The 71,776-nt window shown below is 40.8% G+C and overlaps 3 protein-coding genes across 5 annotated transcripts in view; 1 reads left to right on the top strand and 2 right to left on the bottom strand.

Moving 5' to 3' along the window:
- Positions 1-34,601: 34,601 nt before the first annotated feature.
- ATPSCKMT (ATP synthase c subunit lysine N-methyltransferase) lies at positions 34,602-45,187 on the bottom strand. 3 transcript variants are annotated; one of them, XM_069004044.1, is made up of 5 exons: positions 44,962-45,187; positions 44,243-44,514; positions 42,280-42,417; positions 41,490-41,540; positions 34,602-36,723 (listed from the first exon to the last, which is right to left on the bottom strand). In XM_069004044.1, the coding sequence occupies exons 2-5, from the start codon at positions 44,507-44,509 to the stop codon at positions 36,526-36,528; spliced, it is 654 nt and encodes a 217-aa protein (XP_068860145.1). In that variant the 5' UTR covers positions 44,510-44,514; positions 44,962-45,187; the 3' UTR covers positions 34,602-36,525. The 3 variants fall into 3 exon arrangements, with proteins under 3 accessions (XP_068860145.1, XP_068860147.1, XP_068860148.1); XM_069004046.1 differs by lacking the exon at positions 44,962-45,187 and adding an exon at positions 44,649-44,938; XM_069004047.1 differs by lacking the exon at positions 34,602-36,723 and adding an exon at positions 40,488-40,695.
- A 131-nt stretch (positions 45,188-45,318) lies between these two features.
- On the top strand, positions 45,319-53,372 carry CCT5 (chaperonin containing TCP1 subunit 5). The gene is made up of 11 exons (XM_069004043.1): positions 45,319-45,495; positions 46,375-46,435; positions 46,529-46,693; positions 47,194-47,392; positions 48,152-48,344; positions 49,228-49,377; positions 49,705-49,824; positions 50,228-50,413; positions 51,448-51,585; positions 51,961-52,141; positions 53,088-53,372. Exons 1-11 carry the CDS (start codon positions 45,391-45,393, stop codon positions 53,213-53,215), a joined length of 1,626 nt encoding a protein of 541 aa, XP_068860144.1. The 5' UTR covers positions 45,319-45,390; the 3' UTR covers positions 53,216-53,372.
- Positions 53,373-69,126: 15,754 nt separating this feature from the next.
- Positions 69,127-71,776, bottom strand: part of LOC138105816 (serine/threonine-protein kinase SBK2-like) — a 3,580-nt gene continuing 930 nt past the window's right edge. Inside the window, exons 2-3 of the mRNA XM_069005902.1 lie at positions 71,543-71,745; positions 69,127-71,296 (exon numbers count right to left, since the gene is read on the bottom strand). Coding sequence (XP_068862003.1) covers positions 70,727-71,296; positions 71,543-71,745 — 773 coding nt within the window. The 3' untranslated portion in view covers positions 69,127-70,726. The remainder of the gene's footprint in view (positions 71,297-71,542; positions 71,746-71,776) is intronic.

The raw sequence follows: 71,776 nt of genomic DNA, 5'->3' as shown, positions 1-71,776 counted from the left end.
GGAGCCAATGCTTTACATTAAATCTTAAAACAGACTTTGTGAATGTAAGGAAACTACTGTCACAAAACATGTTTCATCATCAACTAAATGGCCAGGACAAAGTTCATATATCAGTGTTCCTGCTGGGTACCCATAGTCTGGATGCTATCTAGAGGAAAGGGCAATAGACTTACTAAAGTCACCATGTCAACCAAATATTTCCTATTGCACAAAGAAATGCTTACACCAAGTTTAAGACTTGTTTTGACTAGGCTTAGTGCACAGCCAAAGATCAAACTAAGGAGCATTAATAGGACAGAAAGGAGCTTGGCAGCACTTCTGAGAGAATCCTCAGCATCTTCCAAGATAACCTCTAAGTCTGCAGGTTTTCTAGGCAGTAATATCCATGTTGTCTTGCACAAAGGAATGCTTTCCCTTGCTTAATCTGGCTCTGTCCTACTGTCATTCTATTCTGTAGATCTCCATAAACCCCAGTTACTCCAGCTGCATCATAGATGGGAAGCTGCTATTAAGAAAAATTATAAACACCTTCTAAAAAGGCCCCTTTCTCTCTGCTAAATCACTTTTGATAGCACCTTGACGTATAACTTTATTGACAATAAATTCTTGTTCCACTGCATAACTTTAAGAATTGTTTTATCAATAATAGAAAGAAAGAAGTTAATACGTAACCATGTTCATTACCAGGTGCAGCAGAATCCTGCAAACAGTAACAAGGGTACAAAGACTGATGAGAGGGTCACTGTGGCTGGATGATACCACTGGAAATCCTCAGATATAGTCTCATCAGAGCCCTGCACAGGAAACCTGTTTCTCAACAAAGCACTGCCAAAATCCCACTCAAATTGTACCTTGTACTTTAACTGCCCCAAATCAGCACAAGACAACAGAAACCTCTAACAATAAAACTTAAATTTTAGCAAATAATTTTGTCAGCCTTAGACGATCAAACTATTTTTCATTTCACCTCATTAGTTCTAGTTTTTCTTTACCACACCTTTCATAAAACCCCCAACCAATCCATTCATAAAATAATAATTACACTGTCCCATGACAAAAACCTTGGATTTACCTGGTAAAAAGAACTACTATACAGGAAATGTATGGTTTGATAGTATTTTCATTTAGTTTAGCATATCACTCTTTTAGTTTCATCCCTGATTGGGATGAAAGAAATCCTATTCAGACCAACACGACCAACAGCAGAAGCAGACTTCTTTCTCCTCAGAAACAGACTTGGAATCAGTTAAGCCATGCCTAAGCTTTTGATATTCTTCTCAAATAAGAGACTGATTTAAGAATTCCCAGCACAGAAAACCACAAGAAGAATAGTCTTTACTACTGAGGAGAGTAAGATTTCTTCTTAAATGAAATATGAAGAAAATGCAATTTAAGAGAATCCTAACTGTATAAAAAAAGCAACATGTTATGAAAAAAGCACAGGAATTATATTTAGTGAAATGCACTTTTAATAGCTGCAATTAAATTATTATGAAGTATATTAAGGTGAGACTTGAATATAAATGGAAAGAAACAAGATTAAAATCTAAATCATAAAAATTACTATATTTTATGGTGTTTCACCAGAATTACATCTAGGAAAACAGTGAATTACACAATATGATAAGCATAATTCACATGAAGATTTTCTCTACCAATTTAACCACAAAAGAACCTTATGGTAGATACTAAATAATAGTCTCTATTTTAAATTCAAATTTATCTGTAGAACCCAAATGATTAAAATTAATATGATTCAGAATTGTTAAAGGACGACATTTATGCAGGATTAATACAAGACACACATTTCAGAAGTCAAAATCCATCATCACTTAGTCAGGTCAATGCTGTGCTTCAGAGTAGCATGCACATAAAAAATATTCCCTATGAACATAAATGTTATTACATGGTTATCGCTGTTAGGGGGAAAATACTGGGTTTTCTGCAAATGTGTCTCCCCTTTGCCCCAACAAATGAGTAAAGACACAAAGAAAAACATGTTTGCAAAAAAAAAAAAGAAAAGCCCCAGATGCATATAAAAAAAAATATGATATGAATCTTCTCTCATGTAAAGGCCCAAAGGATTTCTTAGCTCTGATGAAGCTCAGAAAAAATCCTTCAGTCTATTAACCTCTTGCAGAGTAAAGAACACTAAATGCCTGAGAAGCAATCAACATAATTTATTTGGGCAGCACTTCCTGCAGTCTTAAAGAACATTTCTACTCAAGACATAGAAGTATCTGTTAAATAATGGAATCTCCAAATCTTGTTATTCCTCCTTTTATTTATTTCTTTTTAAAATCTCTTCATCTCTCCTAGGAGTTTTCCCCACACTACCTGATATAGAGGGCATTTGTATGCTTCATGGGCATTGTAAACTATGGACAACAGCAGGGAGGCAGGCCAGACCCAGGGTCTTCAGGCTGCATGGATGTATCAGTGTGACATCCCAGTCCATGTGGAAAAGTCACAAAACACGGCGGAGAGGCATAAGCAGCACACTGGAGACCACACGAGGTTTGGCTGCTGAGCACTGGTAGGAACAAGAGGGCCAGAGGATGAACCTTTCACTACCTGCTGCTCCAGCAGGCTCTGGAAGTGCAGGAGCAGCTGCCTGTGGAGATGCATGGGCACTGCCAAGGCCAGGAGGTGCTTTAGCCTGTCCTGGGTGAGTGTGGTTGCCATGGGTGAAGATGCCTGCCTGTTCCCTGCCGGTGCACCATCGGTGCTTTGGGAGGGCTGCCTTTCACTCATCTTTGTATCCTGCCCCAAGGCAGCTGGGGGTCTGCACTGGAGGCCAACTCTTCTCTTGCACGTCTCCAGCAGGTGGGGATGCTGTGTGAATCCACACGGACAGGTAACCACGCTGACCACCAAACCATGGCCAAGATGCAAAGAGTAGATTTATCTCATTACCTCGCTAACAATGCCAGGTGACAGAGACACACGGGGCCAGAGACTCCATTTGGCTTAGTTCATCCCTGCAAACAGACACAGGGACACAGGCTCCATTTGGCCTAGTTCATCCCAACCAAGGGCATGGAGGGCCCACTGCTGGCCCCAATATATCAAAAAGCTTTGCACACACACAACTTGTCACAAGGCTGCCTGACACAACTTCAGTACTGCCAATAATGTCAAAATATTATCAGGCCTCTGCTAATCAGTTTTCTTTACTGCCCAACCTCCAAATCCGGCCTTCTTTTTTCCATATATAAGCAATATAAATGGTTTGTGATATAACTATGAGGTAAGTCCTTTCTAAACTTCAATTTGCACACCTGCCTGGTTGCTATCCCAAACTTTCCTGAGGGTTTTGAGCCCTGACTCCATTCCATCAGTTCTGACTAAACCTCAACCTCAATTCTTCTCCAAGGACTCTTCACTGTGTTCTCCCAGGTCACGGCAGGCCTTAGCAGAACCTCCAATTCCCTGCCTTCGCTAAACATTGAAGGAGAGAAATTGTCTTTGTTACTTGCCAACTATATGGGCTCCCCAGACCGCTCAGCTATTTCTGCTCTTTTTGCTTGTGCTCCAGATAAGAGCACAGGACAGGGAAGGAAGGAAGACAGATGAGTTCAGCATGCCTCTGTTGCAGACTTCACTTGATGCTTCTGCCTCTGGAAGTTAGCAAGCAAGGCAGCAGAAGGCACTTTAATTAAAAAAAAAATTAAACTAGATTGGCTTCAAAAACTGAGAGACAAACTGAAGGTCCTTGTTCTGATTAACATCCCATAGACTTAAAAAAAATTCAAAACACTGACAAGCTACCCACCTCAACCAGATATTCAGGAAGCAAGTGTCAAATTTAGGTCTTCTCAGGAGGAGCAAGCAGGCTCATGGTGGGACACAGAAACATAGCCAGAAGCAACACTTCATGAAGCACTTTCCACACAGATCTGCTTTCATCCACAGAGCAGTGCTGTTCAGTGGCCTCCCTGCCTCTGGCAGAAAAGAGTGATAAAAGAAATAGCACAACATTCGAGAAAAGGGGGAAAAAAACCCCAAACCACTTAACAGGACAAAACTAAGATATCTGGTGATAAATGTTACAGAAGCAGTGCCCTGAAAATTGGTTAAGACAATTTCTTCCACTGTGTGCTGAAGGGCAGCTGTCTGTCATCTTCAACAAGGTGCATATAATGGCTGCTGCAGATAACATTTTTTAACAGTAAGGTATGGCTAGGCCAGGTGTGGCATTAAAAACAAAAAAGGGTAAGAGGGAAGGGGGATGGAGTTCAATCATATCACATATTTCTGTCTCATTCAGTTTGTGAAGACAATATGTGCATTAAATTTCAATACGGCACCTAAAAGGGGAAAGAATAACTGAGGAAAGAGAAATTTTTAAAGGACAAAGAACAAAGAGTTAAATTTTTGTACAAAAATTGAGCTTGCTAATGCCTGTGTAGAAAAAAAAAAGTCTTTTGTTAATGATAGCAACAATGCAGTTCAATAAATCAATGAAAAGGGCAACTGGTAGAGAGTTTACAGAATTTAAAATAAAAAGAAAACCCACGCAGGGAATTACTCAACTTTCCCTGCAAACTGTTCACCATTTAATACTGTGTTATGTACAAAATATGCCATTAAAACTTTTCTAAGCTATCTTTGATTCAATATCTGTATCATGTAGCTTTGCATTTGTGGATATCTTTAAAAACTTTATTTTGGAATTTCTAAAATACTAGTTTCTAGTGTTTTAATTAAACTTCAGTCAAGTAACAGAACTAATATCACTTTTCTAGAACACAATGCATATCAATATGCTGTATACATCATTCCTTTCAGTTAGTCAATCAGAAAATTGGGCATCTGAAATGTGAAGTAAACATACATTTGAGATAAAACTAGAATTGGTAGATTTATATTTTAGTCCCAATGCTGCACTTCTGTACTGTGATCTTTTGCTAAAATACACTAGTATTCTGCCTGTTTTCAACAGTATGTACTTCATTTCACTTTTAAATTTACTGATGTTTACTCTAGTAATTCAGAAATAAAGAATATAGAATTGTACAGGAGCACTCTGAATAAATTCAAGATCATTTCTTGGTGGAAACATGGAGAGAAATACAATTGTTGGCTTCTAAGAATGATAAGCACCTCCCTTTTTTTGGTGGGTTGACCCTGACTGGATGATGGTTACTCACCAAAACTGCTCTGTCACTCCTCTCTTCAGCTGGGCAGGGGAAAGAAAATATAACAAAAGGCTCGTGGGTCGAGATAAAGGCCGGGAGAGATCATGCACCAGATACCACCACAGGCAAAACAGATTCAGCCTGGGAAAATTGATTTAATTTATCACCAATAAAATCAGAGTAGGATAATAAGAATAAACCCCAAATCTTAAAAACACATTTCTCCTGCCCACTCCTTCCTTCTTCAAAGGCTCTACATCACTCTCAAATTCTCTATGTCCTCTCACCCACTGGTGCAGGAGGAGAGGGAATGGGAGCTGTAGTCACTTCATCACATGTTGTCTCTGCCACTCCTTCCTCCTCAGCAGAAGGACTCTTCACACTCTTCCCCTGTTCCAGTGTGGAGTCACTCCCATGGGAGACAGTTCCCCACAAACTTTCCCAGTGTGGGGCCTTCCCACAGGCTGCAGTTCTGCAGCAACTGCTCTGGCATGGGTCTCTTTCCATGGAGTGCAGTCCTCCAGGAACAGGCTGCTCTACTGCAGCCTGCAGGGTCACAAGTCCTGCCAGCAAATCTGCTCCAGCAGGGGCTCCTCTCTCCATCGGCCCACAGGTTCTGCCAGGAGCCTGCTCCAGCGTGGGCTTCCCACAGGGTCACAGCTGCCATTGAACATCCACCTGCTCTGCTGTGGAGTCCTCCATGGGCTTCAGGTGGATCTCAGCTCCCCTGTGAAACTCCACAGTCTGCAGGGGGACAGCTGCCTCACCATGGTCTGAGCCAGGGTCTGCAGGAGAATCTCTGCTCAGGTGCCTGGAGCACCTCCTCTCCCTGACTCAACCTGGCTGAGGTCTAACTCATGGGCAGCAGCACACTAAGAACTGAGATCTGAGTTCTGATTGCAGTGTGTTAATCTAGGATGGAATTCTTATTCTTTTATTCTTAATAAAAATCAGTTCTCAACAACATTCTGAGTTAAGTATGATATCTGTTTCCCCCCCCCAAACCAAAATTGCTTTGATGCTTAAGTGATTATGGTGTTCAATGTGCTCTGCCGTTGCTCTCCTTTAGACCTAATCACTGTATGCACATACACAAATTGTTCTGAGACTAAAAGCCCTGCAACTAAATGCTGAACCATTCCAATGCTCCTTGATAAATAAAAGACAGACACACTACAACAGATGTATTACATTTGGGTGGCTAGAAAGATTAATTCCTTTGCTGAAACCACAATCAGAAAGATCACATTTTCTAACAGAATTGCCCTGTGCCATTATACAAGTAGTATAAGGACTTCTGGAAAATAAGAGTTTGTTCAGGAAGGAATTAAACCACAATATATTAATGAGAAGAATGAAAATAGCAAAAGGACTTCACATTATGCTATGAATTGTAACATTTTAATCTGTTCTGCTAACAGACCAGCGTGCAAATGGGGGACAGAGGGATGAGTGTTTAGCTTTGATTAAAAGACCCCTCAGAACAAACTGAACTTTGCAAATGTATGTGAAACAGCATGAATTTTAAAAATATACATTATTTAAGACACAAAATTCAATTTATCATGCTGCCTGAAGAATCAACAAAGTAGGAGAGTTTCAGACTAGTTATTTTAAAAAGCTGTAAATTAAAATGGCAAGAAATAACCTCTGCTACAAATACAGAAGACTTGCAAGGAGCTATTTCAAGTAGGACAAAAAAAATTTACATTTTGTTAAAAGGAAAGAGATCTCATATAACAGCTAATGAAAATGAAAACTGTGACCAAGGATGTTTAATTTGTCTCTTTATTAAAATATACAAAATGGATTGATAACTATTCTATTTAGGTTTTAGAAACTGCAATTTTAATACTGCTGTGATCTCTTTCAAAACCTTAAAGGAATGCAAGCTTAATAGTGCTCCTCTGATCAAGTTATGTTCAATTACACATGCATGATAAATCCATTCATAGTTAACATGGAGGAATGGACTAAATTCTGCCTAAATTACAAATTTCAAGCTACTACTTCTGCATGTTAGAGATTTTCATTTAAAAATACCCCTCCTTGATACTAAAAGTGAGAAGAGTAGCCAGCTAAACAAGAGCAGATAAACGAAATTCAAGAAGGAAATAAAGAAGGCGGGGGAAAGGTAGAAGGAAGCAATCTATTAAAATGCTACACTAAAACACTATGCAAGTAATTTTCCCGGTGAGAAGATCCAAGAGAGAACATCTGGGACTGGAATTAAAAGTAACCATGTCCTGCTCTGTGATAAATTTTCTATTAGCTTTGAAGGCTTTAGAGCAATATTAAGGGCTCCAGAATAGTGGGAAGATAAGAATCCTCTTGTCCAAAGCCAAAACCAGAAGATCTTGCAGATGAAAGTGCTGGTGAAAATATAATTGCAAAAGGTGGCAGATTTCTACACTTTCAGTAACACTCTTTTTGCTGAAATAAGTTCTTGTCACACATTTGGATCTTTCACAGGAATGGAGAAATTCTCACGGTGGCACCATGAAAAGTCCTGGTGTTTCCAGCCAGAGAGCTCAAAAAATTTATGGAATTCCTGCATATTAGGAAGACCTAGACATATAGAGAAAATTGACACTTATAGAGAAAATATTTCTGTTGCTTTGAATTATTTATCAATGAACAGAAAAATAATAATAAAAAACCCCAAACCATTTATAACTATCAGTTTTATGTGGGTAAACACTTGCTTACCTCTTGCGTAAGAATCTCCTTGTATGAAAAAACAAACAAACAGAGCCTTGAAATGGATGAAAGATGAAGCCTTTGCACACCTCATGAGAGAGCAGCCCTCAGGAGCAGGACAGGTGGCAGCTCAGCAGAAGCAGCAGGTCCAGGATGGGTAGGCAAACCAGGTTGCCATCCAGCAGAGGACACATCAGAGCAGACCTGGGGCAGACTTCTCCACAGCCACCACACTCATTTACTAGCCAGGTGCTGCTTCCCTCAGACATCCAGAGCAGGAATCTGGTCTCATTGGCCTCTTTTCTCAAAGAGATCTGGGATGAAGTCTCCAAGCAGCACTACTAATGTGCTATTTGAGGCTATTCCCTGAGAATAAGGTCTAGCAAGAAGGCTTCTGGCAATACCTCCACTGCACACCCTGTAGAAGGGCATATTAGACATTGTAATCCCTTGGTTCAACCATGATGCCTTGGCAGCTGCAAAATTCTTGGCTGCATCAGTATTGACAGCAGTTAAGTCCCATGAATCTGGTGTAAAAGGCATAAAACAAAATACTGCAAGCAGCCATGTTCTTTCATTTTTCCTCGTAGGATAGCTGAATCTCAGCTGGCTGGAACTGGCCACAGAGCATCCCAGATGAGCCAATTTCAACAGATGAGCTGTTCTGGTTACTGTTATTTCACTTGGATAACAAAGGTCCCAGGGAGGTCAGGATTATGCTCTCAATGACTTTGTAAAGGAGAGTTCAGGCATTATTTTAAAGGCTGCTTGTATAGGTGCTACATGTGGAATTGAGTACTTGGAAAATGCAGAATGAAGGAGAGTTGTTTTTTTCTAGACAGATATATTGCAAACTCAAAGCATACCATGGCACTCAGATAGAGTTGGCTGACAGGATATTTTCCCTAATGTGCACTTCAATAAATTCATGTACACATCAGAAGAGACTGACAAGTGTGTTCTTTAGATGAATACTTTAGTAAACTGCACTTAAATAAAAACACAATACACCAGTTACTGAGGAAATTCTTGCCGAAACGTTTTAGCATTCATTTTGAAGAGCCTGGCCATAAGAAGAAACAACGAACTCATACCAATTTATAACATTTGAATTACACTGCAGAATTTCTTGGGTATCAGAGCATTGCTGTATAACTGCATAAAGTCAGACACCACAACTACAGCAACTACAATGCACTGTTCTCTTTGCATCATCTCATTTATTGCATTTCAGTGCTGAAAGTCAAACAAATGGGAGCACTAATCGATGAAGTGACAATGGTAATCTATCTCTTCATGTGAATTTTGAACAGAATACCTCTTTAATGATTAAAGGCTCTCAGCTTCACTGTTACTCAAAAAGCATGTATGAGACAGTACATTAATTGTGATCTGGAACTGTCCCTGTACACCAAATAAGTGTCTGTTTTATAATTCGCTCTGAACTAGCTAACAGAGAAAGTAAAGTGTATTATGCAGCAAAATCTCTAATTTTTTTAGACGTTTACACTCATTTACTAGCATTATGTCAAATTGATAATTAAGCCTGGAATAACAGCACAGCATAACTGGGCTGCCAGCCCAAATACTGTTTAGTAGATAGGCAACTAATCTGTATGTGGCTCCCAACTGTGCTCCATCAGACAGAACTCTGGTCTAAAACTCAGGACACCTGGGTTCACCTCCTGACCTTTGGCGGTGCACTTCACATTAATGTAGAACAAAACTAAAAATTTTCCACTTTTGAGAGATAAGATTAGAAGAAGACAGGCTAAACAGCAAGTAGGCTGCTATACTTTGTTAGCTGAAACACCCTTTTTCACTTCAATATAAAATATCACCCAACTTTGGACTATTTCTGCACTGCAGCTCTTCAATTCCATGCTTCAATCTCTTACAGCTTCTGCTCTTCCCACTCTTGCATTCAACTCTAACGAGGTATCATTCCGTTTTTCTGTACCTCTCCCTCATTCCAGAGGAAGCCTGACTTCTTCCATGCACAAGATGGAAAGATTTGTCTCCTGCAAGTCACCCACGGCAGTAGTCTTCTGTCTGTAGGATAACTACATCCTTGGTTACAGGACTTGGGAATGCTTGCACCAAATGAGTCCCCTGACTGGAGGAGACAGAAGGATGGTTGTGTGGCTAAGGCAGTTCAATGCCTTCCTCAAAGACCTGACTGATTTGGTCTTTACCTCCTCAGTCCTGGAGCTCTCAGGCTTCAGCAAACTAAACTTCTCACAGCTGATGACTGAACATTCTGTGCATCCATTTGCTGAGACACAGATTTACAGAAATGCTGATCGTGCAAAAAGGTACATCCAAAATCACTAGGAAGTGCATTTGCATAACAAAAAAATTTAAATAATTCAAAGTACTGTGGACATTTAAAAGAACATACAGAATTAGAGAATGTGACAATTTTAGGTTTAAATCTCTTTGTACCTTGCTTCATGCTCTGCAAAATGAAGACAGATTATTTCCTCTCTTAGCATATTCTTTTCACTGCATCTCTGTGATACCTGTGAAACCCATTCTACAGTAGGAAACTTAGTTTTAGAAATTGTCTCTTCAGGAGAACAGTTAAATTATTCATTATATAAGGAACCAGATGAGGTATGGAGGGTCTGCTATTTTTTTTTTTTAATTCTGGCCACTCAAATATAACTATCAGTGCAGAAAATACACTTCTGTTCGCTGAATATTTTAAGGTTTGTACTTCAACATTATCCTAATGCTGAACTAATTTTCACTTCTCTATTTCCTAGTTTTTTACTACTTACACTGCCCCTTTGCTGTCCTAGAGCTCAGCAAGCTTTATATCACAGGAAAAGAAGATATAAAAGGGCATAGAAATGAGAAATATTTTTGGAATATTAGAAACTATTGAGTTCAGTTGCAAGTTCAGATTGAGCTTTCACAGTAACTCACATTTTATGTGCTCCTACTCATCCCATCTCAATTAAAACTTGTAGACTTGCCAATAAAGATTTTGAGATCAACAGTTCATTTATCACATTTGCTTGAGTTACTCACTTTTAAATCATATGCCCATTCTGGATACTTACCACACAGCAATGTTGGAAGGACTGATTCAAGACCATGGTTTCTGTTGCCAGTGACAACTATGATAAAAGTGCTTAAAAGTAGGAAGAATTGGATCTAGTGCCACGAAAATAATGTGCTGAAATATAGCAAAGTGTTTAAATCTCAAGATGAAAGTATTTTCCAACATGACAGATGCACTTGCTCTGATAAAAATGAAATTATAAAAGTGTAAGCCTAGCTTGCTAAACACAAATCCCGTGAGTTAAGGAAAGACAAATAGCAATGTACCTGTTTAAAATGAAAAATGTTAAATATTCCAGCAGCCAAGAACCAAAAAGAATATTAGGTTTGCTTATAGTTTTCTAAAGAAATGTTGCCTTCATTTTCAGAATTGGCATGAAAAGTAATTATAGGAACACATGGCAGGGAGCAAGGAATGAATATGCAAAAAAAACAACAAAAAAAAAAGTGTCCTGCAGGGGTAAGCATTCCTGTGATCATACTGACAGAGTAGTCCAAACCTGCTTGCTCACTTGCTTCAGAAAACTCAGTGCTCAACTGTGAACTACTCTTCCTTCTTGCTTGAAAGACTGAAATGTTTGAAATCTAGCTCTTACTTTTTTTGGTTAAGTCGGTCATGCCTTAAGCAGCTGCACATCTTAAAGAATATAAACCTTTCATCCACTTTGGCAAAAGCTCAAATTGCAATGACTGAACACTTAAGCAAAGAGAAGAAATCAAAGAATTACATCTGACTCTCCAGGATAGTTTCCAGGATAAAATGAAGTCCTACAAGATTAGGAGAATTCACACCACCTGTTCAGGGAAAACTCTCAAGGTATTTTTAAATGAACGTCCTGAACGAACAATGCTTTATTTTATTTTTCTTTCTTTCACTGTAGAGTTATCAGGAGAGAATAAAATACCCTCACCCAAGAAAGTGCACATCTCAGGCATATTTTTATTATTCAAATAGACATTTTCTGACCTACACCCTCAGTTTCCTATACTTAGCAAAGTTGCTCATGGCTTCACTGAAGTTTCTGCCTGCATAAGCATGTGGAAACAGCACACTAGGAAATTTATGTGGCAATAATAGCTATGGAAGATAGCTGAAAACCATCCAGTTACAAATTCCTGATTTTAAATGAAGCGCATGGCATCTTGGTAATCAGGTCACAATCACAGGCCGTTTAAAAAAAGGTGTGCCTATATGCAAGTTTTTCTGTGTGGTTGGTTGGTTGGTTCACCTTTTCCCACAACAACAAAAAACCCCTACCTCAGATCCCACAACCGGTTAAGAAAATGCCTATTTTAATAGTTACTCTTTGTTACTGTCTCTATTATGGACAGAAGTATGGTTTGGACTGAGTAACAAACTCAGAAGAGCAAGTGCTCATTTATCAAGTTTTTGGGACTTATTTCTGGTGAGAGGATTTATTGTTTGTCAAATAACATATGGCAGTGTTAGATTATTTATTCATAGGTCCAAATATACTTTTCTAATGCTGCTCTTTTTTCATCTGCCAATATAGCATTAGTTATCCACCTCCATACTCAGGACTTAAAACTATGTTTACTGTACTGGTGAAAGTTTTTGGCATAACATCAGTGTGAAAGTACTCAAATATTTATACGCCAAAGACCTGAAGGCAAATACAGACTATGACTTATACTGTGGATGCAATCAACATGTCCTTAATTCCATGTCAAGCTATGACCCAAGTACCCTTCTGGCCCTTCTCTCCTCACCCCTCCAAGCTATAAATGAAGAAAACCAAGCACATGGACCCAAAGAAGTTGGAAAGGAAGAGCAGCACCCGAAAGTCCCCCTGCTTTTAGTCCAGACAGACAATGTTTAAGAGTGTATTTAGACAAGTAACTGAGCTATTTGAGCAATGTGGGAAAAGAATCTCTTGGCAAGGATGAACTGCATCTACAGCCAGTAGACTTCGCTAGTAAAGTCAGTATAGATTAGATCTACATATCTCTTTCTTTACCAGTCCGCTCAACTTTATTCTGCAGTCTCCAGCAGAGTCTTATTCTTTATTCAGATGTGAAATCATCTCTTAAAAGTTGGACTGAGCAGCCTGATAGAAAAGATGTATGCTTGGCTTGGATCTCCTTTTTGCAAAGGAAGTGTCTGGGACTACCTGCAGCCTCTGAGGAATTTGGTCAGCTTTTAAAAACTTAATGCAAAACCAGAAGAGAGGAAGGAGGAGGGAAAATGCTTTTTTTCCCATGTGGTTTGACTAATACATCTCAACCCAAACTTCCATCTCAGCAACAATTCCTGAATTAACCAAACTGTAGCATTTTTGAGCAAAGCAGAAATTGGGAATCATAGGAAAAGTAAAACTGCACTCAGAAATTGTAACTGGAACTCAAACCCCAAGAGAAGCTGAGATGTCCAGAGAAAATTCCTACAGAGTGAATTGTTCCTTCCCTAAGTACCCAATTCAGCAAGCAAATAAAAATGCAATATAACACTCTAAATCTTTTCCCTGCTAGATGTTTCTTCAAGATTTTGATGTTGGCTTTGGAGAGAAAGAGGTTTCTCCTATCTCATTTTCCTTCTTCAGATTATATGAGATTTGTCTGTTTCCCAGTCAACAAAAGGGTCTTTCTGGTAACATGAAATCCACTGGTAGCATGCAACAAGCAAATGAATCACATTTATATGAGTGTGGTTTGATTCAGGCTTTTGAACTCAGATAATAAGGAGACCTTAATCCTAAAGTAACAAAACCCCAAGGATTTTACTATTTGGGGAGTGGAAATTTCAGCCAAGGATCAATGAATCAATGCCATTCCCAGGTGCTCTCTATAAAAAGGAATCATCAGTTCTTTAAGCCAGTCAGGCCTTTAAAAGACCATATGGGATCTAAAAAAAAAAACCAAAAAAACCCAACCAACCAACCAAAAAACAAAACCCTCTTCAAAATCCACCTCTTATTAATTCTAGAAGTTCTAGAACCACAGATAGATGAACAAATCCCTTGTAACTTATTCACTGTTAACACTGTGTCTCTGGATATTTAAAAACATGTCCACGCAGGTAAATATACACATGCAAAAGGTGTATAAATAATATAATTATTTATATTATTATATAAATAATACTCTAAGTTATCTTTATTATTATGTCCTACATATTTTGAAGACATTCCCTTCATCAAAGTAAATCTGATGTCTTGTCCTGGAGAATTAATGCTCCAGGAAAAGTCAAAATGCACTCTCATCTTGAGCATCAAGTTTAAATATATTTTTCCAGGTCTTCATGGAAAAAAAATACATATCATAAAAATATATTTATTGTTCTGTTTAAAAAATAAATAAATCTCAAATTTATTTGATGTGTTATCCAAATAAATGATTAGACTTTTGTAAAAAGGCAAAAAATGAGATTTCCCAGAATATGAGTGTGTAATATCTCAAAATAGCTTTCTTGATTACTATAATTTGCATTTTCCAAATATCTTTTCTTATATCTCTATGCTTTTACTGACAAATCAGGATAAGGAAATGCACAGTTAAGGACATAATCAACAAGAGGAGCATCAGTAGAAGTCAGACACTTAACAGGACTTGGATCTCATTGCCTTAGATGTCTAGCTCCTGCTGAAAACAATGTCAGGCATGGAATTTTGTTCAAGAACATGTGGCAGATTTCTTAATATAGACCTAGACCAATATAAGCCATATACAATATGACAGCATTTAAAAATACCTGATTAAATGAACATTCTTAGCCATCTTCAGCTCAGAAAGGTAAAGAATTAAAGTTTACCTTATATCTATTTCCTACTCATACCTCAAGAGAAAGAATTAACTATGCAGTTGAAAAAATACTTTGATATAGAACTATTGCCTTTCACTCACATGAAAGGAGAAGGGGAGATTTTGAAAGAAAAAGGAATGAAGGAAAATTTTAGTGCATTTCCCATTATACAAGAAATCAATGTTCAAACACAAAGAAACTGCTTGGCTCCAGCATGTCCAACCCTACCATTACAGTGAAGTGGAGAACTGGGGAAATCATTCCTATTCCCTGCCCACAAACCATGTGCTAAGTCCTCTTTAGCTTTCTCAGGGACCCACACACTTTGTTTTACAGTGTACAGACTCAGGAAAATTGGTCATATCTGCCTTAATGCATGGGTTAGTATTCCACCTTCAGCATGGAATTGTATTTATCTCCCCAAAGCTGGAAAATAAAGCTAATGCTGCAATAAAACATATCCAGATACAAGCTGTTGTTTGTCTCTACTAGAAAAAAAATTGAAGCAGCTCATAAAGTAAGACTTGGGGGGGGTTACATAGACCTTGATCTTCCCTTTCCACCATATTCTCCCCTTTTCATACCAACATGTTAATAAGTGCCCTGGATTGCTCATCAGAGTAATGGTCTCTGCAGATAGCTCAGAAGTAGTTTGAGATAACTCAAAAGCAAAGGAAGCATTTTACTGAATAAACTAACAATGTCCAAGATCTTTCATTTTGGGAAACATTGGGCCATGTAAAGGTTCACATCTAACAACATCAGGCATTCTGCTCCCTTCATGTATAAAGTATTATAGCTTCCTAATATTTGTATTCAAGACAAATAATATTGTGGAATAGTATTTCAGCTGTGGGGCTATTTACCTGTGCATCAGATTTTTAAGTTCAACACAATTGAGTAGTGGTCAACAACAATCATATATATTGGTAACTATGCAGTTATGCAACAGCTTTCTAAAAGTAAATCAGCAGACATGCAGAATCACCATCGATGCCAATCAGTAGCAGCCTGGTCATGTGTTTGTCCCATTTTAAGTGGCACTCTAAAGGATGCTGAGCTTAATGGCTGCACCCCGAACCTTGCAAATGTAGCACAGAACATTTAAAACAGAATTGTGACTTCAGCTTGAAAAGATGTTGGAGAGTGAGGGCAGTGCAAGGTTTACTTAGCCATGGTCTGCTCAGCACAGACTTTAATGTTAACTTGGTATTCCACTGCTAATTTTACAGCACCAGCAGTGCTATTCAGTGCTGTTAAATTTATGGCTGATAATTCAGCACAAACAACTAACACATCCATTTGTTATGTTAGCCAATAGAAGAACAGGCAAGTGGGTGCACTTAAAACTTTACAGAACAGAGCACCCTGATGTCATAAAACACCTTTATGTTCTTTTCCAAGAGAAAAGGAAAAGTAAGTCAAAAGCCTTAACTGACCTTGTGAATGCAAGATTCCATACCAGGAATTACAGAAGCCTACATTTTTTTCCCCCACACTTACTAAAATGTAATTATGGGCTGTAAACACAAATATCCATGACAAGTTGAAAGCTGAACTTTTTAGACAAATAAGCAAAAAGCCCATAATAAAAAGCTATATAAATGCCACTAATACTGGTACTAGTTGCATTGCTTATGTTTAATAATTAACTAAAGGTTTGAATTGTAATTTAGCTTTAATCAACACAAGCTTTAGGTTGGAAAAATACTACTGAAATTAAGAGGGTTGGGTTTGTTTTTGGCAGGTTTTTTTTGTTGTTTTTTTTTTAAAGCTTTGCTTATGTTGTCATATTTATTACAGAAAGCACTTTACCCGTTTCAGGGTTGTTGGTGAATTTCAATCGCTGGGACAACAGAGGTTTCTAAGGAATTTAAGGTAAAATAGTGCAAGTTATGATCCCATGCATCACACTTTCCCCACAGGGACAATATCAAAAGTTCAGTATCTGCCCGTGGGGTTTAACTGTGATTTGGAAAATGTTCATGGGATTTTTTAGAAATTACATTTTCTTCAGTCTTCACCACTTTCAGACTCTCTTATACCACAACTTTATTTTTATGAAGTTAACTACAGTTGTGAACTACAAGCCAATGAAATCTACTACTACTATTACAAGCTAAATTGATCAGCAAAGGCCAGAAAGCACATTCATCACAGAGCTACTGGTTTGCATTCCGACACCTGCATGATGGTTTGATATTTATTCTTCTGGTCCATCAGCTGGCACAACACTCTGCACAACACAAAGACTACGTTCTGCATCTAGACTGTTGTGGCAAACATAATTAAGTATAAGCCTTGTTTGGCTTGACCCTCAACACACTAAATTCAATACAATATAGAGACATACAACAGAAAGATGGCTCAAAGAAGCATCTTATTGAAATAGGCAGAGCAATTATTCAGCACACAATCAGCTTGATAAATTTATATGACCTATCAGAGCTGTCTCTTTAGAAATTGAAGAATTATGGGAAATCTGGAAGGTAGTGTAATGTTGAAATAATATTAATTTTTTAATGCAAAAATATGCTGGGTTTCTATGCATTAATCTAACTGGAAAGCTATGCATGTTTCCTTCGTTTTATGCCAAAAATATATTATTGCATAAGAGCTATTAGCCATTACCAGAAGACATTGTTTTCACAGAATACAGTGTGATGATACAATGTGATGATACAATGACCCCATCTTCCCCTGGTCAAATCATCAACCTTTTAATCTTTCCAAATAATTCAGTTTTTTAACTCCCTAAGCACAAAAAATTGAGGTAGGTCTTCTCGGCCTCTTCCCATATTCATGCAACTATTTAGAGAAAAGAAAGATGAACCAATTTTGGGAAAATTTCAAAAGAAACATGACACCAGTCTGAAACTACTTGTAATGAATCTCAGACCAGACATAGCCTTTTGTGGAATTTAGACATTTCTGAGTTATAAAATATATTCTCCTAACCTAATGCTATTGTTTATACAAGCAATGCTAATGTGTTATGCTCCTCAGAAATTAGTTAGTCACGCCAGACAATGGCAACTCCTGATTTGGCTTGCAAGTGTGGGTGTCACAGACATGATTTTTGAAATGTAGAGGAACTTAGGAGCCAAGTTTCTACTGGTGTCATAGTCTTCCTTGAAGCAAACAAAGAAGATGAAGAAATGAGATCTACAAACACCTGAGGGAAGCGTTTAATGGTCTCCACAAACTCATAGTATGGGTAAGAGAAAGCAGAAGATTGGAAAGTATTCAAGAGAGATTTTTAGATGAAAATGTAAATGTTTCGGAGAAACCAAGGTATTTTGGAAGACCGCGATTCAGAATCTAAGCAAAGAACACAGGAACAAGTAGGACTAGAAATTACAGGAACACAGAAATATACATAAAAACCCAGGAGTAAAAGGGTTGTAGGAAAGGCAAAATACAAATAAAGAGACAAGTCTCTCTGCTTCCCAACTGCAACTTCCCAACTGGAATGCTGGCTGCAAGCAAAATAAGAATAGGGGAAATAAGGAAGCTAAATCAGGAAAATGAGTTTGCTTTCCAAGTATAAATTTACCCTTTCTCACCAGCTCAGGAAAACTGAGGTTTCTGCAATCCCATTCCTGTCCCACAAAACAGTGATCAGAAAAATCCAGCAAGAAAGCTGTGGGCTGGGCTGAAGCTGCTCTCAACATTTGCAGCAAGGCAAATGAAGCCTCAGGCAATAGCACTGCACTGACAGAAAACTAAATGGAAAGTGCTGTATTAATTACCATGAAATAGATATGCTGTGGGAGTCAATGCCAGCAAGATCCTGTCATTCTCCAGTCCTAGGCAGTTAACTGTGGTTCAAAGAGCTGAGTGCATCTGGTCTGTCTCATGCTAACCACCACTAGTAAATCTTTCTGCACACCTTTAAAAAGAAAACTCAGTTAGAACATTCTAGGTTTTTGAAGAAAATCTCACTTAACATTTCAACAGGGCAACTTTCAGCTGCAAAGAATTTCAAGGACCTTTCCTCTCTCCATGACAATCTTCAGAAGAAAAAACAATAGCTGAGTTGGGCCAAAGCTCCTGCTAAAATCGGAACCATTTCTCTTAACAGAAGACTACATACAACAGACAAATGTAACTACAAAACAACAACAACCAAACAAACCCTACCAATAAACACCAAAAAAAAACCCACCAAACCAACAAAAGAATATAAATTTGGCAATCTTTTCTGTTGGCTCACTCAAATTCCTTGCTGGACATAGCACACAGTCTTACCAGTGACTTCAACACCTGGCAAATGGCCACTGCCCTCGAACTCGGCCTGGCCTGGTTGTAGCTGTCCCATTGTGTCAAGATGCACAGCAATGCCACAAGACACTTGGTTACTCACTGGACAACCTGGAGGCTCCTTAATAAAAGGCAAACTCAGTAAAGGAGGAAAACAGTAAAGAAATGTAGGAAGAGAAGGGCAGAAACTTTGTAGTTAAATTCCTATTACCTAGAATTTAATAAAACATCAGTGAAGTGGTGTTAGAAAATCCATCTTAAGAAAAAAATCAAAGTAATTAAACAAAAACTGTACATGCATGAATTATGTAAAGATGTCTATCATTAGATTTTGCTGGTAACAGATCCGAATTTATCTTCTGTACATTTAAGGAAATAATCATATATTGAGGCAATGGGTTTTGCTTTCCCAAATGATTTTTTTCCAGATACTAATGCTTTAATTGAAGGTTTGGTAAGGCAGTGCTTTTCCTTGACTACTCAAATTAATCCTGAACCAGTTCCATTGGGCATGTAAAATTTGCAAAATATGTCACATTTAAGACTGAGTATTGGTTTTCACCATTTCTGTTCATGTCAGTGGGAGCTGGGGGGCTCTCACCCCTTCAAAGCAGTTCAGACACAGCTCTCAATAGAAGGTGAGGATTACTTCCAGCCTCTCAAGTACTTGACAAAACATAAAGCTCATGGTGGTATGTGAGACTAAGCAAAGTACAACATTCAGCATACATCATAGTCAACACGGGAAGATGCTTGTCTAAATATAATCGCCAGACCATTTAGTGCGATGCCGAAGCCCAGTGTCCCAAAGCTCCCCTGCTTTCAAATCTGCATGGCCATGTGCTCCCCACATATCCCATGGTAACACAACAGCATTAAAGAGTGGGCAGCAGAAACTTCAGAGCAGATTTTTAGATGACTAAAGCAAGAGGCTTCCACAAAGGAGACTGACAGAACCCGCACCACAAGCAATGGTTGCCAAAGAAATACCTGTAACTCACGTCGGACATGCGCTATCCCGATTTTTACAGCAGTCAGAAGGTACCGTGGAGGGTTTACAGCTACTGTAGAATCTCCTTTAATGCTTATGGCTCCTGAAGAGGATGCTTAACCTTCAATACCCTTTGTGTTCTCCCCTCCTTTCTGCAAGTACCACCAGAGCTTACAATGTCCAAAGAACTGCCAACTGAGGCCTGAGGACCTGAGAGAGGTCCAAGAAAAAAAATTCATGAGTGCATAAGAAAAACACTGGACTTCTATAGAACTATTTCAAAGACGAGTTTTTACAAAATAAAAGACAAAAACATATGCAAGTAGTTAAGTATTTGCCGTTCTGCTTTTCTGCAGTTATTTGCCCACAGCTGAAATTTTGGCCTTTAAAAAGTAATCAGCTTAAGAACTTCAGTATAATTTTATCCATACTTACATAATTAAATTCAAGACACATGAATAGTAATTATATTTTTTTAAATTAATAACTAATTACTCTCCTCTCAGACTGCAAATCAACAGGCATAGCACTATCTCAGTAATCATCTGAATACTTTAATGGTTTATTTGAAATGCATTCACCTGCCTGCAGTTACATAAAGTAATCTTCTATCTTCAACTTTAAAAATACACTAAACTAATAAAATAAAATAAACAAACTCAATATTCATACACATTATTGGCAGTTTGCCGAGTTCAGATGATCCCTATTCACTTTTCCAATAACCTCAGACTTCTCTCTTTATTTACTTATATGCATTTTTCCACTCAAAGACTAAACATGCTTCAAATGTTCTGATGATTGCAAGAAAGTATAGAACATTAACATAGATATAACTGTCTTGTGACATCCATTTTGCTAAAAACAGATGACAACTCTCTCTCTGTCTAAGCTCACATCTCCAAAATACTACTAAAAACTTTAATTTCTGGTTATATCAAAGACTATCCTCAAGCATACTAAGAAAACAACAGCTGCTGTTATAAAATTTGCATTATTTAGAAGATATTGTGATAAGCTTCCATCATTCCAGGGAAAAAGCTTTAAAGTTCTTATTTTTCTCCTCATTATAATGTCATCCTTTTTTTTTTTTTTTTTTTTTTTTTTTTATGGTTATTGTCCATTCACTTTTCTAGAACTGAACATACTTTTTGAAAAAGTACAAAAAGTAACTTGACAAAAATTTAAAGGAATCTCATGTGGAAGCTGATACTTAAACTTCACCTTTTTTTAAGTTGCATCCATTGATTTTTCTGCAGAAAGAAAATCAACAATTCTCTCCAATTGTTGTGCTTACAGGACAGCTTCACATTAGACAGCAAAATCACCCTGCTGAAATTGCTCTTCAGAAATAACAACCCTTTGTTTCCCTGTACCAACATCAAAACAGAGACCTTTTCTTATGTATCAGATTTGAATGCAGTAAATTATTTGACGTCCATGTGGTTTTACAATTTCATGGAAAATAAACTACAAAAAATACAACTGAACAGGCAATGGTTGAAATCAACTTTTTGCCAGGATATATATATACATAACCTCACATCATTGCTGAGGCAAATGGTTTCCTCAACATTTCATTTTGGAAAAAGCTATTTATCAGAAGACTAAAACATGAGGTGATAGACTGCATGAATACTTCTATTTTAGAAATACCTTTACACTTACTGCTTTCCATTGAAAGAAAAACAATCCAAAAAGTGTAACTGCTTGAAAACCTTGCAACTACAGGCTTTTATCAATAATTACAGCAAAAATATGACTCTGTAAACAAATCCTCATTGCTTTTTCATGATGTGCAAATGCTCAATGAGAAAGTCTTTGTCAGGATGAGCAAATTAAGTGAAAATAGTTACGCTACAAATGGATTCACGTAGGAACACTTCATAAGAAAAAGCAAGCACTTCAGCACACAGGAACTGAGCTGCAAGATTTATTTTCAAATTATAACCTTCTTGGTATTATTCTGGTTTTGTTTTCTTATCATTTAGATTGATGTGACTAGCACACTTACTGCACTCTGAAATTCTGTTTGTTTCACACAGTCACGTAATTGCCACAATAACTGCGATTTGAAATGTTAACATACTTTTCATTCTTTCAATTTTTACCTCAAACTCTCTTCCCTTTAGCATCAGGGTTTATTAATTTTCAAATAACATCCATCTTCACAAAGCAACATCATGGTTTTGAGGGTCTTTCAATCACAAATTTTTAATTCAATATGTGGAAAGGAATTGATGACTAACTGTTGAAAGTTTTCAAGTAAATTACATGAAATATGAAATACCTTGTTCACCTTCTTGGTATGAATGCAAGATGCAAACTTGTGTAAATAACAAACAGGCACCCTAGTTCCATCTATCGATCAAGCATACTCAAATAAAATTTAGCACTCTCTTGCCTTAAAAAAGACTAGTGAGATATTTGATATTATTGCAAATAATTTTGAAGATGAACTAACAAACTTTTCAATTAATTACCACAAATTACAATGTTTCCAGCATAGTCCTACCATAACACTGTAGTAGTTAAAGTTTTGTCAGGTTTTAGTCCCTGTCATCCCAAAGCACATTAAAAAAATAATATATTTCAAAAGGGAAAGAAAAAATTTCACGTATTTAAAATATAGTGGACTACAATAAGTATATGAACATGGGATTGCAAGTTTCTACTCTGCTACAATAGAATGCATTACTGAGTTATGCATTGCAAGAGAATGTAAAATAAAACCCATCATAAAGGACTGCATTTTAAGAAGCTTTAAATAATGCTCCATATTTAAGTTTTTATATTGACTATTTTATGCATACCATAAGATCAGGAGATTGAGATAACTTTTCCAGTTCAAACATACCGCATATATTGGTAGTCAGAGCTATATGGATTTAGGGCATGATCCAAAGTGACACTTTCCTGGACAGCAACACATTTGTCTGTCTCATTTGTCACTTAAATCCAAAAAACCGAAAAGATTTACTATGGCAGAAACAAAGCCTTAGTGTTGCCTAAAGTGTTTATAGGCAGAAAATGAACAGGCTTGGTTAGAGCATGGTACTAATAATGCCACGGTTGTGGGTTTGATCCTTTTATGGACCATTCATTTGGGAGCTGGACTTGATGATCCTTGTAGGTCCCTTCCAGCTCAGGATGTTCTGTGATTCTGTGAGTCTTCTCACACAGCCTGAACAAGCAGCTGGTGCAGCTCTGTAAATAGCCTCAGGAAGAGATTTGTCCTCATCACTAGCAGCATCATTAAAACGTGAGACCTGGACACAGCAAGGAGAACTATGCCCAGTGTTGGCATTGACCTTTTCCTGCACTCCTCACCCACAAGGGGAGTGAAGTTTTGAGGAATAAGTGTAGTGCAGGTAGCTCTGTGTTCTGGGTCTCTCCTCGGATTACACTATTTGAAGGATCTGGACATCTGAGACTCTGTTGAGGGAAACCTGGGGTCGAGCTGATGGGGAAACCTGGGGTCAAGCTTATGAGAAAACCTGGCCTGACTGTGTGGGTGTGGGGTGTGTAGCTGAGAAAGGGCCTCAGTCCCAGTCAGATGGTGCGAGAGTGACTGAAAGCGTGATTCCTGGATGATCAGACAGGGAAGTTTCCTTAACATGATGGAGGACAGTGAGCAGACAGCAGCTCCTCAGTTGGCAAATGCTGGAGCAAAGCCTTTCTAGGGTGCAGAAGTTTCCATATCCCTTCTATACCACGATAATGCATGGACAGCCCCACATTGCTGAAAATATGGGGAACAGAGGGGACATGGGGGGTGAGAGAAATTTACTCCTCTGGTGGCAGAAAAGTTGCTTCATGTTTGGTTAGGATCTTTCTGCCAAAGCTGTCTTTCAGGACTGGTTACTGCGATATGGGATTCCCAGTTTGTTACAGTTTCATTGAATCCTGACAAGGTAATTTGAGGACTTCACTACAGCTCAGTAGGATTCAGCAAAGCTGCATGTGATCATGTAAATCCCTATGCACAGCAGATGTCTTCAACCTTGATATTGAGATCAGCTTCCACTTCAATAGGCCAAAGGACAAGGAACTGTTCAATCAGCTAAAAGCCAGCAAATATGAAAGAGTAGTAGGTCCAGACCAGTGACACTTCAGGGGGATTTATCACTAGGAAACGCTAATTAATACTTTGACTCCCACCACCTAGATTTAATTCAAGAGATAGAAAGCTAATTCTACTTTCTAAGTCACAAGAGCACTGCCAACTATAAGTGTCTTGCCAATAGCAAGAAAAAGGCTCTGAACTTACTGTGACATTGCTAGCCAATTCTGCAGCATGCACTTAAGAGAAGACTGAGCCCTCTCATCATGTCTTGTAGTATTTGTAACCACATCTCATGTTTGGATTTTTCCTGCTGACACACACCCAGTTTGCTTCAGAAAATACCAGGAGACAGCAGTTAAAAGAACTTGACCCTTCCAGAAGAGGCAGATGCCCAAGTGAAAACCCCTGTGTGAGCAAATGGGTTCTCCTCAGTTGTTGGATATGCAGTGAACTGAGGGTTTCAGCTGCTCTAGTATTTTTTTTTCAATACAAACTGTAGGACAATTTTTTTTTTTCAGATAGATTTTATCAGCATAATCAACTACTATTAAAGCAGTCTTTGGAAAAGACACTCCCTAATGCATATAGATACAATAGATGGTGTAAAAACTCTGTAATAAGGAAAACACTTTAAATAGAGATACACATTTTTTCTCTATCACTTTTCAATAAACATTTTGAAAGCAGCTACCACAGAAGCTTCTTGCTCTTCAGGGAAGATTTAATGTTTCTCAATTCAGTTGGCCTTTCTGCATTGTCCATTCCACTCTTGGCCCTGGCTGGAAAAGCATATTGATTTTTATTCGATCTTAGGGCTCTTGCTGTACCAATGTGGCATGACAGATGCACAGGCTGAGCACTTGAGTGTTACTAGGGCTGCATAACTCTGCCTAACTGCCTGTAACTACTGTTCTCCCCAGCATCTTTTCCTATTTTATGTAATTCTAGTGGTATTAATTACATTTATTAACATATTGAACGAAAGTAGTATTCTGCATAAGGGAATGCAGAGGAAGTCTGCAGAAGATTGCAGTCTCAGGGCTGGGGAAGAGTTGTCACTAATCTTTCAATTAGGGGGAAAAAGCCCCCAACCAAATAATTCATGTTACTGTGTAGATAATGGTCTCAAGCAGCCTTTTTTATATAGCCATTCTTAATTGCTTTTTTATTTGGCAAGACTGGTTTGATTTTGTGATTGCTTCCGTGATTCAGTGATCAGATGCAGAAACCAGCAACGCTGTTTACTGCATTGTTTCTGCACTAGCAAACTTTGACTATGTTTACTTTAATAGATAAAGTATTTGATTGCCAGGGTGGAGGTAGTGTATTTGTTCATGCATTGCTCACTGTGCATTTTCCTGCGTACTGTAAAGAAAGTATGTTGTCTTGAGTTTGTTCATATTTAGAATTTGTGTCAAGTTGTTGCCTCATTTTAGAAAAATAAGACAAAGCAAATAATCTAGAAAGATTCCACGCATGATTTCAGCAGCCTGTTTTTCAAGTGCTGGTTTTGAGCTGGTTAAGCTGATCACTTCTCAACCAGAAGATCAAGAAAGTAACTGTACTTAAAACTAATGCTTATGTCAGGTAAAAATGAGTTTGGGATTGTCACGACAGAAAGTTATAGCAGCAAGAGCTGTTGATGAGCCACACCAACAGAAAACTTTTTCATTCTATTTTACATGCCATTTTGACATAGAATATAGTTATTAAGGCCTAAGGAAAATAGTTCTTCTCTCAGATCATCTCATTTGTACCCATGAACAAATACAGAAATAAAAATTAGTAGTAAGAACATGTAGGCTTACTAATATAGGCCATGAAAGATCTAATGACTTCATAAGAATCAAGTTTCATTTATGTTTAGTGAAGTGGCCTCAGGGAATTAAGACACAGCCCATGCACAAATGTTAAAGAAATTATAAGGCAAGTATAACAGTAAGATATAAAAGTCACAACACCTATACTGGACTGGAGACAACTTATGTTTAATACTCCCATTAACAAGAAATTTAAGCCTGGAACTTTTCTGTCACAAATAGAAATCACCAAAACAGAGAACCAGATCAAGTCTCTCACAAAAATAGACCAGGACATAGTACAAAACACAAAGTCGTACACTTCAATAGAAATAGTAAGTTTAGCTGTGAAGTAGCGTGTCTAAACAATGACAGAAGGATGCAAATGCAGTTAAAAGCAGTAACTGTGAGACATCACACCCAGTAAGAACTAATAAAAAGGTAGACCAAACAAACAAAACGAAGATCATGAATCTGACAGACACAACCACTGTAGGTGCTGTGTCTGATAGTTGTAAGCAGTAAGAAAGCACGACATGGCATAAGTGAGCATCTGCCTGCTCCATCTCTGGCTCCATCCGTTCTGAAAGCGCACAGGTACTGCCACCCTGAGGAGCAGCAATTTGAAAAATACATTCTTCCAGCTGCAGACACAGGCATGCAGTTGCAGGCTTCATTTTAATCACAGCATTGCCACCAATTACTTTTGTGGTCTTGAACAAATTAGCTCTTTGCTACAATTTCTGTAGTTGTAAAGGGTGAAGATAATATGAGCCAATCCTAAAAGAGTGTTTCTAGATTTATTATTCAGTAGCAGTTTGAAAATGAATACTGCTGTATAAACATTGCATTTTACTTCAGGGCTGAATTCAAACAAATAACTAGCATTCCAACCGCTATCTTCTACATCTACTTTTATTTCTTTTAAATACATGCAAACAAATTCCCTAAAGTTAATAGGCTTAACACATACTTACCGAAGGGAAACCTAGAAATTTCTTTCTCCAATCTAGAAATCTCCATTCAGTAGCATTCAGCTTAGGCTATTACCAGAGTATTAGTACCAGAAGATTCTTATATATTCATTATATCAAAACAGGATATTTTTAATGACATATAATAGAAATTATGCTATCGTAAGGACCAAAACTTGGTTTTCAACATTCCCCCAAAAGGCAAATAGATGAAGTCCTGCTACTCCAACACTCCATACCAGACCCAGTATCAACCCTCTTGGACTAACCTTAAGCCACAGGTCTTGGTGGAAGTCTTGGTGGAAAATCAAGTCGTTCCTAATTGTGGTCCTGACAAAAAGCATTTATATCAGCAACAGGAATTTAAGAGAAAGCCTTCCCATCTCTACTGGTACAGGACCTCTGTGCTGCTGAGAGACTTTCCAAAGGGGAAGTCCCTCAGGTCAAGAGCCTTGCTCTTAAGTTTGTGCTGGAGAGGAAGGATTCCAAGGTCTTTCCCTCCACTGAAGAAAAGTTTATAAATAGACTATACTAGAAACAAACAGCAGTGTAAAATTAAAGCACAATATTCTACCACTATTAGTCAGAGAGTAAAGTGGAGTGAATTTATCCTTTGCTTAGCAGAGTTCCTAAAATGGGGGAGAGAGAAAATTCAGCAGTGCTAAAGCAATCTTTATAAAAGCCTATGAAAAACATTGATGCTGTGTTCCATCATGCTGAGACAACCAGCTTCAGGAAATCTCCAGCACCCTCGCTCATTTCAGCACCTTCAAAGACTCTGAGGATTTCTTAAGCAGACCCTTGACTGACACTGGTGAAACTAAAGCTGAGCCTACTTACATCAAAACATAAACCTAGCAGGTCTCAGTAGGCCCACGGCCTAGACAAAGCTGGAAAGGAATGTGGTCATTTGCACCAGCAGTTGAACAGCAAATAAACACATTCTGATGGATGAGGTTGGGGTGAGGGGATGTTTATTCGGGGGGGGGGGGGGGGGAGGTGGGATGGGGTGTAGTGATCAGGGAGGAGCTAACAATAATAAATGCACAGCAAAGTTCAATCCTTTTATTGGATTATCTGCTGTGGACCTTCAGCTCCAGTATCCTGCCTTCAGCACTGCTTGGAGCACCCCAACAAGAAAGCAGCAGCATCCACAACACTGGCACTTACAAGCTCAGACAGTGAGTGACCTGCATATCCAGCACCAGGAGGGAACACTGTCCCACCACAGTAATTAAGGTGCTCAAGGACAACAAAACATCTCCTGGGTATTATGCACAGAAATGGAAATAGACTTGTATTGCCAACATAGAGTCTTCAGACATATGACAGATTAGAAAGATGAATGATCAGCAACATCTGGTTTTATGCCTGTGGAAATGAAAATTTCACCAGTTAGACTAAAACAATACTAGAAAATTGATCACTATTGATCACATATTGTGAAAGGGATCAAATCTAATCTGTCCTTACATATGCAAATATGACCCAAGTGGAAAAATGTCCCCACTCCAATCATCTGACGTTCACACTCTCCCAAAGTACAGACAAGCATGAAGAAAACAGCTATAGACAAAACATGACAGATCCAGCATCCAGGTTTCCTGTGCATGGTGAGTGCTCAGACTGCTTTATTTTCCTGCAGTAGACAAACAATCCTGAGAAGAGTGTTATTTGATCAGTGTTTTTATTATAATAAGCAAACAACCTAATTCAGAGTGTATGCCTGGGAGACTCACAAGAAGGAGCAACTTTTTCTAAGCAACTTAAACTTGTTAAGTCAGTGTGGATCTAACCAACAATACATGTAATGCTCTCTGGCAAATAAGTTGCTGAAGCTGACAACTTTTTTTGATATTGGAAGTTGTTTCCTAACATTTAATTTCCAAGGGTGATAAAGGTAGTTTCCATTTTAATTCTGCAAAGTTGTCACTCTAAAGGGCTGTTGTGTTTTGGGGTTTGGCTTTCTTTTCATTTGTGGGGTGGAGGGAAGGGTAAAAAATTATCTGAATTGTTTATCCATTTATTTACAGAATAAACACTTCAAGATGCTCACTAGTTATATTAGCTCAGCCAATAATATTCTCCTACCAACATACTCTTTATCAGAACAACTGTAGTTAATAACTTAGATGAAACCAGAAGGCAGCCTCTGAAGACAGCTTTAAAAAATAAATTTCTTTTAAAGCACCCTAGACAGTGCTGTTTTGCTCCTAGTCTTTCATTCCCTGACTTTGCTTGACACATCAGACTGCCCACTGAAGTTAAAAGTACCTCAATGGCAGAAGACTCTACCATCACTGTCTCTAAGTAACATTAGTATTTTCCCATGCTGACCATTATTTGTCCCATTCCTGCTCTCTTTTTAGAGTTGCTTCAGTGTGAGATCTGTGCTTGCAAATAAACTTAATTGGTATTGATCACACCCACAAAGCTTATTTATGTATTGATATAAAGGTATTCAGAGTATAAGTCTGGTCTCTGTGTACTGAAAAGAAGGAAGCAGCAATAAAATATACATGAACACGGATGATGAGGGTTCCTGTGCACAATTTAGAGAATGGCGTATTTGGACATATAAATTCCTTTGATTTGTGTACATTCTGAAAACTAAAAAAAAAAAAAAATAGGAAAGAAAGAAAAAGAAGTATACTTTCAAGAAGAGCTACACAATCGTCAGGGGAATTTAAAAAAGACAGCATCAAACCTTAAGGGCTAGAGTGACAGAGATGGCTCAGATTTTGGCTATATCACTCACCACTCACATTTTTGCCTCACAGAGCTCGCAGTGATCCTCCTCCTGATAACCCCTTTTGTGTCTTCTCCTCACACTTCCATTCTCAATCAAAAAATCAAGAATCAAGAGAGCATATGCAAGAGACACACATTTCTGCCTCTCTGAACCACAGTTTTGGCATGGATAGCTGCAGACATTACAGCATTAAAGACTTTCACAGGCTCTGTTGGCTTTTAAGACAGGCTTCAGTGGCAGTTTATCAGGTGTTTTGAAGATGTAATTTTAATGTTTAAGCAGATCCTAAACCAAAAACCAAGTAATTAGATCCTTATAGCAGATCTATCATAGATTACCTGAAAAGCCAGAGTTATTAGAATGCAATGGGAATGTGCAAAACCATGAAATGGCTGTCACATAGCAGAATAGGAAGTTACATGCTTATCAGAAGAGACAGAGAGGCCCATACACTGCAGAGGGTCAAAGCTCAACAATCCAGGCAAGCAACAACAGAAAGAAGGAAAAAAAAACTTCCTCACTTTGATAAGCTCATTTCCATTAGGCTAATACCTTACATCAACCCATATTTTTAGTTCAGGGATTCTCAAATGATCATTTCAGGCACATTACAATTTTCCAATGGAAGAACACAACCATGGGTAGGAAATATAAACCTACCAATAGTAGATCTAATTTTAAATTACTTTTTGTGGATTCCTCAGAAGGTAGCCACAAACCTCAGGTTAAAAGCCAGTAATTTACTGCTTCTGACCTTGCAAAGACCTCTTTGTGCCACAAGTTCTATATGGTCTCCAAGAACCTCCTTTACTTTTAAAAACCACAACATACACAGTAAGCTGAAAGATATCCCTGTGCATTTACTGGCAAGCAGGTTTCACATAATTTTTACCAATGCCAGCAGTTCACAGGAGTATATCACAGTGATTGTTCCAGGTCTACACACCAACTTGCAGAAAAAATATCCATCTGACATTTCAACCAAAGCCTCTAATAGAAATACCAACATTATACTAAGAAAAAGAAATCAGCAAAAATCACACCTGAACAAACAACCCAAATCCAAAGAACTACCAAAGGGATAAAAGGCCTGTATTCATTTGCCATATGATGAAATATTATAAAAATGTGCATTTAGGTACTTAAAACTACTAAATAGCCAGAACTGTTGTAGACCAAGGTTATTTTTCAGTCTAAATACCATTTGGTGTGGATGTGTTTTTCTTTCATATACTGGAAACAAAAGTCATGCTATGTCAGCATACAGACTGTAAAATAAATCAAGGTTAAAATGTTAGAGAGAAAAAGAACATTCCTTAACATATTTAGTCTTCCTGCAAAGTGGCTGGGAAAAAAAAGGAAACTAATTTACAGGAAAAAAAACCTAAAGGAAATTTAAACATGGACTCATTTATGAAGTCAGTCAAATTGTAAAAAGACAATATGAAAAATCAAAGCAAATACTTAAAAATGAGGGAGAACTCAGGAAAAGAATGGGGAAAAAATAGTAGTTATCCATGTATAAGTCTCCCTCAGTAAAACATACAAGGATGAACAGCAAGATTATCATGCAAAGAAAAAAGCTGCAGAATGAGTATTTTCAGTAATCTTACTCAAGGGTGATTTTTAAGTTAAACACAGATGCCACACTATCTTATCAAGAATTCAAGAGATCTTCTAGAAGCAGCATATATTATTTCCGAAAAGCAAGTTGGGACTACATTTTAAAACTACAGAACCACAATCTTGGTAAATGTAAAAGAAAAATAATTCACTCACAGCAGAATTTACTGGTGTTAAATCTGATGTAAGGCTGCCCTCTTCAACCACAGAATCTTTGAATATCCTAAGATGGAAGAGACCCACAAGGATCGTTGAAGTCCATCCTGGCCCTGCACATGACAGTCCAAAATTCAACTATGAATTTGAAGGACTCGTGTCCTTTCTTGAATAAATGTTTCAGTGTTTAGCAAACTATGGAAAGTGAAACTATAGAGGTATGAGGCAAGCTATCAATAATCAGTGTTCATCCAAGAGCAGTGGTATCAGACATGAACCCATTTCTGAGTGAATGCTCATCACAGCCCATTTGTGGCATGGATTCTCCTACGCAGTGAGAAGTACACACAGATGATGCAAGTCTGTCAAACTGCTTTCGAAATAGATCAAACTGCCACACTTGAGCTAAGATCCCCTTTCTCCCTTCCTCCCCTAGCTCCAAATATAAATAGTAACTAAAATGCTGCCTCTGTTTAATTCTTCTACAGATCTTAAAATGGTCTTACAGTGGTCAAACTTTTTGTAAACACACACGTGAGAAAAGCAATGCTGAAGTCATTGTTGAATTATAAAGAATTCAGGAGATCTCTGCTGCCTTCTGAGCTGTGTCCTTCATGAAAGGTGAAAGACTTCCCCAAAGCCTGGAATTTGGAACTCTTTCCACAGACCATATTCACTCAACTGGCTTGTGTGGTGCTTAATCTGAAACTGGATTCTGTATCTTCTCACCTGGCTACAACTCCTGACTCAGAAATAAACAGTAGCTCAGAGATAGACGATTAACTTCCTTGGAGCAGTATTAGATTAAGTAGCAGCATATAATCAGACCAGAGGATAAACCAAGAACTTCAATATGCCCAGTAATACAGAAATGCCTAAAACCCACAAAAAATGTGTGTATTTCCCAAACAAATCTGGACAAGTTTGGTTGACTGCTGTAGTGACTGCAACTTACTGAGCAAGCTGCCTATCCCATGTCTGTCTTGCAGCCATACCACCACCTCCTTCTCTCCACAAAGCCAATTTCTGAAAAATGGAAATGGAAAACTACAAAATTAGAATTGCAGCACTAAGATGCTGCATTGGCACAATTCATCTTGCATCACAAAACCTGCATGGACATAATGTGTCTCAATACAAAAAAAAAGGGGGGTGGGGTGGGGGGTGGAGAACAAAAACATTTCTAGGTCTGACCCTGACCTTTACTATTTACAAACAAATGAAATTCTACAGTATTTCAGGAAAGCATTAGTCATTCAGTAATTTTTTTTTGCTAAAATCTGGCAGGGCAAGGAAAGAATAACATCAGTAACTCCAAAAGGCAAGTGATTCTACTAGAAGATACAAACAAAGAAAAACTATAGGTTTTTCTGTGTATCTGAATTACTTTGGTATTGAACAGCACGTGTAGCTTGAATGTTTCCTCCTTTTGGCTTCAGACCTACGCTATCATTTGATTAAGGTAACTTTCTTTCCTGGTTTTCAGAAGAAACAATTTTTTATTCTGAAGTATCATATCAACAAAATCATAATACATTATTTAGCAGTGTGAAGTGTATCAACAACATAATCCATACAGTGGTAACTAAAGTCACAGTTAAGTATTTAATCTTGAAAACTATCAAATGAACATAGCAAGTGACAGGAAAGGACAATATGTCAAGAAAATTATTTCCCAGTCCTCCTGTGTAAATTGGAACACTTTGCTTTCCATTTCACACTTAGGCCACGGAAACAGGAAATACAGCACATTTCCTTATGTCATAAGGAATCCCAAACCTTCAGACCACTGCCTAATTCAGTGTAGGCCCCCAAAAGTAAATAGCCAGAGCAAGAAACAGCCCTCTGCACTACTTGAGAACATTCATAAATCTCTCCTTGCCTTGAGGACAGCACTTAGTACTCCTAAAGCTCAGGTCATCACATCATTAATTCTATTGTGCCCTCCTCAGCAAGTATTTCTGGAGCAATAGGTGGGTAACTAGGAAGTGCACATCCCAAAACCTCTACCACAGGCAAAAATGAGAAACTCAGTTTTAACTTTAAACAGGCAAAGGTTAATGCAATAGAAAAGTATATAGTCACACAGGAGAAAAATAAATAACTGCTTCATTCCCTACAAACTAAATTTAGTGAAAGCAGGCTGTAGAAACTTGGGTCAAAGTACTGCACTGCAGATGAGTCACAATTCAATGGATCAAATTCTTTTGCCTCCTCTTTTCCTTTATGATCATTCAGGGAAGAACTTCGTTTAATTAGCCAATTTCCCCTTTGTTAGTCTATTTTCACTAGAAAAACATTCAGATTTGCTTTGTCTGAGGTTCCAGTTTTATAGCCTTGGGATATTAAATGCAGGCATTTTAGATAAGCCACTCTATCCCTTGTCATGTCATTGTGCAATGATCATAACACTTAAATCATTATAGAAAGAATTTAGTGTAGTTTTACAAGATGCTTTATGCATTCTTGCAGCAAAAGTCTGTAAGACTGCTTACCAGACACTGGTGTTCTTCAGTACACACAGTCCTCATGTTCACAGCTGTGCCTTGCCATGCAAGGCTGAAATCACCTCTCCTTTGCACACTCGAAACACATTTGCCCCTTTCTTCTCCTGCTTTGTGTACATTTTCAGGAAAAAAACATGCTCCATATCAAATCCTCAGAGCAGGATTATTATATTTTAACTTCTGCTTCCCATCCCCTCGCATCAAAAAGCCTGGGTACGTCCCAAATAACACCCAACTTCTCTTCAAGTCAGATTCTACAGACCAGCCAAATTTGCTTTACCTACACCTGATAAAATGTCAGACTTTGCATTTACCTCAAATTGTAGGGTCTCAGCACTTCTCTTGGACTGAGATAATTTTAGTTGTGGTAATGACTGCCTTGAAGTCAGGTGACAATTGCCCAGCTTTTTTTAGCTTCATTCTATGGGAAACATATATGCAAAGATCTGACAAACTTGCATAGTTACTGCTTAACAGAGTGTACATTAACTGGGGCCAGGGGAGGCTGACTATGAAGTCTCACTAATTGCTAATGGGTGAACACAGTAAGACTTTACCTGGGAACCAGAAAAAAAGAACAAGTAAGCAGACCATTACACAACAGAAAGGTGGTGTAACCATGGCAGGAAAGGAAAACTTCCATGCAGTGGCAGTATCCCACTGCAAACCAGAATCAGCAAAAGAACAGGGACAACTTGCTTCACTTACAAGGAAAAGCCACACAGCAATACCATGAGTTTCTGAGATCTTATCCAATGATACAAAAACAGAGGCGGAAACAAGTCTGATGAAAACCTTCCTTCTCATCTCACTATAAATTAAATGAAGTTTAATCAGATATAGACAAACTAGCCAGAAAAACTAGCTCTGGAATCAGAGACAGACTTCAAGTATTCAAGTAAGCAACTCTCATCCGTATCTTTATCCAGAGTTTGAGCACACAGAATCAGTGGCACTTCTGTGACAAGTAAATGACTTTTGAAACCCTTCCTACATCAGAAAGGTCAGGAAAAATTATGGTTGTCTACAACAGCTTATACCAGTAAGAGTTCAGCAAGAGCATCCATCCTTCTGCAGTTTTGTGTTCACGTAACAAGTTGTCCTGGTCGCAGAGAGGGGTCAGAGCTTAGCGCTGTGGCCAGGTTGGTGTTTTGGTGTTCTGTACCTCCCAAGCCCTTGCTGGGGGGATGGTTTCGGAAGGAAAACCCTGGTGCTCCACTGGAAGTTGGCCATTTTGCCTCCCCAGCCATCATGCTGCCTATGTCTGGGGAAGCCATGCAGACATGATCTATGGGAAGCGTCCGCCATCTTATTGTTGTTCCCAGTGGTGAACACCTTCTCTGTCAATAAAATACTTTCTCTTTTTGTATCCTTCTGCTATTAATATTGCTGTTGTTCCTGTGCCATATCTTATTCTTGCTTTGTGCTTTCAGTAAATTGTTACCTCAACCCATAATTTCTGCTTTTGCCCCTCCCTTACTGAAAGAGGCGAAGGAGAAGGGGAGGGGCTTACTTGAGGTTTCTTTTCCAGCTGCTGTTAAAACAGCACACACAAGTTAAATAAAAGCACATTAATATAATCAGAGGTGGCATTTGTGATAATGAACGAGCAACTTATAATATTTGCCTCTTTAGTCATACTCAACTTTTAAAAGTACACATTCAAGGCTGAGGTGTGAAACATCCGTGTCATCATCACGCTCCATCTGGATCAGTTTTGTGCATGCAGCATCATGCCACTTGGCATACTTACTTCAGACATTTGGGAAACAGCTCATTTGAGGAGCCACTTGCACACCCCTTCCAACACCAATAACAATTCTGAAAGAATATGTAAGTTCACCAATTTGAACATTTAACTTATACATATATATTCCCCTTAACTGTAGTGAATGGTGTTCTAACCCATTTTCCATATTAAAGTTCTCCACCTCTATAAAAACCTTTTCATAATTTTAGCTAACAACATGTCCTGGTTTCAGCGGGGAGTTAATTTTCTTCTTAGTAGCTGGTAGAGTGCTGTATTTTTGATTTAGAAGAAGACTAATGCTGATAACACACTGATGTTTTAGTTGATGCTGAGCAGTGCTTACTCCAAGCCAAGGATTTTCAGTTTCTTATGCTCTGCCAACAAGGAGGCGTGCAAGAAGCCAGGAGGGAGCATGGCCAGGACAGCTGAGTTGAACTGACCAAAGGGCTATTCCACACCATAGAACACCATGCCCAGTACACAAACTGGGAAGACTTGGCTGGGAGGGGCCAATCACTGCTCTGGGATGGGATGGGATGGGATGGGCATCCGTCAGTGGCTGTGAGCGAGGGTACTGTGCAGCACTCGTCTTTCTTGGGTTTTACTCCTCTCTTGGTATTGTTGTTATTATTATTAAATTTATTTCAATTATTAAACTATTCCTATCTTAATCCATGGTCATAGGTATGACCTTTTTATCAATTTTCTTTCCCATCCTACTGGGGGAGTGTGGGGACTGGGGTGAGTGAATATCTGTGTGGTATTTCACTGCCAGATGGCATTAAACCAGGACACTGTATTAAGCAATTTAACTACACCTTTCAGTAACCTTGGTGTGCTTTCAGACAATCACTGTACTTCAGTTTTTATAGTGAATATAGATCTTCATATGCCAGGGCTCTATCTGTGTTAAATCTTATCTTCAGCAGGCCCAGTCAAAGCCAAAAATTTCAGTAAAAAACCGAATTAGATGTTTAGGATTCTGTCTCTGGTGTAATTTCCAAGATTTTTGTTTCACATCCCTTAGAACGTTTCAAATCGTAGGCCCACACAGTGTCTATTCCCTCTCCAGTAGTATGATCTGGAATCCAGCAAGGGAAAGGAAAGCGACAGGCAATGATTCTGGCATTACATTCAAGTTCGTCTTCCAGCTTCTTCTCCAACTGTGGCATCTGTTGAGTTACAAGAAAAACCTCTCAGAAGCAGTAAAAACCAGAAGCATTCTCTTTAAAACCTAATTCAAGTGCTCAAGACAAATCCAAGATTTCAGGTTGTTGGTTTTTTTTAATCTTAAGAAAGTATTCATGACATATATTTTGACTTTGATGCCATGACAAAAAATATTTAAAACCAGAAAATGGTTATTGTGCCCAGATGGGTGAGATCAAGGAAATAATAACTTTAAGTTCTAAAAATTAAATCAAAACCCATAAATTATCCTTTAAATAAAAAAAAAAAACCAAACTGCAAAGAAGAGACTTTGCATGCTCCAATTCATGATTCTCTTCAGTGGGATTCTTCTCTGTAGAGAATAAAAGTTCAGCCCCCTGAATTTATGCTATTTATGACACCCCAAGGTTCATGAGCTATTGAGTGATACTCAAAGGTCACCACCACTCAAAATTTACAGTCTAACCCAAGACAGATCCTGGGACACTCAAAACATCACACAGACAACAACCCAAAACAAACATTATGCAGTCACTCTATGGTAAAATACTGTTATGTTAAATAATACTGAAATTGAGCTTAGTCGAGTCCCCACCCCGTTAACATATGCACGTGAATCCCTTCAGCAGCATTCCATGAAACAGAATGTAGAATCATAGAATGGTTTGGATTGAAAGGGACTTTTAAAGGTAATCTAGTTCAACACCCCTGCCATGAGCTGGAATATCTTCAACTAGATAAGGTTGCTCAGAGCTCAGTGCAGTCCCCATCTGCCTCTTTGGGCAACCTGTTCCAGTGTTCCACCACCCTACTCACAAAATTTTTCTTGCTTATATCTAATATGAATCTGCCTTCTTTTAGTTTAAAATTATTACCCCTTGTCCGGTCCCTACAGGCCTTACTAAAAAGGTCTGTCCCCATCTACAAGTGCCCTTTAAGTACTAACAGGCCACAAAAAGGTCTCCCCAAAGTCAAGTCTTCTCCAGGCTGAATAACACCAATTCTCTCAGCCCGTGTTCATAGGAAAGGAGCTCCTCTGAACCCACTCCAACAGGTCCCCAACTGTCCTGCGCTGGGGCTCCCAGAGCTGGCTGCAGCACTGCAGGTGGGGTCTCACCAGAGCAGAGCAGAGGGGCAGAATCCCCTCCCTCCCCTGCTGCCCACACTGCTTTGGATGCAGCCCAGCACACATTTGGCTTTCTGGGCTGTGAGTGCACAGTGCTGGGTCATGTCCAGCCTCTCACCCCCCAGCACCCCCAAGTCCTTCTGGGCAGGGCTGCTCTGATTTGTTCATCCCCCGGCCTGTGTTGGTTCTGGGGGTTGCCTCAACCAGGACCAGCACCTTGCACTCGGTCTTGTTGAACCTCGTAAGACTCTCATGGACCCACTTCTTATCCAGGTCCGTCTGGCTGGCATTCTGTCCTTCAGGCATGTCCACTGCACCACTCAGCTTGGTGTCCTCTGCAATTTTTTCTGAGAGTGCACTTAATCCCACTATTTATGTCATTGATGAACATATTAAGCAAGACTGCTTCTAAAACAGACCCCTGAAGGACACCAATTGTAATTGATCTTCATCTGGACATTGAGACATTGATTGTCCGAATGCAGTCATCCAGACAATTCCTCATTCACTGAACAGTCCATCCACCAAATCCATCTCTCTTCAATTTGGAGAGCAGGGTGCTGGGGGGAACCGTGTCACAAACCACTGTGCAACTCTCCTTGGTTGAACACCTACAGTCCAGCTTTCCTCCATTCACAAAAGCTGAGAGGAGATCGAAGTCAGGGGAAATATCACTACCTTCCTAGAGCAGAGCAACACCATGAACAGCCAGATGCTCTTTTTCTACTAAGTGCTTTGCAAATCCTGCCATGGATTAACTGAGAAATAAATTAACACATGTAGACTTCAAAGAAATTTCTTTCCCATCCCAGATAGCGATTATGTTCTAGGAAAAAAAAAAAGAAACGTAACAGATTTAGCCACTTTTGTCCTTTGGAAAAGTTTGATGGTATGCTTAAGGAGATCAGCAGTGCACATGCATTTGGAGTTCCTTTTATTCTTATATATTGTATCTATCTGAATGAATAATTTTAACAGCAAACTCTACAGTCTACTTCTATCACATGTAAAACACTCTTTACTTTGATATCATGCTGTAACATTTAGATATTAAAAAATTAAGAGGGCAGTAAGCCACAAAGACACTAAATATATAAAATTTCACAAAAAAAAGAAAAAAGAAACAAAACACAAAAGAAAATTATTAGAAAGTAAGACTGACTGAAGAAAATGTATTTCCAAAGGCTGCAAAGACCTTCCACTATCACATACATGCAGGGTGTGCCTTTGATGTAATATCCTATTACAGCTACATTTAAGCTAACAATGGAATATTTTAGTAAAATTATAGTCATAGATCTAATAGATCAAAGAGTTACTTCCAAATATTTTTAAGGCTCTGATTTCATCCACTGCAAATACTTTTGCTGCCACACCTTAAACAAACTAGAAAAATAAGCCCACTTTGTTATCTAAAACTGAAGTGAGGCACCAGAAATTTTTTTTATTTGTTACAGAAATTACAGACATGGACTAATTTTTTAGGAGTAATTATGAAAATTAGTGACACTGCATTGTCCATATTAGCTCAAATGAGAAAACATAGTTAATAGTTCAGCCAAGTTTAGCCAAAAAGAATTGCATCCTTAAACCAGTCAAACTAGTTTTTAATCTAAAGATATCAGTTACATTAGGTGTTAAAATCATACTGTATTTTATGTGAAGCCAGAGTTTGGGGGTTTTTTTTGGTGTGTCAACATAGATACGTAGTTTAGTAAACCTTTTGTTCGGTATATAATCAGTTAAAATACACAGGAGCTGCAAACATGAACACCTGGTAAGAATTCCATCATCCCACCCAGAACAAGTAAGTCTCTCGCTGCAATGACTCAGAAACAAACACACCTTCCCCCCAGATGCTTGCAAGAACAAGAGAGGTCTTAGTCTTCCCTGAAGATCAATAAATTCAGGTTTTTAAAGCTAATCTTGGATATGAAATAAAAGCACTGTGTGACAGCATCAGATCAGGCCAGCATTATTTAAAAAGCTAAAGAGATCTATTGTTCCTCAGTAAAAAAGAAGAAATGCATAAAGGTTTCTAGAAAATTAAGTTAGTCATTCAGGAGGCTGAGCATTAACAGCTCCCGAAATAAATTTAAAGGGGATCATAAGCAAACAAATACTCCGGAAACACGGAGGTTCATATGTTTGCATCTGTTGCATTTATGACGGTACTGTTGCTGAAAGAATTTAAGCTAGTACTGACTGGATCTACAAAACTTACTGAGACCTATTCTGAACCCATTCTATCACAGTTGTTACTAATGTATCCTGCTTTATTACATTTAAAAGTTAATTCAGTATTTCTGCTGGGCTTACTCACATTTTCCCAGGGCATTTGTTTATTCCTAGTTTATTGAGACATCTTTCCTCACCAGCACTTTTCCTCTCGGTGCAAAGAGAGAATTCCTGACGGCAAATCCAAACGTTTCCAGCGCCCCCTGCCGGAACTCAGGCAAGGGAGCACGTACCACCCAGAGCTGGTAGCATGAGGAGCACCACGGCGCTCACTAATATCCCACCCATATCCACTTCAGTTTCCAATACCGGTTACAACTGGAATCAGAAGTAAAGATTTACTTCCAGTGCCGTTGAAAAAACAAACAAGCAAACAAAAAAGCACAGAATAGAAAGGTTTATTTTGCTTCCTGTTACCGCTGCAGAAATGTTTCCAGTGTATGCTGTGTGGTATGGCACCACATACAGCTCTCCACTCACTTCATCTCGCATCTGCCTTAGCAAAGGAACAAGCAATACAGAAGCAAAGGCTGACAGAATTGGGTTTGTTCAGCATGGAAAAGAGAAGGCTACAGGGTGACCTAATTGTCTTCCAGTACCTGAAGGGATCCTACAAGATGGAAAAGGACTTTTTACAAGCACATGTAGTGACAGCACAAGGGGGAATGGCTTCAAACTGAAAGACAGTAGCTTTAGATTGGATATCAGCAAGAAATTCTTCACTTGAGGGCAGTGAAGCAATGGAACAGGTTGCCCAGAGAAGTTGTGGATGCACCAGCCCTGGAATTGTTCAAACCAAGCTGAATGGAGCTCTGAGGAGCCTGGTTTAGTCAAAAGTGCCCCTGCTCATGGCAGGGTGGTTGGAACTAGAGAAAAGAAGGTTGCATGGAGACCTCATAGCAACCTTCCAGTATCTGAAGGGGGCCTACAGGGAAGCTGGAGAGGGACTCTTCATCAGGAACAGTAGTGATAGGACAAGGGAGAACAGATACAAATTAAAAGGGGAAATATGGGTTAGGTATTAGGAAGAAATTCTTTACTGTGAGGGTGGTGAGACACTGGAACAGGTTGCCCAGGAAGGTTCTGGATGCCCCAATCCTAGCACTGTTCAAAGCCAGGTTGGATAAGGTCTTGAGCAACCTGATCTAGTGGGAGGTATCCCATGCACAGGAGCGTTGGGACTTGATGATGTTTAAGGTCCCTTCCAACCCCTTAATATTCTGTGATTCTATGATTATTACTGACTACCTCTGACCATCTGCAGGTTGATCCATGTTGCAGATGAATGTATTAACACTGAATGCCTTGGTATTAAAATATCTAAACATTGTAACAAATAATTAAGCAGTATAATAAATAAAATACAATACTATAATAAAAACAAAAAATAAACAGTAAGCTTACCATTTGAGGTACTCCAAAAACAACAACATTTGTATAATGGGAAAAAGAAACCTGAAATAAAATTTGAGAACAAATCTTATTGAAAATGGTATTTATAGTTGAAAAAATTCTGACCATTTTTTTTCTCCTAATCCCTCTAGCTGCACTTCTTTCAACAAGGATTTAGACCAAAAATATGTAAGGAGATCCCTTACCAACTTTTCATCGCAAAAATTTCCACATAAAGAAAACTTTATATTGCTGAACAGCCAAAAACTTCTGCTGTCTGGCCAAGAATATGGCACCAATTCTGGTAGCACAGAAAGCATTAATTTAGAAAATACCTACAGGATTTTACTAATAACTAAGGGGTTATTCTCACAACTCCTGTATATGATATAATCACGTATGCTTTAAGTTTGCCCCTTCTTTTGTTAAATGTTAGCTAGCTCCAAAAACTTTCTAGGCATTCTGGTGACTGGGTTCTTCCAGTCAATGCCAGGAAGTTCTCCTATGCTCCTCTCTGAACACAAAAACCCCTGTACCCACATAAAACCTCCCAGATAATTCATCAGGCCCGGGCCTGCTCAAGGAGCCTCTACTGATAGAGGAAGCACTTCAACAAAGCACAAAAGCAGCAGAACAGCATACTGAGCCCATAGAAACCAGATTCCCAGCACAAGTACTTTACTCAAAGCCCAATATAGAACCTTGTGGTCAGACAGCATTTCAGCTCTTTCAGGAAAGTATTTCCAAACTAATAAAATCTCTCAATCACCCCGGGTTCATCCTTACATAATTCACTACCTACCTTCCATAAGTCTGAAATATGAAATTTGGTATTCTGATGTACCCCATCTCTCCAGGCACGATATCTGGAGTACCAGACTAGCCACGGATTTAATTCATAACCGACAGCTTGGAATCCCTTTTTTGCAGCTGCTATCACCTACAAGGAAGAAAATAAGTCTTCACTTAGAAACATAAAAGTCTATTCACCTAAACAGGAGCACACAGTTTTATTTAAAATATAAGGGAAAGCACTTTTCTAAGTCACCCAGGTTTTAATGCCCAACAGATTAGTTGTATAGTGAACAAAAACTCAAAACTACATTCTACTATTTTTACTAGTCCAACTGAAATATAGTCAGGCAAACAATATGAAAACAAACATTCACAGGGCAAAGCTGTCAGCTTGCAGTACATCTGTGACTTACATGAAAGTTTAATTTAACACATTCATGACACTGTCTTGAAATTAAAGAGTACCACTGAGAGAACAGTGAAACTCACAAGCAAAAATGCTCAAAATTAGACCACTTATTTGAAAAGCAGTGAGGGGAAGGCACTTGAGCAGCCCCTGAATCAGAGCCAAAATGACATACCAATAGAAAGAGTCTGAAAGTGATCTGTCAATCTACATTTTAAAAAATCCAAAAATGCACTGATTTCTAGAATAAAGGTTTGAGACATAATTTAAAAGGTTGCTGCCAACTTCTAATCAGGAATCACCTGATGAACTGTTAACTTCAAAACAAGCAAGGTGAAATCAGGAAGTATACATTTCTTACCAAAACTTCTCAAACAGCATTACCTGGACAGTATATTTCACACTGTTAAAATAATGCATCTTCCATCAGAGAGCACGTGCAAATTCACCAAAAACCTGACATGGAAATGTGGTAAATATCTTCATATTTATCCGCCAATTACACCTGAGTAAGTGCTAAATATTTAAAAGCATCTGAACAGACTTTTTTCAAGACAGATGCATTAAGGAAACACCAAGCATTCAATTTTAGGTACCTGGCTTTCCAAGTAGTCTTCAGTATCCATTTAGGTACCTATATAATGCATCGGAATTAATGATGCAATACCTATTCAAATCAGATACCTCTGATGAGAGTCAGCAGCCAGAATGATGAACAGAGAGGGCATCAGAAACTGCACTTATGTTATGCCTAAGTTTTTTGGTCTTTTTCCTACCTAAGCACAATTCAAGCAATCTTCACAGATTTGGGTTTCCAAATCAGTTTTTTTTAGCATGCGTTGATTCGTTCACATAAACCATGGACAAAGGTAGCATTCAAGAACTTGCTTGTTTCCATAAAAAACCACCACCCTGTTGCTAAATAGGACTTGAAGCAGATAGTTATGAGAAAGCACACAGAACATCACAACAACAAAGAAAAACCAAACATTTCACAAACTGGGGCTCAAACAATACCCTGGAAACACAGTATCACTTTGTCTTTCATGATTCTCACCATTTCCCTTGGTGTTTATTCTGGTTTCACCACATGGACTTGGAAGTGGGGAAGCCAGCACTGCACAAAGATGTAACTACAGTTCTAGCCACACCAGGATTTTTATTTTTATAATCCATCGCTCAGTGCTCATTTCTTTTTGCACTTCTATCACCTTTGGAAATTAAGCATCTCACAGCCTCATTTGCTGCAGCTACACACCTTTGTGGAATCAGTATCAAGACTGTGATCCCATCTTTTCACGTGAATGCCCTGTGATTCCCTCCAGTCAGCACAATGACATTTTGTCCACTACCTTGGTCAAGCTGCTGGTAAGACTGCAGCAAAAACTACTACTCATCAAAACTGAATGTAAACCTTTCTCAGCTTTGATCCTTTTCATAAGACTCAGGCAAAACCACTGGATGCCAAAGACAAGACACTCATAAGTGTGAGAAAATACAGCCCCACCACTTTTGGCACCTTTTTAAGAGGTGATCTAAGAGGAAGACAACATCCATAACTTACAATGCGGCCATCCCCACTACCAATGTCAACTAGGGAGCCACTTCTGTTTTCCAGCATTTTCAGCACATTCTGGATCTGAGCGGCAGTTGCAGGAACGAAGGGCAGGCACACCTTCCTCAGGGCCGGGGTCACGAAGGGGGTGGCCACAGCATAGAGGGCCACCAAGGTCCCTCCCACACCGGCCGTGACCAGCAGCCCCCAGCTGCTCCCCCGGGAGCCGCCCTCGCCCTGCTCCTGCGGGATCTCCTTCGCTACCGCCTGGGACATCGCTCCTGGGGACGGACAAAGAGAGAGTTTTCGCTGTCACATTTATTAAATGCTCACTTGAGAAAAATCAGTATATTGTAGCAAAGAGATGGGACGTGAAAAAAAAAAAAAAAAAAAAAAAAAAAAAAGCACTTTATACCCCTTCAGATGATTCCCAAATCCCAGGGAAATGCTACAGCCACTAAAAAGCTGGCGCACGAGGGGGCAGGAATGCGGTTTCCATTTAAACCTGAGGCCCTCCACACGAGAGCGGGCAGCAGCGGGCCCCGGAACAGCTCTACAGGGACCTTCCCGCCACGGACCGCCCGGGAGCCCGCCACCGGGGACACGTCCAGGAGTTACTGCTCTTCCTCTGCGGAGGAACTTTTCCCTGGGACATAGCGATATACCCCTGAACACGCCCCGAATTGCCAATGACCAGCCCAGCACTACGCTCGGCCTGCAACACTTACACAGAAGGGCAGTACCACTTCACTACGCAAGGGTGGGGGACCGAAACCTTTCTGAAGACGCTCCGGAGAGAAGCGCCGCGCACACTTTTTTCCCGCCGTGTGCCTGTCTTCACTCCTCCGCCCTCACGTCACCCGGCGCAGCCCGCTGCCGCCGCGCTCGGAGCTCCTACTCCATCCCGTTCAGTACATCCTCCCTCCTTCCCTCCCCGCCCCCGTGAGGGGGGGATGCGGCCGCGGGCGCCGCGCTCCTCCCCCGGCGCCGGACGCTTCCAGAAGGCTCCGCTGGGGGCGCCACAAAGGCCCCGCCCGCGAAATAGAGCGCGGCTGTGGCGGCTGCGCAGGCGCGGGGCCGTACGCGGCGTCGCGGCGGGCGCGGCGGCTTCCGGGTGGTGCGCGCGAGCAGCGGCGGTCGGAGCAGGAGTCGCAGCCATGTCGGCCATGGGGACTCTGGCGTTTGACGAGTATGGGCGGCCCTTCCTCATCCTCAAGGACCAGGAGCGCAAGACGCGCCTCATGGGGTTGGAGGCGCTCAAGGTGAGCGAGCGGGGCGGCCGCCGGGGCCGCCCGCGGGCCCGCGCTGGCTGGGCCGCGCCGCGCCATGCTGTGCAGAGCCATGCTGCCGCGAGGGGCGGGAGGATGCAGCCCCTGGGGCGAGGCGCTGCCGCGCTCATCGCCAGCCCCGCCCGAAGCGCAGGGCGGATGAAGCCTGGTCTAGGCCTGTAAGCATGGGAGAGATGGAGGAAGAGAGAAGACATCGCCCCCGGTGCTGGGAATCGGCGGCATGGCGTCTGTGCGGTCTCCGTGCCGCAGATCCGCCCCGGGGCTTTGGGGCAGCGCGCTTCTCCCCGTGGCCCCTGCCCGGGTCCCCGCTGCCCCCTCCCTTAGACCGCCGCCTGAAGCTTGGCCGCCGAAGGAAGGCCGGGGCTGGGTGCGGGCGATACAAATCCCGACGGAAGAATGGAGCAGACGCTGGAACAGAGAGGTTGTGGGTGCTCCATCCCTGGCACCGTTCAGGGGAAGGTTGAATGGGGTACTGAACAACCTGGTCCAGTGAAAGGTGTTTCTGCCCCTGACAGGGGGTGGGACCTGGAAGACCTTCAAGGTCCCTTCCAACCCAAACCATTTTGTGATGATTCTATGATGGGTGAAATTGCACTGCCTTCTCTTTTTAGTAATGCTTTGAGCATTAGGGCTGTCATTTGGCTGTTTTGCTTTCGATTGCTTTATCACAGCCAGCACAAGCAATACAAGAAAAGGCATAGGAAATGTTTCTGTCATAAAACCAGTCATAGTTAGTTGTCAGTTGAATTACAGCATTTGCACTACTCACTGTGTCTTTTATAGCTTAATGTTGTGATTTCAGAATACATGATAATGATTTAACTTCTGTCTTTATTCTGCTTTGTTGTACAGTCTCACATAATGGCAGCAAAGGCTGTAGCAAGTACTCTGAGAACGTCCCTTGGGCCTAATGGTAATAATGAAAAACTTCTAATGGTTCTTTCTTAGTAATTATTGGGGGGGATTTTCTAGATTTTCCTTCATCCTTTGAACATACGTTTTTTAGGCTTGGATAAAATGATGGTGGACAAGGATGGTGAGGTGACTGTGACAAATGATGGTGCTACCATCCTGAATATGATGGATGTGGACCACCAGATAGCCAAACTTATGGTGGAGCTGGCTAAATCTCAAGATGATGAGATTGGGGATGGAACTACTGGAGTCGTTGGTAAGAAAGTCTTTTAAATTTAACTGTGCTTTTCCAGTGTTAAAATCAAGGTGCTTCAGCTATTTTAAAAAACGTTTTGAGAAGTAACAGTAGTTTTTCTGTAGCACTTCTTTAGAGTATTTATTGTTGCAGTATTCCTGTGAGTTCTTGTATTCGAAGTCTTCTAATTAGAAAGAAACTTTTGTGTCCATTTTAAGTATGGTTATATTTTAAAGTAGTGCTGAGAGCCCTTTTTATACTCTCAAAATTCTTCTGCATAATTTTCTTCTGTAATCTACTTGTCCTGCCTTGGTGCCTGTGCTTTATTTTGGTCTTAACATAACGTGTTTTTTCTCCTAACCATAGCAAGTAGGGGTTTTCTTAGGCTCATTTTTTTATTTAGGAAACCTTGAACTCTTAAAATACTGCAGAAAAAAATAAGAAAGTGTGCTTTTTAATCTGTTGATAATGTACTTAAAATTATGCACCAATCAAGAGTAACCTTTAATTTTTTTTTATAGTTCTGGCTGGGGCATTATTGGAACAGGCTGAGCAGTTACTAGACCGAGGCATTCACCCCATCAGAATAGCAGATGGTTATGAGCAGGCAGCACGCATTGCTATTGAGCATCTAGACAAAATCAGTGACAGCTTCCCAGTTGATCCACAGAACATTGAACCTCTGATCCAGACAGCGAAGACAACTCTGGGCTCTAAAGTGTAAGTCACAAAAACAGAGTATTTAACCTTCTGTTGAAAACCCTGTACGTGGAAAGGAGAAATCCTGGTGTTTTGGTGGATTATTAAATTGTTTGTGTTATTGGAGTGCTGCTGAAGGCTCTTCTATGTTTTGTTTTGGCTAATTCCTCAGTGGACTCATGTCTCAGGATAAGAAATTGTGAATCCTTTGTCTCCAAAGGTTCAATTCCATGAAGTTAAACAGCTGCAGCATCAATTTCATTCTAACCTGTTAGTTCCAGGTTTCTGCATCATAGCAGGTTCCAAAAGTAATGTAAGTCTGTTAAAAATAATTATGTGTCATCTTTTGTTGGCTTTTTTCCCCGCTAAAAAAATTTTAACTTAGGATGGTTCCTTAAGTTCATTTTCCTTTATGGGTTCTGTGTGTAATTCATAAATTCAGACATTAGAAGGGCTTCCTTTGCAGAGCTGTCTTAGAGTGGTTTCTGTTTCTTGAGTGTTCTATAGTAGTTAGTTCTCCTGACTTGTTCCAGATCTGTATTGAGACTATGTTCACAAAGGCTCCTCACACCAACCATATTGTGTGTTCTGTTTTCTGCCATAAGCCAGCACCTTCTATTTCTGTAAACAAACAAGCAGGGCCTCCTCTTTTAGTGTAGTGTGCAAAAGTTGATTGCTATATTGATACTTTCTGCTGTTTGAGATTGATTGATAAAATCACCTTTTTCTTCCAAATTGTGGAAATGGAGTGCAACTTGATTGTATTTTTTTCAAACCTAGAGTGAACCGCTGTCACAGGCAAATGGCAGAGATTGCCGTCAACGCCGTACTGACAGTAGCAGACATGGAACGTAAAGATGTTGATTTTGAGCTGATCAAAGTGCAAGGCAAAGTGGGTGGTAGACTGGAAGATACTCAGTTGGTTAAAGGAGTGATTGTGGATAAAGATTTCAGTCATCCACAGATGCCTAAAGTAAGTGATGTCCTCGTGTGCGTTTCTCGTGTGTAACGGCTTAAATAAGAATTTCTAGTCTACCTCAAATGTTACCCTCATTTATTAAGTATTTACACAGTCTTGTGGTTTGGCTTGGCTTTTGACCCATGTATCAGCAGAGGAAGGGGCAAGGAGCATGGCATCTTTAATATTGGAAGAGATCAAGTTAGAATTTGCAACAATATTGAGAAATTGTGGTGGAAGGGGGGAACTACTGTATTACTAAGTGAGGACAGGTGCAGGGTTCTATGTTATGTAGAAATAATTATCCCTGATGTGTGATATGCTTACTATGCTTAGTGCAATGCAGTGTCGAGATTCTTAACCTTTATGAATTGCCATGTTGTCCTGTTTGGAACACCCCAGAAGCTCTCCTTGGTTTTATGATTGGTGTAGGTAAGGTCTCCAAGTCTTTGGGCAATGTACATCAAGAAAATTTCTACTGTTCTAAAATATTTTTCTAGCAGGTGACACTGTATCCTATGAAAAGGAAGACAAGTGGAAAGTGTCACTCATATAGTAGTTGAAAGGTTGTTACAAAGATGAGTCGTATTCTCAGTGGTCATAGTGCATAGGGATGGTTTAATTGAAATTGGTTTTGTTTGTGAAACATTAAACCATAAAAAGGCATCACTGGTAAAGATTGTTAAGGGCTTAAACAGTGTCTTTTTGTTCTAAGTGGTTTATAGAGACTATTGACAGAATTATTTTGTTATAATTAGTTCACTTTAGAATAAGTTAAATGATCTTCACATTCCCTCCTATGCTTGTGTTTATAAAGATATGTCTGTATGTTTTGCAGATACAAGAAAGCTATGTTAATGAGGTCAAAAATCATCTTTTTTTTTTTTTCATTGCCCAGGAGCTAAAAGATGCTAAAATTGCAATCCTTACTTGTCCATTTGAACCACCTAAGCCTAAAACCAAACATAAGCTTGATGTCACATCTGTGGATGATTACAAGGCACTGCAGAAATATGAAAAAGAGAAGTTTGAAGAGATGGTGAAGCAGGTAACCTTTAAGATGATTTCTGTTTTCTTTGTCTTTCATGGCCTTCAGAAAAAAACAGCATAGTGCATTGATTTATTCCTGTAAATGAGCTGATAATCCTGGTGGGAAGCAACATACCAAGTGGTTGTAATACTACAAATCAAAGTTAAGTTTATGTAAGAAAGAGATGCCAGCTTGGTTTAAAATATATTCTGATCTCTGTGTGTGCCAGAGGGTTCTTCTTGAGAATTGTCTTTTGAGTAAGTTGGGAGAATTAAAACCATGGAGAGTGTTTTTCATTCCTTCATTAGTTCTGATCAGAAGGTTGATGATTTGTGTTGCTTTCAGATAAAAGACACTGGTGCAAACCTTGCCATTTGCCAGTGGGGTTTTGATGATGAGGCAAATCACTTGCTGCTCCAGAATGAGCTGCCTGCTGTTCGTTGGGTTGGTGGACCTGAAATAGAAGTAAGTAAAACTGAGCTTTGTACCAGTTGTCAAAACATTTGTGAAGTAATGGTCTGTACCATATAAAAGTTCAGGCTTTCTGGGTAGAACTGCATAATTGTGTACATGGGGTGGGTACTGGAGAAAAATCGTTGGGAATTTTTGAGAAGAACCTACCATGAAGGGGATTATGCTTTATAATCGGAGCGTGTGCATATTACTTAGTAAAAGTTGTCGGTGTCTAGGAATGTTTCTGCTTTAGTCCTGACATTTGCAGAAATAAAACCGCGTCTGAAGTACTTTGAAGCGATGGGAAGATAACCTTTTGGAGCAGACATTTGACAGATGCTTTGCCACTAGTTTTATGTTGTGAAAACACCATGGAAATACCCTGTTAGAATAACTCGTGGCTGTTTAACTTCAGCTGATCGCCATTGCGACGGGAGGGCGCATTGTGCCTCGCTTCTGCGAGCTCACGGCAGAGAAGCTGGGCTTTGCGGGCGTCGTGCGAGAGATCTCCTTCGGAACAACCAAGGACAGAATGCTTCTCATCGAGCAGTGTCAGAACTCCAGAGCTGTGACCATTTTCATTAGAGGAGGAAATAAAATGGTGAGATGCTTGGTTTGATACGTAGTTGCAAAATGTCTAGTTTCTTTGTAAAGCAGATTAGTACACCCTTCTTGATTTTTGTCTACGTTTTCCTTGGAGTGTGGGCAAATAAAAAGGGATAAGGCTTGTAGGCAGTCAGGACTGTGTGTCAGAAGTAACTTGTTAGATTAACATCCTATGGTTTTAAATGAAAACTTCTGTTTTCTCTCTGTTAGACCATATAGTTCATAAATACAAAAGTAATTTTACCTGTGGATGCTCTTAATTTTTTTTTCTCATGAAAGGGCCACTTTTATGAGTAAAGACATATTAGCATATTTGAAAGATTTGGTTTTATTGTAGACCTAGTTGTATCACCTCTGATGTAGTCCAGTTAAAATAATTTAAAATAAAAACCCCCAATTAGTGCAAACTGTATATCCCAACACCTTATATCCCCCTCTCCCCCAGAACTGAAACCACTTTAAATGCTTATGTATTTAAACTGGGTTTTGGTTGCACTATTAGTGTTAAATTGTATTTACTATAGGTCAAGTCTTACTTTAAATGAAAAACCTTGGGAAAAAAAAATTCTAAATTTGGCCAAACTGGAACAGTACCCTAGTCTGAAAATTTCTTTTAAGAAAGTGGAAATACTGCTTTAAAGGTTAGCATTTCTGTTAAATCTCCTACATCTCTTGAAGCAGAGAGGACAGAAACTGCAGCCTGAAAATAATGTTAGCATTTAAAGTTCAATGGTTTTTGTCTTGTAAATATGCAAGATTGAAAACCTTATCCATGTAAGCTTTTGTTATTTCAAATTATAGATTTAACAAATAGCAGTGTATTTTTGTGTATATTTTTATTCTTTCTTTGCCACTGGATGTCTAACATTCTCTATTTTTAAATAGTGTACCATAGCAGTAGTAGAGCTGCATTGGAGCCATAAAAAGATCTTACAGTTTATTTGCAGTTTCCATGTCTGTATTAGGAACTGCATCTTCACAGCCTTCAGATGTGTGTATTGTCCAACACACGCTATTCTGTGCTTCCAGATCATTGAAGAAGCAAAGCGCTCTCTTCACGATGCCTTGTGCGTGATCCGGAATCTCGTTCGCGACAATCGTATTGTGTACGGTGGTGGCGCTGCTGAAATATCTTGTGCCTTGGCAGTCAGTGAGGCAGCAGATAAGGTAAGAAAGGAACAGTTAAAACTTCCTTTAATGTATGAAGGATTAAGCCTGCCTAAAGAGATTCCAGAAGAACTTCAAAGATCTTCCAGAAAGTTCCGTAACATGTGCTTTCTGACGTTCCCTGATAACCAGCGTTAAAAGTTATCCTTCCCTTCCCTGTAAAAAGTCATTACCAGTACTTTTTACCTTCTGTGCTAGGAGCAGTTTAATTTTTCTTTAATTTTCAAGTAGTTATCATCCAGAGGTATTTGCTAAGTTATTATAACCCAAATAAAACCTGCATATTGTGTGTATATTTTTATATCTAGTATGAAAATCTGCTTTTACTAACACTGAAGTTTAATAACTTAGGAATTTGAATTTATTTTCCTCTAGTGCCCATCTTTGGAACAGTATGCTGTGAGAGCTTTTGCAGATGCCCTGGAAGTAATTCCCATGGCCCTCTCAGAGAACAGTGGTATGAATCCAATACAGACGATGACCGAAGTGCGGGCGAGGCAGGTGAAAGAAAATAATCCTGCCCTGGGCATTGACTGTTTGCAGAAAGGAACAAATGGTAAGAACTGCAACGTGGAGATGGAGGAGCATAAAAGCTTTTCTTTCTCAAAAGCTCAAAACACTCAATATGGTTATTTTAAACCTGTATGTCACTTGAATTATTCTAACTCTTGTGCCTTGTCATAATAAATGGGAATGTGCATGGAGAGTACATGCATGTCTTCCAGGAAGAAAATGTATAATTGTTTGAAAACCTCTATTTGGTGTCATGATTAGTTAAAGATGTTGACTGATACTGTAGTGCTGGAAAGAAGGCTGCTCTTATGATGAGTAGGCTGTGCTTTAAATACTGCAGTTTTAGTGATCCAGGTTACACTACAGTCCTAGAAACAGTTATTTTAAGAAACAGCTTGTGAAGAAGTTTTTTGTGGACAAAAGGCTGGAAATATTTGTAGACAATGATATTCACACCAATATGTCTGCATATATAAACCTGGAGCAAATATGTGAAGACTAAGAAGCCAGTGTATAAAACGTTATTTTCATCTGGATCTACACTTCCCACCTTCTTCCTCTGTTGTTTTTTTCAGAAAAGAATGTGGTAAACTGTTACTTGTACATTCATAACCCTTCTTTGATTAAATGTTCTTGTTTGATGGCATTTGAACTTTCATTTCTTTAGCATTTGGTCAGCCATTAGGGTGCTTTTAATATATGTTTATAGAAATTTTGCTTTCCACCATTCTGCATTATGTTTTGAAAAGCACAATCTAGTTGGGAAAAGATTTGTATCTTAGTGTCCTAGGATCTTTGGTAAGAACCCAGATGTAAAACTCTTGTTTGTACAAATTATGTTTGTAAACCACAACGGCCAAGAGTAGTAATTTCAAAGTGTTCTTTAAAATGATGTGGAATTTACTATCACTGCTTATTAACACTTACAGGTTAGGTGTTACATCCAGATTTGAGGAGAGTGTCTTAATTTTTCTGCTTCCTTTTGGCAGATATGAAGCAGCAGCATGTTATAGAAACCTTGATTGGCAAGAAACAGCAGATTTCTCTGGCAACGCAGGTTGTTAGGATGATCCTGAAGATTGATGATATCCGTAGGCCTGGAGAATCTGAAGAGTGAAGGTTGAAAAGCAGGAAACATTAAGGGGCCACAGCAGTAGCGAAGACGGTAGTATTCTGATGCTTCATCTTCAGCTATTTATTCTGGACACTTTTTGTTTCACATACTGTAATGGCTAGTTGTTGGAAATAAAACAATTTAGCACTGGTGATTTCAAGACTTGTTTCAGAAGTATTGTTGTATCTTTTCTTAGACAGGTGGGAATATTCATAGAAAACACTTCTTGAATGTATAGGGAAAAAACCATAAATAATGCAGCAATAAAATGTAATGGATCCTTTTCCATTGTTCCTTATGGGGGAAGCCCATAGATTCTCATTTTAAGTGGTATGTCACTCTTCAGTGAAACTAGCAGAAATTACTTCAATTATTTTAACTAAATTGAATTAAATATTAACTAATTATTTTAATAGCCTCCGGTAATTCTCATATGTTAAATATATTAACTATAACATTTCAAACTGAAGATTTAAAGGAACTGTATTTCCTGCTTCCAGTTGCTTCCATTTTTTTCTCTTCTTGTTGCCCTGTTCCTGATTTATGAGGATTAAGGAGAGTTTTTTCCCAGGGTCATATACATTCAGCCAAATGAGGTTTCTTCCCAAAACTTTGTCTTATAATACCACAGGTGAGTGCACCTACTTAAAAAGTCCCCAGTATGATCTTAGAGTGGTAGAGTAAGATTGATTAGTAAAGTGCCTTGCCTGTGAAGCTGTCAGCAAGAAACAAGTGGTAGACCAGAACTAATGTATGATTTCTTTGAAAGATTTTAAAAGTGAGGGAAGTGTTACAAATACAAGTAACAATGCCAACTTGGCATTACTTGTGTTACATAGGGCAGAGGAAGCTCTTTACTGGCCACTGTTTGCTAGCAGGTCATGTTCTGATGGGTTTTTGCTGTGACTATACCTCCCTTGAGTCAAACAAAACCCTTCAGTGAATGTTGATAGAGGAAGAATGGTAGAAACAAGTTAACTAATTACAGGACTGGTTTTATTTCTAGAACTGTTTGAGGAGGAATCGTGCAAAGCTTTATTGTCATTGATAAAAAATTAATAGTAGGTGTTTCATCATTACTCTTTTGCCTTTTCCCAAATCAGCTTCATTTAGATGCAACAACAGTTTATCAGTTTTACTGCTGCTGAGCTCTGGCATTCTGAATCTGTTCAGGGTTGTGTGAGTCTAAAAATCCATAAATACCTGGGCTCATGTAGAGCCACCTCTTACTTTGCTTGCTAATACAAAAGGAAAACAGCTGTAGCTAGAACTTGAAAGGGAGCATTGTAGTTATACTAATGTACCCCTTTCACCTCATGGTGAAGTTGTGCATGTGGTAGAAAGGAAGTGAGAAAACAGTCCAATTTTACTATTCACCTTCTTTCCCGTGGCATGGTCGAGCCCCCTTTGCCATCTAAGCTCCATGAAGTTACAGTTTTTGACTGTAAACTGCTGCCTAATACAGAAGCCCCTAGGAACACAGGACAAATTACTTTAAAAGTTGAAATTATGGCTTTAACTGATCTGACTTGAGGAAATAAACATTTTGTGCTCTGTATATAAATACTTGTTAATGTTCAACTAGATCTTAGTATGGCAAGTCTGAAGCTTGGCAATGGGACTTTGATAAAATTGTAAGAAATGGAAGTGGTTCATTTTTCAGGGGTTTGTACTTCTGCAACATGACAAATGTGTGGTATTAGCACTGTCAGTCAGTGCTGCATAGAGGCAACTGGAGGACAAATGGCTTTCATAACAGCATGCAACATGAAACTGGAAGTATTAAACCAAATTAATGAAGCTACTGCCACTCAAACTGGTACACTTTCACAGCAGGAGTAATTACATTTGTGCTTTGATAGAACAGTGGGAATACCCATATTGGTAATTTGTGTGCTGGTCTGGCTCTGTTCAAACAAAACAGGAAACATCTGAATAATGACTGATGTTCAAATTAATCACGGTGCATTTGTAACTACTGGGAAATAAAAGCCTGGCTTGATGGTGTGTTTGGAAATAAGGTCCATGGGCCCACAGTTCACACACTGCTCCATGACTCCTGGGAAAATGCAGGGTTCGCCACCGGAGGGCATCCTACACCCATCACTGCCGTGGCAGACTGCGTGGGGATTTTTTAAAAGCGAGCTGAGGCAGCCGGCGGGTCTTTCCCGGCATCACTGAGGTGGCACACGGATGTCATCAGCAAGACCTGAATCTTTACAACTTCCCCTCAAGGGCTCAGTTACTTGAGATAATTTCATTACTAGTTCCATGTGCGCTCTTACATCCAAGTTGTCACTTCTTCATAGGACCCTTAACTTGGCCTCGCCTGAATGTCCTGCTACCTCTATCTCTGGTACCAGCTGCCTTTCCCCAGCCTCATCTGTTGGTCTCTCCTGCTGTGTTGCCAAGCCTGGGCTCCTTTCCTCCTCGCTGCAGGGGCACAAGGCAAGGCTGCCAGGAGCACAATGCACAGTGCACAGTCTCCTCTCACTCCCTCCCAGTTGTGCTCAGACTGCAGTAGCTGTGGGGGGCCGTGCATCCAGAGCTGAGCTTTTGACTTCAGGTGTGCCACAGTCTGAGTGGATTTTTTTCAGGAATAGGATTGAGCAGAGCTGTGAAGCAACTTTCGTTTCTCTACAGACACTTTAATTCTTCCTTTGTTTAGGGAAAAAAGTCACTTTTTGATCATTTCTGCATACTGCATGGGGAAAGATGCCTTATGATGTGAACAGTTCCCATCCCAGTAATCCAATCTGACAAGTTTACAGATAGGATCATAAGTGGAGCAAATCAAGCAGGTTTTGCTAATCCGCAGGTCTGTTAGCTCTCCCACTAATATCAAGACAGTTGGATATTAGGATACCTAGATGTACCTAATCTAAGCTCAGTGGCTCCAGAACCTGCCTGGGCTGTATGTTTTTATGCTAAGTCTGCGCAGAAAAGTGGGCATCATGGTAGCTGCTCTCCTCTGTGGCAGGATGGCAGGACTGACCCTTACAGTATTAACAATTGCTGTTACATTGGCCATGGGCATGGTTATTACACCCTCTGGACTCTCATTATCATCATCTGAGGAGTGATGACTCAGTTGTTAGGTTTGGGTCTGGGAGACCCTTGTTTGCACCTTGTTTGTCCTCCCTGCACAGAAGTACCTCTCCATTTCATGTCTTGGAGGGTTTCCCAGGAACTCTCTGCCAGGGAACATTTCTCACCACGTTAAAGAGCTAATTAACTGGACTGACAGTGTTTGCTTTATAAGCAACTCCTCTCTGTGACACAAGAGAGATGCTTTGCTAAACTCAAATGACTCTGGAGTAAAGCTGTAGTCTGTTCTCTGTGAGATGTGGACTCTGTGATACCTGCCTGGTATACATGCACTAGAATCCGTGTTCCTTGTGAGATTCCTCCCCAAGCTATTTGGGACCAGTAGTGGTGCTGTGGTGAGGCTCCTGGCTCACTGCAGCACAGGCACTGAGAGACACAGGTCTCTGCCAGCTCTCTGGTGCCTAGGTGCTCACTGAGCATGGGAAAATGGTGAGGGTGAGAGAGAGCTGGGGAGAAGCTCTTCCTCCTCTGCTCCAGCGCTGCATTTAAGCTCAGACCATGCCCTTGCTGCTTGCCTGAACTATGTCTCAGTTATGCCTGTGCCTTGCTGATACTGATGCTGGTTTGGCTTTCTGGCTTGTCCTCAGTTTTGCCTTGTCAAGTTGGACTTGCCTGGTGATCTTGACTTTTCACTGACCCTGGTCACTGTGGCTGAACCTGCCCTGCTTTTTTTTGTTTGGGTACATTGAAGCCAAGGATCTCTGGAGGAGAACAGTGGCTGGAAGTAGTCTGGAAAGAGAATTTCAGAAGGCCATTGAAGGAGTCCTTACTCTGACATGGGCAGCTCTCCTGCAGTGTACAAGCAAGAAGGTCTGTTCAAGCAAAAGTAGAGTGAGCAAAGGAAAGCTGGGGAATCTCAAGGAAATTGGCACAATCTGATAACTTGATCACAGGGAATGGTGGGCACTTGGAACTTTAGTCAGGATGTAAAGAAATATATTAGAATTAGGAAAATAGATGTCATTATGAGTAATGCTGTCATGGACTGCTAAAGGCATCAGCTCTGAGGGATGAGGTACTAGCAGAAGCTCTCTCTCCCTCTCAGAAAAGTCAAGCAGCTGAGTAACCCAGGATTTCAAACACTTGGTGTGTATTCCAACTCTTTATCTGTTTGAAGTAGGGCCCGTAATGGGATACAGTGGTTTTTGACAAGAAGAAAAGATAATGACTGCTTCAGTGTCATCTTCAAAGTATTCCAGTGCAGTGGCTAAAGAGGGAGCAGCAATGAAGAGCTTCCTCCTCTGTATGAACCAGTTGTGCTGCCAAGGAAGATATATATTCCCTTCCCTGGACTGCAATATGCAGTTTAATTCTCAAATCCATGGGGGAGAAAAAATCTATAAAGGACTGTTGTTGAGCTTTTGATGGGGTACCCTTCGTTTTCGGACCAGGGTAAAAGAGCAGAGGAGGCTGTTGTTCTGCTGTGTTCTTTATTTCATAGTCTCATAGCTTTCTTGAAGGCAGAGTTCGAAAGGGGTTACATGATAAAGGCAAGCAGCAGCAGCAACAGCAGGCAAAAACAGCTTCTTCTTCTTCTTCTATATGCTCTATATGCTCTATACATTATACTCTATACTCTATATACTCTATATACTCTATATACTCTATATACTCTATATACTCTATATACTCTATTTTGTAGACTCTATATTTTTTCTTACAGAAGTGTGGATTATATTTGTTACCTGACCAATAAGATTAACACACAATTCCAGTTTTTCTTTTCTTAACCTATCCTGGTCTAATTCTAACAGTCGTAAATCTTACAAAAATGTTACAAAGGTATTACACAGATTTGCGTGTACAGTTTCTATCAGCTCTTATTGTTTATGTGAACACTCTATCTAAAAAATGTGAGCAGTGTAATTCTATCTGTATTTTGTCTAAAGTAAAGAAATTCTGTGAAAAGGTAACACTGCTGCAGTAAGAACTGTTTGAGGTCTCTGCTGCAGCTTTTCAATGTTGAAAGCACTTAGCATGTATTTCTACTAAAAGTTAAAAATCTATGTTTCTATTTCACTTTGGTGTGACTTCATGTATGTCAGCTTGTCCAAAGGTTTTAATTCAACCCCTGTGCTTTGGCTTCCCTCTGGGCCTGAGTCCAGAGGAGCTTTCACTCCAACAGACCACTACACTTAAAGTCTCCACCTATCTGCAGGCTCCTCCTAAGTCAAAATCTGCTGAAAGCTGGGAAGTGTCTTTGAGGAATTGTGACTATATGCTTGCCCTGTCCTTATAACTATTTTTAAGAGACAGGATATGGGATTAGGTTAAACCCTCGGTCTAATGTGGAAGTTTAACTATGTTGAGACAAGCTCCTCAAACTTTGTGCTGTAGATAAAACTAGCTGATGTAAAGAGGAAGGAGTAACTGGCTAACACTGGTGAGCTGGCAGATTGTTTCTGATTCTCACAAGGCAATTGTCAAAAATATGTAGCTGTCTAAGACTTCTAAAGAGGTACATCTAAGACTTTTAGATGTACCTCTTCTCCTGGAACACAGTCCAAAGTTACAGGAAGAGTACATTCTTCCCATAGCCTAATTTCTGTGAGAAAACAAATAATTTCTTTTTTATATTTGGGTCAATCTTGTATAAGTTCAATAACAAAAACATTTAACTCATTAAAATTTACAGAGATGCCACTGAAGCAACATTGCTTTCCCTCTTTAAATATTTTGATTAGTTGAATATTAAATGAACAGCTTTGAAAAGATTTCCTTGAATTCACATTTAATTTGAAATTATTTGGTTTTAAAAGAAAAATTAATAGAAGTCAAATATTTAAAAATCTGTTTTGAATTTAAAGGTTTTGTGATTTCTGATGCAGTATGATGCCTTTTTATACCATGTGAAGAAAATCGTCTGTTTCTCCACAACTCGTAAGTAACCAAGCTGATTCCTAAAAAATGTCATTTATTTTTTCTCTCCAGATCATGAGGGAGTGGTTTCCCTGCTGGCACAAACAGAGGCTATGTACACAGGGAACTATCTGGTGTCACATCAGCTGCTCTGATCTCAGGGCATCAGGGTCTCACACTGTCTCAGTTTCAAGATTTGATTTATGTGCCTTACGGCACCTAGTTCTCAGAGTATCATAAAAAAACTGCCCAACATTAAAATTGCTGAGTTCCCACTCTCTAAACTGAACTGTCCCGTGGTGAAATTCTCTACCAGCTGCTTGCACTCATCACTCACTGACCATTCTCATCACCCAGCTCACAAGTGAGAAGTCCTCTGCAATCTCCTGACCATTCCCCTATGTGTGCACCACTGACTCCCCAGCTGCCTGCTGCCAGGTGTGTGTACCCACAACCCACTGGCAGGAGCTGATGGTCCCCACACTCAGCTGGGTTTTCCAGTGAAAATAACACTTCTCCAAGAACCCTTGAACCATGTCTTGATGTGCTCGCCCCAAGTAGTCATGGATTCTCCCTGCTCTCTGCTGCTCTTTGAATTTGAGTCTTGCTCTGAGCTGACGTTAGCTGGTTTCTGTTTTCCACATCCAGCTACTGTGCTGGCTGGCATTTTGCAAGTGCCTTGACTAGACAGTTAGATATGAAGTCTTCTCATTAACGCGTCCGCTGCAATTGGAAGAAGGCCAAAGGCTGGGAAAGGCAAGATTCCAGCACTGCCTTTGATTTAAGGGCAGCACTAATAGTTAAGGTTAAGTGAGTGCAAGTGCTAGTGACTGGGAGTGAGCACAGAGGGACAGAAGGTGATGTGGGACAAGAAGTGGGGAAGAAGGAGTGACTGAAATGACTGAAAATCCACTTAGGAAACATCCTTAGCCAAGTAACTTCGGCACAAGTTTGCAATGGTACATCCTCTTAACACTTGCTATGCTGCCTTGCATTTCAGCTACGTTGACTTGCTCCTAAGAAAAGCTACTGCTACAAATCCCATGGGAGCTCCATTTCTGACTCCCCAGGACCTGGGTCAAGCTCTCTCTCTTGCTATTTCATGCAGGGATCATGCGAGTGCCCAGGAGATGGACAGATCATCACAGCCTTGCCTTCTTTTCCTTGACAAAGAAAGTTTGCAGCAATTTCTTCTCTTTTGCTAACATAGAAAGTATGTAACCTCCAGCTCCTGATTGTTTAGGAAGAGCAGAAAGCAGAGGATGTACCTGTTCCAAAACTGAGCAGTGAATATTAATGCTTTTCAGTACAAGTACAGAAGTTAACAGGGACAACAAAGTTCAGAGACTGCTGCAGTGATTTCATTCCCTGGCTGAAACTAAGTATGGGAGGAGATGAAACTCAGTTCTGGAGGGAGCACTTTAGAGCTGCTGGAAAACAGGTCATGTTACTAAGTCCCAGGCAAATCTGGATTCCTGAGGCAGGAGTTATAGTGGGTATGGGTGTTTGAATCCTTGGCATGCTCCCAGCACTGGAAGCTTCAGCTACTGCAATGCAGCAGTGTGAGCATCCAAGGGACTGAGATGTGGCAGTGAGAATTCCTGTAGTGAAACAGTCCCTTTAAGGTAATGCAAAAAGCAGATCATACCTTGCTCCAAGAAATTGCTCTGCAGATAAGGCAGAATGGACACAGGACCACACACCACTGGTAGTTAGTGTGGGAGTATAATCCTTACTTCCAGATCTGAGCTGTAGTCTCTGCTCCAGCTCATTAAAGGAAGATGGGCCAGCTCCTATGAGGGTTTAAGCAGTGCCACAGATGAGATAGCAGAGTCTTGTCAAGCACACAGAGAGGGTAATTCAGTGAATCTGGTGTCCTGATTGTCCACATCAGAGACCTGGTCCTGTTGGCTTCTGCTGTGTGTGTCAGGATTTCTGTGGAAGTCAGGACCTGAGTGACCAGTAACAGTTCACACCCAGGCTGTGCTCCATCATGGAGCAGGGACACAGAAAGGGTGTGCAGGAAATCATTTACACAAACCCCAGTTTACATGCTACTACAGTTTACCAGCCCCTAATGTAATGCTGAATTTATCTAGTGTTTGATTTACTCACCTACAGTAAACATGTATATTTATCCTCTCTGCATACTAATATAACTAAATCTTGGGGCAAAGCTGTAGACCTGAAAATTGAGAAGGTTTGAGAAGGCTATAAACCCCTTTCTCAGCAACTATTCTCAGCTATTCCCTAATCAGTAGCCTAGTGACAGCACTATAAGGAAAGAAAATGTGTGAATGTGAAGACAATCCAATAAATTCCTCTTCTCTGAGACTGCAAAGTCTGTCTCAAGACATGTATTGGCTGATTTTCTGTTCTTAAATGCTTCTTTTCAGACCCATGACACAGGCAAGAAATTGTCTGCTTTAGGGACTGCCCAGATATGACTGGTGTGCTGGTGCTTACCAGACAAGCTACACAGAAGGGTGAGATTTACTCCTTTAATCTAAGCAATATGTGTCAACACAAGCTCTTCCCTTGTCTTCAGCCTGCCAGGTAGTAGCCCTTGCCTCCTAACTGCAAGAAAATTATTTGTCAATGAAATGGTGACCATATTTATCTCTGAAGTAAATACATCTTTAAATCACAAAGACAATGAAGCTGAGGCTAGTGAGGGAGATTTGCAAAGCAACAGCTTTGTGGACAGCATGGAAATTTCTTCCAGTATCGCATGAGACCCCAGAACAAAGGGAAGAGCCGGAAAAAAGAGCTGAACAGTATCCAGCCTAAAGTGAGCCAGCCTTGCTAGAGACCTGCAGCAGACCTGGAGCTCTGGTATTGTTCTTGGTAAGAAAGGGTTCCTCTCCTCTAGCAAAGAGTTTCTTTTCCTTTACCATATCTAATTAGGATTACATATGGGAAAATAGCAGTTTCCCCATGCCATTTTCCTCAAACCTTAAGAAGATGAAAATTTAGAAGCAGGGATGTGAAATCCAACCTAATCCAACCTGAGCATTGGTCCTTACCTGCTACTCTCCCCTGCATAATTCCAACATAAGGATGATAGTCAGCCATCCTGTCTCTGCTAGCAAGCTGAAAACAGTCCCCTGAGCTGCTAAAGGACAGCAACAAAATTTGTATCAGAGCTTGGCAAAATGAGTAGCCATGCCAAAAACTGGAAGCACAGGAAACAGGACCTGGGTCCATACAGACATTATTGCCCTTGCTTTCGCTAACATGAGGTAAGAAGGGAATGAGTGGAAGGGAAAATGAGCAGTCAGGGTTAGGACTTACAGTTCTCTGCCTAACTCTGGAAGAACAGTGATGCATCTAATGATTAAGGAGACCTAAAGTCAGGATTACTAAAGTATAGTTTCCAGTCTGCTGGATGACCCATGTTGCAGCTCAAGACTTTGCTTTGTGTCCAAATTGCTTATCAGCAAGGCTTCCACTCATTGAACCAAACAGATTTGTGGTGGTGGGTGGCAAGCTACCCTCTTGAGGTGCCACCATTCCTTTCGCCAGTGCCACTTGGCAGCCCCCAGACACACCACATGCCATAAACTCATTTCTCTCCTGTTACAGAAAGAAAGGAAAGGACAGGGGCATCCTGTTACAGCCAGGTCTCTGCCAGCCCTATCCAATTCCTGACATGCCCTTGTGTAGCCAGGAAGCAGTGGGAGGGTAGCAGACTGTGCAGGGATAGGGCAGAATGGCTGCCTGTTGTGGCTCCCACTTCATCCCCAGATTTCCATTATGGAGCAGTACAGAAGAGACCAATCAGTTCAGCAGTTCCTGGGACAGCCCAGCAACAGTAAACTCAAACAGAGATTGGCAATGGATACCTTCAAAGACATGCAGAGAGTCACCGGGAGGTCCAGCTTCCCTCAGCACTCACCTCCTCTGGTGCTGGGAATAGAAGCCACCCAACTTGCCTGCTGAAGTCCCCTCCTACCCCACTACCAGCGGTACTCAAACAGCAGCTGCTCTTTGTGCATGTGTTCTCCTATGTTTCCAGCTGAGGCATAAACAGTCCTGATGGGATAAAGGCAGTGCAGCCTTCTCTGAAGTACTCTGAGCAATATGGCTGTGAGAGGAGAAGCCGAGGACACAAGTGCATGCTGCTTCTTGCTACAGTCCCCAGATCAGCACGGAGGTGAACTGATCCAAATGGGTGGCACCTCTCCCACATGAGTGAAAGGAGCCACTGACTTGTACAGTGAGTGCCCTGTGTTGCTTCTTGAGAATATAAAGTCTTCCAGGGTCTAGTATCAAAGGATACTTCTTTTGCACCAGGATGATCCCAGCAAGGTGAAAATGTGGATGGACAAGTGATACAGAAACAGGGATTAAGGAGTGAGAGAGATTGAACAAAATGCAAGAAAGGGAGAGAAATTAAGCTGTACCACAGAAGGAAAATTCCTGAAAGTTCCTCATAGATGAAGGAGGAAAAGAATCCCTGGTAACTTCCTTTCTTCAGTGTAAGGGATATTAGTGCATAGCAGTGTGAGCACTGTAATTTTACCAAAGCCTCATATCCATGGAGCAGCTCTCAACACCCACCTGGGATGATCTGAACCTTTGAGGATAGCACAGCTATTTCCTATCATGGCTCCATGATAGAGATGTGGCTGTATGCAACAGTGCTGAGTCCTGGACTCAGGCAGGCGTGGGTCTGTCTGTACTTCAATCCATCACGTAAATCTGGTGTGTTGTGAAACTCCTGCGCTTAATCTGTATTGTCCAGTTCAAAGGCATGGAGGTTTACCATTTGCTCATGTTACTCACTTCCAGGGGTTTGGACAGGTAAACAAATCCACACCTCAGGGATTTGACCTGTAGGCAACAAAGGGCTTATCATATCATAAAGGTATGAACAACTAAATGTGTTTTGGTTTCTTCCAAGAGGTCTGAGAAGCCAAAAGTTATGCAGCAACTGTGGAAAGGGGTGCGGGGTAAAGCAGAGAGAGACTCTGCTGAAGGAACTGTCAGGAGTTAAGCCTGTCCAGGATGCCCCTGGGGAAGACAATTATGAGTTAGCTCTGCATTTGGCAATGTCTGCGAGATTTACTGTCCTGATGAGGAAGATAAAACAATATCTCAAAGCAAATGTCAGCTGCAACAACTGTTAGTGACAGAACAATGGGATATGAAAGCTGCCACTTTTTCTCTACCTGAATTTGGAAAGAGCAGATTCTGCAGATGTCAACCAATGTTCTGACATTTCTGTCCTTGCTCTGCTTCCATCTCCTATTCCTCCAGTGCAAGGGAAGACAACCAGCTGAGCCAGGCACTGGGGAGCACTGGGGTCAAGGACAGAGCACTGTTCAAGCAGCTGTTTGAAGACATCTGCACAACCTCTATCATGGCAACATGACTGCTTTGCTTGAAGCCAGCTCTGTATATCTAGATGTCAGATACACACTTAAAAAAACTAGTTTTACCACTTAAGATAAATTTTCTCCTAAGCACCACACTTAAATAAATCTGTTCAGTCAGGAGTCATTTTTCCTGCTATCCCCTAAGAAATACATCAGCAAAGTACAGGTGGAAGCTGCACTCCGAGTTAGCACACAGAAGGTGGCTACCAGGGAAGCAGGAGCCTTGTGTGAGTCTACCCTGAGATGCAGTGCCAGCCAGAGACATGAATCCTTGGTGGGGGGCAGCTTGTAAACAGCAAAGAGGGTTAGAAGTGCAATTAGTCTGTGTGACAACCATGACTGCCTTCTGTCACCACCCTGGGCCAGGCCAAATCCCCTTTCCTCCCTCTCTTGCACAAAGCTGAGCCAAGGCACCAGGCTTATAAACATGCCCAGCTGCCTGTCAGCCCTGGGGAAAAAAAACAAACGCACCACAGCAACAGGCAGACCTGTATATGGGCAAGCCCAGAGTATTGGCTGGTGTGCCTGGCTGTCAGACCTCGGTGCATCCTAAGTAGGGAAGTCTAGGATACTGGCTGATACCGGCCATTAGGGGATTTAGTGGTGTTCACTTCTCTTCTTGTGGTCAGCAGCAACACAGATAGCACAGTGCAGCACAAGGGGAACTAAAATTACAGTATGGGTAGCAAGGTGCTGTGCAACCCAAGCTATGGGATGTGAAAAACACCAAGGCGGTTCCTTTGATCTCACTGTCTGAGGTGTTTCCCTCTGGTTTCTTCATCTCCACCCAGGGATGCAGGATGGAGATAAAAAAAGGCTAAAAACTGAAATTCCAGGTATCTTGTACTCCAGCCACTTTATATCCTGCAACTCTTTAGCATGACAATGGCATTTTATGACTTCTCATGGCTTCTCAGCTACAGGCAGCTCTAGAAGACATCAGCTGGGTTGCAGTTATCATCAACATGCCCCTACACAAGTAAGAATGAAAGGTAACAAATTTCACCATTTTTATTCCCTATCTACTTTCTCTTTCCATCCCTGTGCTCAGAAGGAGAGTTGCTCAGAACAGGGACATATTTTATGGTTTTTAACAAAGCTCTGGCCTGATTTGTCTTTGAAGTGAAAGTCAAAACTCAAGAACAAGCAGTGTGGGAGGAGTCAGGCTCACACATCATGCAGTCCTGCACCTGCTCTATCATATTCCCTGGCCTGAGATGCTTTCCCCCACTCATTTTTGGTATCTGGTGCTCAGTCCTTTTGCAGTATCAAGACCTGATATTTGTGGGTGGAGTGGGAAGGGTCACAAAGGGTGGTCAGCATGTGGTCTTGTTCAGGGAAAGCTGGGAAATACTACCCTTCCTAAGAAACTGATTCAAACACAGTAATGATACTTAAGGGGGTTTAAGTGGGAAGGGATGGAAATAACATAGCGTTGGAGTGGACAAGGCAGAAGGAAAGTTACGTGGAAGCTTCTAGAAATTACTCCAGAAGCCTAACTGCTAAATTCATGAAGGCTGGGCCTCTACCCTGCCTTTAGTCATTGCTCCAGTGTCCAATAAGAGTGACTTCCATTATTCTTCTTGTAGAAAGAGGAGATGACCTTGACTCCACTATGCAATTTGGTCCTACCCTGCCTTTTATGTCCTGAGTCCAGCCAGCATCACAACACAGTCTCTGTGCTGAGGACACTGCTGACCTGTGGTTAGCCCAAATAATTTGCCTACAGGCTCTCTTTAACATTCATCATTTTAATTCTGAGATGACTTATCCGGGGCACTGTTTAACCATTATCACAACTTGGGTCATCACTTTCAAATCTGCCTGAATTTTCACATCTCTGTCTAGCAAACAACTTTCACTTTCACTTCTCCCTAAAACACTTCCTAACTGGGAGAAGAGTTACAATCAAACTGTCTGTGCAGTTAACAGATCCAGGCTCAACCCATTGCCCTTCCCCCTGCAGTACCAAAGTGCTGGCCCATACTTTCTCTACACCCTACAGTCTCTGATCTGCACCACATTCCCCAGGCTGCTGCTGAGTGTAACTATTGAGGAGCCATGTGGACTCCACAGTGCAGAAGTGGAAGCAGAATCCATAGTGAGGTGCACAAGGGGATCCAGAAATATAGACCATACAGCCCGCCAAAAGCCATGGGATCCATGCTCCCAGTCTGTGCATGCAGTGTGCTGCAGGCACCAGGGCACCAGGGCCTGGATTCACACTTCTTGGACCTGCAGCCAGAACTCACATAGTGTGGTGAGCTCGCTAATTACCCACTTTATCTCTTCATTCCATCCCAGAGAAGAATGAAGTACCTCATTTTTCCCTCCCCTTCAGAGCCACCTGATGCCCCTTTGGGGATGACACCAGATCCACCCCATCCCTCGTGCCTACATTAGCTGAAATGTTGCCCTTTACGGTGCTGGGCACCTGGCCAGCCCTCCTGCAGCCAGAGGCTGCACGTGCAAAGGGCCGGCATGTTTGCACACAGCTCCGTTCCATTCAGCCTCTCCCAACAGCTGCTCTGGGGGTGATGGAGGCAACCAGATCCTTTTCCAGACCTCCTGGGGATAGTCTTTGCCAGGTCTGTTTATTCATTGATTTAAGAAATCCAGCTGTAGTTATGAACAAGCTACTGAGAAAAGGAGCCCAGGCTGGGGACTTGGCTCAAGGCAGGGCTTTTTGCCACTGTGCTCAAATCTGTGCTTGCTTCATTGCAGCCCTGTCCCCACCACCATCACATGCATGATGCAGTCACAGCGCATCACTGATTTCATCACTTCACTCTGCATCACACAACCTTCTGGGAGCAGAAACTCCTTGTACCAAAGTCTCAAGGCTCTGTGACAAAGGAGACAGAGGAACAATCCTGGTCACTGCCACTTCTCACTGCAGTTAGCCTCTGCCACATCATCTTTGTCAGGCAGCACCTAATCCCTGATCCACATTGACATAATTGGCTCCTGCAAAAAAACAGCCTGGGTCCTGATGGCATTGGGCAGCTTGATCTGTTTCCCCAAATATGTTAGCGTTCCATCAGTTCAGGTTTACTTTAATTTGGAATAAACCCTAAAATCTTGCTAACCCTTTCTTGTCAAGCTAGTTTTGCATTTATTGCTGAGCTTTGCTGAGGCCATGCTGAGCAATTCCAAAAGAGAGACATTTGGGAGCCCTAAGCATCCTTAGCTACAACACAGAGTGTCTTCAAAATAAACAACTGTTGTGGAATCACAGCATGGTAGATACCAGACAGGATGTATGAAGATTGCCTACACCAATGTCCTTCCCAAAAAAGAGACAGCTAGACAAAGTTTACCAGAGTCTTGTCCAATCATCGTTTGAGTATCTCTGAAGCCATAGACACATAATCAATGTTACAAAGCTTGGCCACCATCACCATAAAGCCATTTTTGTTATGTTTAAATGCCTTTCCTCTCACAATTTATACTCGTGCCTGGAAGTGTAAAGAGGTATAAGATCCACCCTGACTCTTCTCCTCTCCAGGCTGAACTTTCCCCATTCTCTCAGCTTCTGCTCATATGATGGTTTCTTTCAGTAGGCAAGAACTACTACACACTACTGGAGTGTTTGGCTTCAACCTCTCATGGTTGCTCTTGGACCATTCTCAAATTGAAATAGCTTATTAGTAGGTGGTATTTTCTTCTCAGTATTCTATACCATAATCAAATCACCATCCAGTTATCCTATTTTAAATAGTTTAGCTCGTTGCTTTCTTTAAGGCTTTCTTACAGCCTTAAACCACAGTCCCACCATGGTTCTCTTCTGAGCTGCCTCCAGTTTTCCAGCTTGCCTGTAAATGTGATGCCATACCCAGGATTTCCCCATGAGGCATCAAATACTGATCATTCACTCCTACTTTCCACACTCATATTTAGGCCAGCAGGAATCTTGTTAAATCTTTTTGCTGAAGATTTGACCACCCCTACTCTCTGCACCTCTTTAGCCATGCAAGGAGCCCATTTGCCTTTTTCAACAGGACAGCACAATAAGAACTCATCTAATCTTGTGTATCCTCTGTGACTTGGCAAGTTTTTAGGGGTCTTTTTGTAAGGATGACTTTTATTCCTATGTGCTCCTACCTGATTATGTTTCTCCTGCCAGTAAGAAAATGTATTTTGTTTGAATATACTCAACTTACCAAGTTATCCAGATCCAGGCTTTGAGTGGCCTGTTCCTCTTGCTACCGCCCTATTCATCTATGGGGTTTTACCTGCAGTGGCTTTGTATTTTCTTTAAAATCGTGGTTGGAAATATTAATCAGTTTTCATTTAACAACTGATCCCTTCAGAAACCAAACAAAATAACCAAAGAGCATTCCAAGCAGACAATTATTTCTTCTCTCCATTGAAAGTTCTCAATCCACTTGCTCTATACTTTATGGACTTTGCATAGTGCATCTTCTGAATCACTACAACATACCATAATTCTCTTTTTATCAATAGCTCATGCCTTACAAATACTCTGTACCATAATGCTATGAATTTACATTATCAAACACAACTTTATTATAAAATTGAATATCTCATTCCAAAAAGCCACATTCCTCTTCTGTAATTCTCTATTAGCAAACATCTGTAACAAATTTTCCATTATTTTTCACTGGATAGTTTCCAGCTCCCTGGCCTTCAGATCCATTGGTCTTAAGGCTTCTTCACTTTAAATACAGGAACTGTGCTGGCATCTTAACATTCCTCTGCTATTCCTACAGTGATCAAAGAGTAATTAAAGCCAAATATCGGCAGGCTGGAATTGAGCAGCATTTATTATGACTTCAAGTAAGGAAAGATTCTAAGAAATGGAAATAAGCAGAAGAAAACTGTAGCTTGGATAGTGTGAGCATAATGCTATTTGGTAAGGTAGTCTGGGGAGCTGGAAGGAAGACACAAGGCATAGGGTGATGTAGGGAGCAGGCACAGCACAGAATAGTAGTACAGAAGTGGTGTTGCTGAGAGAGGAGTGAGCAAAACGTGTTTACCAGGTGATGGGTAATGTTAGTAGAGAAGTTGTGATGAAATGCCAGTGGGTGAGAAGAAGCTGGAAAAAAAGAGCTGGAGGTTGGGGAAGCATAGAAGAAAGAGTGTGTGCAGGAAAGGGTCTGAGATGAAAAAAAAAGATGAGATGCTAGAAAGTATAGTGCTGGAACACTGCATTTTTAGAAGTTATGAAGCCCCTGAGGGTGGAAAATGAGCTGCGAATGTTTCCGGCAAAAGACCAAGTTAAATGCAGGAAGGGATTATTACGAACACCATAATCCAGGGGATTGGAAAGAGGTAGAAAAGTAAGAAGGGCTACTAATCCCTAATTCTCTCTTTGCTACCCTTTTTCAGGATTAAAATGTGCACCTAGGAGGATATTGAGGATTAGGAGAAGTGTGTGTCTAGGAAGGGGCTAAAGAAGTGATAGGAAAGGGGAGAAGGAAGGTCTTCTAGAGGTGTAACCAGGCCTCTAAAAGAGCATGAAGGACATTGTCTTCAGACCTGAAGGCAATACAAGGGAAGACATGTGCTTGGGCTGGCAAGAGATAACCTCAACTCCATAATCATTCCCCAGCCATGTGCTAGGGTCTCCCCAGCCCCTCCACTCAACCAGCCCAAAGCCACCCTCCAAGGGTCCTGGTGCCAGCCTAGGCAGCATTCAGAGGTGGCCCTGCCTTGGACAGCTTGTCCTGAGATGGCTGCAAGTTCTGACATGCTCCCTGCTCTCTGACAGCAGGTGGGTCCCAACAGGCATTTATTATGAGGGAAAAAGAGCCACACAGAGAAACACAAAAGTGTGTATTTTGCTCTATTTTGAGACAAGGCAGGTGCTGCTTCAGCCTAAATAACTCCCTGGAGTTCCTGTGGCTAGGAGACAAGTAGATGCTTCACACACAGACAGTCATTTCCAAGAGAAAGGAGGCTCCAAGCTGTGTTTCAAACTCCAAGGAAACACAAAGAGGTGGAGCTGGGCAGCACTGAGTCATGGGATGAGGACCATCAGCTGGGGAAAGAGCTTGACTCTGTGGCAGCAGGGACAGTACTGCAGAGAAGTTGCTCTCTGTGTCACCATGGCCTCTTCACGGCCAGGCCACCACAGTGCCCCAAAACCTGAAGCCCCTTGCAGGGTGAGACCCTCCTTCCCTCCTGCCGTGGGGAGCAGGCTCTAGGACTTCACGGCAGCCTCCTCACTGCACCCATCCTCCAGCCGCCAAGGGCAGTCGACGTAGCGCAGCACCCCACTGACAGGGCCACGCTTGGTGGGATCCAGAGCCAGCAGGCTCCGCAGCATCCCGGCAGCCTCGGCTGTCAGGCGCTTCCAGTGCCGGGGCACGTCCTTTTCTAGGCCTGTCTCCTGCCACTGCATGAAGTCCTCAAAGAAAGGGTCCTCTGGCAGGCTCTGCTCCCAGGGGAAGTAGCCGGTCAGCAGGCAGAAAAGCAGCACCCCGAAGGCCCAGGCATCCATGCTGGTGTCGATGGGCACCCCCTGGGCGTCAGCAGTGTTGCTCAGCTCGGGGGCAGTGTAGGGGATTACACCGGCCACCAGCTTGAGCTTGGTACCCTTGGGCCGCGTGAGCCCGAAGTCAGTGAGTTTGATGAGGCGGCAGTCGGGGTCGAAGAGCAGCACGTTCTCAGGCTTGATGTCGCGGTACACCAGCCCCCGGCTGTGGATGAACTCCAGCGCGCTCACGAGCTGCTTGGCACACTGCTTTGCGGCCGGCTCAGGGATCCCGTCCTGCACAGGGAGAGAGATGGGCGGGATGGCACACACAGGCCCTGCCAGCCGGCCTCTCACCAGAATGCTCTGCACTGGGAAAGACCTTCGCATTTCTTGCCTTGCAAGCCCATGGCTCCTTCAGTGCTGCAGACCCTAGATGGACCCATGGGCCATTGCCTTCACCTCCCTCCCTCTGACCTAGCCAGCCTTCAGAGGGGCCAAATGCTGCAGCCCCAGTCCCCATGGCCTTGTAGCAACACTCACGCGGGGTTTGATGATAGAGATGAGGTCTTTGTGCAGCGCTGGTTCATAAAGGAAACCATAGTATTGGCTGGACTCGATGGCAATTCCAAACATGCTGATGATGGCAGGGTGGGTGGCGAGGGACAGTGCTACACAATATTCATACAGGAAGGTGTGCAGCTTGGTACTGGCTTTGGGTAGGAGTTTGAGAGCCATAGGAGTCCCTGGGGATGGGAAGAGTGGGTTAGACTCCTC

The sequence above is a fragment of the Aphelocoma coerulescens genome, chromosome 2, assembly GCF_041296385.1.
Source record: "Aphelocoma coerulescens isolate FSJ_1873_10779 chromosome 2, UR_Acoe_1.0, whole genome shotgun sequence".
NCBI classification, from domain to species: domain Eukaryota; kingdom Metazoa; phylum Chordata; class Aves; order Passeriformes; family Corvidae; genus Aphelocoma; species Aphelocoma coerulescens.
This window is presented reverse-complemented; position numbering and strand designations above follow the sequence as displayed.

Excerpts from the sequence above, each read along its gene's own strand:
- ATPSCKMT (XM_069004044.1), bottom strand. The coding sequence starts at position 44,509 with ATGTCCCAGGCGGTAGCGAAGGAGATCCCGCAGGAGCAGGGCGAGGGC. Across the intron at positions 42,418-44,242 it reads GTAGTGGGGATGGCCGCATT|GTGATAGCAGCTGCAAAAAA; the intron begins GTAAGTTATGGA and ends TCTTCCTTGTAG. Across the intron at positions 41,541-42,279 it reads ATATTTCAGACTTATGGAAG|GTTTCTTTTTCCCATTATAC; the intron begins GTAGGTAGTGAA and ends ATTTTATTTCAG.
- CCT5 (XM_069004043.1), top strand. The coding sequence starts at position 45,391 with ATGTCGGCCATGGGGACTCTGGCGTTTGACGAGTATGGGCGGCCCTTC. Across the intron at positions 50,414-51,447 it reads TTAGAGGAGGAAATAAAATG|ATCATTGAAGAAGCAAAGCG; the intron begins GTGAGATGCTTG and ends CTGTGCTTCCAG. Across the intron at positions 52,142-53,087 it reads TTTGCAGAAAGGAACAAATG|ATATGAAGCAGCAGCATGTT; the intron begins GTAAGAACTGCA and ends TCCTTTTGGCAG.